This window comes from Malaclemys terrapin, chromosome 22 (genome assembly GCF_027887155.1).
Source record: "Malaclemys terrapin pileata isolate rMalTer1 chromosome 22, rMalTer1.hap1, whole genome shotgun sequence".
NCBI lineage: Eukaryota > Metazoa > Chordata > Testudines > Emydidae > Malaclemys > Malaclemys terrapin.
This window is the reverse complement of record NC_071526.1, coordinates 20,391,442-20,462,205: the sequence shown is the minus strand read 5'-3', so window position 1 is coordinate 20,462,205 and position 70,764 is coordinate 20,391,442. Positions and strand designations below refer to the sequence as shown.

At 52.1% G+C, this 70,764-nt stretch overlaps 1 long non-coding RNA gene across 7 annotated transcripts; it reads right to left on the bottom strand.

The window, feature by feature from the left end:
- Positions 1 to 29,322: 29,322 nt before the first annotated feature.
- Positions 29,323 to 46,819, bottom strand: LOC128827601 (uncharacterized). Of its 7 annotated transcripts, none has more exons than XR_008443008.1 (7): positions 46,748 to 46,819; positions 45,444 to 45,531; positions 33,174 to 33,536; positions 32,688 to 32,804; positions 31,257 to 31,343; positions 30,772 to 30,891; positions 29,323 to 29,459 (listed from the first exon to the last, which is right to left on the bottom strand). It is a non-coding gene; the product is annotated as an uncharacterized LOC128827601 (long non-coding RNA). The 7 variants fall into 7 exon arrangements; XR_008443011.1 differs by lacking the exon at positions 45,444 to 45,531 and adding an exon at positions 34,114 to 34,328 and having other exon boundaries at positions 46,748 to 46,817; XR_008443009.1 differs by having other exon boundaries at positions 33,174 to 33,539; positions 46,744 to 46,816.
- Positions 46,820 to 70,764: the final 23,945 nt, after the last annotated feature.

Below are 70,764 nucleotides of genomic sequence, written 5' to 3'. Positions count from 1 at the left end.
CGAGTATCTTGCCAATGTCATCTGAATCTACCTTGTACACGTGCTCTCTACTGAGCCACAGCTAACCCGCTTCACCTCTCTCTTTCTAGCAACTCAAAGGACAAAATGGACAAGACGACACAAGCACCAAAGAAACTGCAGGAAAAGGGAAGAAAAAGCCACGGCAAACGGCTGCACACACAGCACACACCGCACCCCTCTACCGAGGGATCGGGTTCGACACTTCTCCTCACGGGCTTAATCCCCCTTCAGGTGCCCGGTATAAGGACCTCCCTGTAAACAAGGATCAAGGTCCATTCCTTACAAACCAAAATGCTTTATGGGTCCCTTCCATAGCTGAGGCGGAGCGAGCCCCCTTTAAAACGGGTTGAGGTCTCTGTGGGTTTGGGCTTCTTAGGACCTAGCCTTTAAAATGCCCCGTGCCGTTGACCTCTCCCTGTCAGAAGGGTGCAGGTCTCCCCTTTCTAACTCCTCTTGGGCCGTTGGCACTCGCTGGGCAACGAGACCACCCACTTCCGAGGGAACGGAGGTCTCTCCTTTACAGCGCTTTTCGCTCTGGCCCATTGGAAGGCTCCTGGCTTAAGGACCACCCTGTAAGGAGGGTTTCGGTCTCCTTTGCCATGCAAATTAAGCCACAGGTCACTTTGACACGCCCGGCAAAATGACTGCCCTGTAACCAGGGTGTAAGGTCTTATACCTCTCACGCTTAAGCTAGGGGAACCTTTCCGTACCTATGGCTTAGCGACTCCCCCGGACCCTCCACCACTTGAGAAGGGTTGAACTTCTGTTTCTCTTAGTCACAGTAAATTCCCACAGAATGATTTCTACTTGGCTTTTTTGAGATTTGAAGTGAAATCTTATTTGGGACCTATCGCGGTCAGATGGAACATGGTGTGGCGAAGGGGCGGCTGTAAGGGGATGGCGGAGGCCGTGGAAAATTCGCCCCTTTTCTCAAAAAAGCCAAGAAATGGCCCAACCAAGCAAACGTCACAAAGTCTGGAAATGAACAGGGGAGGTGGGGGGCTCCTTTCGGACCCTCACTTCCGTGTAATCCTTCCTCAAGTCCTTTTGCCCTGCCCAATTTACACCGCTCAACCAACCACAACTTTCACCCTTTGTTTTCTTGTGCACAAGAAAGAACGCTGTCGGACTGACGAGCGTCAACTGTAGGGATTCGGACAGTTCCGTTAGTTGTGTCCCAATTCCTGGCCTTGTGTCTCTTTGGTGATTAATCACCAAAGAGAGGAGATTCCTCGGGCTACGTTGGAAGAGATTGAGGTGGCGGTCCTTTCTGAAATGTGTTCATGTTGAGATGTTGTAGGTAGATGCGGTGGTATTCAGAGCCGGCACGTGGGTGCACCTAACCCTACTAACAGGACCGAGTCACAAATAAAAGGGGTCTTTTCTGGTAAAGGTAGGGGGCACAAAGTTGTCATTTTCTTGGTGGGGTAGGAGGTAAGTCGGGAAGGGTGTCGCTGAGGGACGGAGGATTGATTGGAAAGGGGACACTCAGCAGGATCCCTCCCTTACCTGTTCATTTCCAGATCTTTTCACATTCAGGACTCCCCCACCCTCAATGTGTAAAGGAGGTGTATTTTACTAAAGAAAGGGTGACTGCCCTGTAATCAGGGTCGAGGACGCTTTCCCTTTTCTCCTCTCTGCATCGGCCCTCTTCACGCCAAGGTCCAAAGTGAGCTCCCTCTAACTAGGGTGTGGGTCTTTCCCTGCCTTTCACAAGGTAACACTGCCATTTGGAAGATAGTTCTAGAAACCAGCCTCTTGAGAGGGTTCAGGGTTTGCCCTACTAGCTGTCCCGAGCCCTCCTCACTCACGAACTCAGCCAAGTCAAAGCCCGCGTCCTCTGCATCCACCTGGACCCGCCTTCTGCCGCAAGCTCTCCTGCGCTCTGAAAGAGATCGGTGCCGAAAAGTAGGAATTAGGGTAATTTCCGGCAGGGCCGAGTATCTTGCCAATGTCATCTGAATCTACCTTGTACACGTGCTCTCTACTGAGCCACAGCTAACCCGCTTCACCTCTCTCTTTCTAGCAACTCAAAGGACAAAATGGACAAGACGACACAAGCACCAAAGAAACTGCAGGAAAAGGGAAGAAAAAGCCACGGCCAACGGCTGCGCACACCGCACACACAGCACACACCGCACCCCTGTACCGAGGGATCGGGTTCGACACTTCTCCTCACGGGCTTAATCCCCCTTCAGGTGCCCGGTAAAAGGACCTCCCTGTAAACAAGGATCAAGGTCCATTCCTTACAAACCAAAATGCTTTATGGGTCCCTTCCATAGCTGAGGCGGAGCGAGCCCCCTTTAAAACGGGTTGAGGTCTCTGTGGGTTTGGGCTCCTTAGGACCTAGCCTTTAAAATGCCCCGTGCCGTTGACCCCTCCCTGTCAGAAGGGTGCAGGTCTCCCCTTTCTAACTCCTCTTGGGCCGTTGGCACTCGCTGGGCAACGAGACCACCCACTTCCGAGGGAACGGAGGTCTCTCCTTTACAGCGCTTTTCGCTCTGGCCCATTGGAAGGCTCCTGGCTTAAGGACCACCCTGTAAGGAGGGTTTCGGTCTCCTTTGCCATGCAAATTAAGCCACAGGTCACTTTGACACGCCCGGCAAAATGACTGCCCTGTAACCAGGGTGTAAGGTCTTATACCTCTCACGCTTAAGCTAGGGGAGCCTTTCCGTGCCTGTGGCTTAGCGACTCCCCCCGACCCTCCACCACTTGAGAAGGGTTGAACTTCTGTTTCTCTTAGTCACAGTAAATTCCCACAGAATGATTTCTACTTGGCTTTTTTGAGATTGGAAGTGAAATCTTATTTGGGACCTATCGCGGTCAGATGGAACATGGTGTGGCGAAGGGGCGGCTGTAAGGGGATGGCGGAGGCCGTGGAAAATTCGCCCCTTTTCTCAAAAAAGCCAAGAAATGGCCCAACCAAGCAAACGTCACAAAGTCTGGAAATGAACAGGGGAGGTGGGGGGCTCCTTTCGGACCCTCACTTCCGTGTAATCCTTCCTCAAGTCCTTTTGCCCTGCCCAATTTACACCGCTCAACCAACCACAACTTTCACCCTTTGTTTTCTTGTGCACAAGAAAGAACGCTGTCGGACTGACGAGCGTCAACTGTAGGGATTCGGACAGTTCCGTTAGTTGTGTCCCAATTCCTGGCCTTGTGTCTCTTTGGTGATTAATCACCAAAGAGAGGAGATTTCTCGGGCTACGTTGGAAGAGATTGAGGTGGCGGTCCTTTCTGAAATGTGTTCATGTTGAGATGTTGTAGGTAGATGCGGTGGTATTCAGAGCCGGCACGTGGGTGCACCTAACCCTACTAACAGGACCGAGTCACAAGTAAAAGGGGTCTTTTCTGGTAAAGGTAGGGGGCACAAAGTTGTCATTTTCTTGGTGGGGTAGGAGGTAAGTCGGGAAGGGTGTCGCTGAGGGACGGAGGATTGATTGGAAAGGGGACACTCAGCAGGATCCCTCCCTTACCTGTTCATTTCCAGATCTTTTCACATTCAGGACTCCCCCACCCTCAATGTGTAAAGGAGGTGTATTTTACTAAAGAAAGGGTGACTGCCCTGTAATCAGGGTTGAGGACGCTTTCCCTTTTCTCCTCTCTGCATCGGCCCTCTTCACGCCAAGGTCCAAAGTGAGCTCCCTCTAACTAGGGTGTGGGTCTTTCCCTGCCTTTCACAAGGTAACACTGCCATTTGGAAGATAGTTCTAGAAACCAGCCTCTTGAGAGGGTTCAGGGTTTGCCCTACTAGCTGTCCCGAGCCCTCCTCACTCACGAACTCAGCCAAGTCAAAGCCCGCGTCCTCTGCATCCACCTGGACCCGCCTTCTGCCGCAAGCTCTCCTGCGCTCTGAAAGAGATCGGTGCCGAAAAGTAGGAATTAGGGTAATTTCCGGCAGGGCCGAGTATCTTGCCAATGTCATCTGAATCTACCTTGTACACGTGCTCTCTACTGAGCCACAGCTAACCCGCTTCACCTCTCTCTTTCTAGCAACTCAAAGGACAAAATGGACAAGACGACACAAGCACCAAAGAAACTGCAGGAAAAGGGAAGAAAAAGCCACGGCCAACGGCTGCACACACCGCACACACAGCACACACCGCACCCCTCTACCGAGGGATCGGGTTCGACACTTCTCCTCACGGGCTTAATCCCCCTTCAGGTGCCCGGTAAAAGGACCTCCCTGTAAACAAGGATCAAGGTCCATTCCTTACAAACCAAAATGCTTTATGGGTCCCTTCCATAGCTGAGGCGGAGCGAGCCCCCTTTAAAAGGGGTTGAGGCCTCTGTGGGTTTGAGCTCCTTAGGACCTAGCCTTTAAAATGCCCCGGGCCGTTGACCTCTCCCTGTCAGAAGGGTGCAGGTCTCCCCTTTCTAACTCCTCTTGGGCCGTTGGCACTCGCTGGGCAACGAGACCACCCACTTCCGAGGGAACGGAGGTCTCTCCTTTACAGCGCTTTTTGCTCTGGCCCATTGGAAGGCCCCTGGCTTAAGGACCACCCTGCAAGGAGGGTTTCGGTCTCCTTTGCCATGCAAATTAAGCCACAGGTCACTTTGACACGCCCGGCAAAATGACTGCCCTGTAACCAGGGTGTAAGGTCTTATACCTCTCACGCTTAAGCTAGGGGAGCCTTTCCGTGCCTGTGGCTTAGCGACTCCCCCCGACCCTCCACCACTTGAGAAGGGTTGAACTTCTGTTTCTCTTAGTCACAGTAAATTCCCACAGAATGATTTCTACTTGGCTTTTTTGAGATTGGAAGTGAAATCTTATTTGGGACCTATCCCGGTCAGATGGAACATGGTGTGGCGAAGGGGCGGCTGTAAGGGGATGGCGGAGGCCGTGGAAAATTCGCCCCTTTTCTAAAAAAAGCCAAGAAATGGCCCAACCAAGCAAACGTCACAAAGTCTGGAAATGAACAGGGGAGGTGGGGGGCTCCTTTCGGACCCTCACTTCCGTGTAATCCTTCCTCAAGTCCTTTTGCCCTGCCCAATTTACACCGCTCAACCAACCACAACTTTCACCCTTTGTTTTCTTGTGCACAAGAAGGAATGCTGTCGGACTGACGAGCGTCAACTGTAGGGATTCGGACAACTCCGTTAGTTGTGTCCCAATTCCTGGCCTTGTGTCTCTTTGGTGATTAATCACCAAAGAGAGGAGATTCCTCGGGCTACGTTGGAAGAGATTGAGGTGGCGGTCCTTTCTGAAATGTGTTCATGTTGAGATGTTGTAGGTAGATGCGGTTGTATTCAGAGCCGGCACGTGGGTGCACCTAACCCTACTAACAGGACCGAGTCACAAGTAAAAGGGGTCTTTTCTGGTAAAGGTAGGGGGCACAAAGTTGTCATTTTCTTGGTGGGGTAGGAGGTAAGTCGGGAAGGGTGTCGCTGAGGGACGGAGGATTGATTGGAAAGGGGACACTCAGCAGGATCCCTCCCTTACCTGTTCATTTCCAGATCTTTTCACATTCAGGACTCCCCCACTCTCAATGTGTAAAGGAGGTGTATTTTACTAAAGAAAGGGTGACTGCCCTGTAATCAGGGTCGAGGACGCTTTCCCTTTTCTCCTCTCTGCATCGGCCCTCTTCACGCCAAGGTCCAAAGTGAGCTCCCTCTAACTAGGGTGTGGGTCTTTCCCTGCCTTTCACAAGGTAACACTGCCATTTGGAAGATAGTTCTAGAACCCAGCCTCTTGAGAGGGTTCAGGGTTTGCCCTACTAGCTGTCCCGTGCCCTCCTCACTCACGCACTCAGCCAAGTCAAAGCCCGCGTCCTCTGCATCCACCTGGACCCGCCTTCTGCCGCAAGCTCTCCTGCGCTCTGAAAGAGATCGGTGCCGAAAAGTAGGAATTAGGGTAATTTCTGGCAGGGCCGAGTATCTTTCCAATGTCATCTGAATCTACCTTGTACACGTGCTCTCTACTGAGCCACACCGAACCCGCTTCACCTCTCTCTTTCTAGCAACTCAAAGGACAAAATGGACAAGACGACACAAGCACCAAAGAAACTGCAGGAAAAGGGAAGAAAAAGCCACGGCCAACGGCTGCACACACCGCACACACCGCACCCCTCTACCGAGGGATCGGGTTCGACACTTCTCCTCACGGGCTTAATCCCCCTTCAGGTGCCCGGTAAAAGGACCTCCCTGTAAACAAGGATCAAGGTCCATTCCTTACAAACCAAAATGCTTTATGGGTCCCTTCCATAGCTGAGGCGGAGCGAGCCCCCTTTAAAAGGGGTTGAGGCCTCTGTGGGTTTGAGCTCCTTAGGACCTAGCCTTTAAAATGCCCCGGGCCGTTGACCTCTCCCTGTCAGAAGGGTGCAGGTCTCCCCTTTCTAACTCCTCTTGGGCCGTTGGCACTCGCTGGGCAACGAGACCACCCACTTCCGAGGGAACGGAGGTCTCTCCTTTACAGCGCTTTTCGCTCTGGCCCATTGGAAGGCTCCTGGCTTAAGGACCACCCTGTAAGGAGGGTTTCGGTCTCCTTTGCCATGCAAATTAAGCCACAGGTCACTTTGACACGCCCGGCAAAATGACTGCCCTGTAACCAGGGTGTAAGGTCTTATACCTCTCACGCTTAAGCTAGGGGAACCTTTCCGTACCTATGGCTTAGCGACTCCCCCGGACCCTCCACCACTTGAGAAGGGTTGAACTTCTGTTTCTCTTAGTCACAGTAAATTCCCACAGAATGATTTCTACTTGGCTTTTTTGAGATTGGAAGTGAAATCTTATTTGGGACCTATCGCGGTCAGATGGAACATGGTGTGGCGAAGGGGCGGCTGTAAGGGGATGGCGGAGGCCGTGGAAAATTCGCCCCTTTTCTCAAAAAAGCCAAGAAATGGCCCAACCAAGCAAATGTCACAAAGTCTGGAAATGAACAGGGGAGGTGGGGGGCTCCTTTCGGACCCTCACTTCCGTGTAATCCTTCCTCAAGTCCTTTTGCCCTGCCCAATTTACACCGCTCAACCAACCACAACTTTCACCCTTTGTTTTCTTGTGCACAAGAAAGAACGCTGTCGGACTGACGAGCGTCAACTGTAGGGATTCGGACAGTTCCGTTAGTTGTGTCCCAATTCCTGGCCTTGTGTCTCTTTGGTGATTAATCACCAAAGAGAGGAGATTCCTCGGGCTACGTTGGAAGAGATTGAGGTGGCGGTCCTTTCTGAAATGTGTTCATGTTGAGATGTTGTAGGTAGATGCGGTGGTATTCAGAGCCGGCACGTGGGTGCACCTAACCCTACTAACAGGACCGAGTCACAAGTAAAAGGGGTCTTTTCTGGTAAAGGTAGGGGGCACAAAGTTGTCATTTTCTTGGTGGGGTAGGAGGTAAGTCGGGAAGGGTGTCGCTGAGGGACGGAGGATTGATTGGAAAGGGGACACTCAGCAGGATCCCTCCCTTACCTGTTCATTTCCAGATCTTTTCACATTCAGGACTCCCCCACCCTCAATGTGTAAAGGAGGTGTATTTTACTAAAGAAAGGGTGACTGCCCTGTAATCAGGGTCGAGGACGCTTTCCCTTTTCTCCTCTCTGCATCGGCCCTCTTCACGCCAAGGTCCAAAGTGAGCTCCCTCTAACTAGGGTGTGGGTCTTTCCCTGCCTTTCACAAGGTAACACTGCCATTTGGAAGATAGTTCTAGAAACCAGCCTCTTGAGAGGGTTCAGGGTTTGCCCTACTAGCTGTCCCGAGCCCTCCTCACTCACGAACTCAGCCAAGTCAAAGCACGCGTCCTCTGCATCCACCTGGACCCGCCTTCTGCCGCAAGCTCTCCTGCGCTCTGAAAGAGATCGGTGCCGAAAAGTAGGAATTAGGGTAATTTCCGGCAGGGCCGAGTATCTTGCCAATGTCATCTGAATCTACCTTGTACACGTGCTCTCTACTGAGCCACAGCTAACCCGCTTCACCTCTCTCTTTCTAGCAACTCAAAGGACAAAATGGACAAGACGACACAAGCACCAAAGAAACTGCAGGAAAAGGGAAGAAAAAGCCACGGCCAACGGCTGCACACACCGCACACACAGCACACACCGCACCCCTGTACCGAGGGATCGGGTTCGACACTTCTCCTCACGGGCTTAATCCCCCTTCAGGTGCCCGGTAAAAGGACCTCCCTGTAAACAAGGATCAAGGTCCATTCCTTACAAACCAAAATGCTTTATGGGTCCCTTCCATAGCTGAGGCGGAGCGAGCCCCCTTTAAAACGGGTTGAGGTCTCTGTGGGTTTGGGCTCCTTAGGACCTAGCCTTTAAAATGCCCCGTGCCGTTGACCCCTCCCTGTCAGAAGGGTGCAGGTCTCCCCTTTCTAACTCCTCTTGGGCCGTTGGCACTCGCTGGGCAACGAGACCACCCACTTCCGAGGGAACGGAGGTCTCTCCTTTACAGCGCTTTTCGCTCTGGCCCATTGGAAGGCTCCTGGCTTAAGGACCACCCTGTAAGGAGGGTTTCGGTCTCCTTTGCCATGCAAATTAAGCCACAGGTCACTTTGACACGCCCGGCAAAATGACTGCCCTGTAACCAGGGTGTAAGATCTTATACCTCTCACGCTTAAGCTAGGGGAGCCTTTCCGTGCCTGTGGCTTAGCGACTCCCCCCGACCCTCCACCACTTGAGAAGGGTTGAACTTCTGTTTCTCTTAGTCACAGTAAATTCCCACAGAATGATTTCTACTTGGCTTTTTTGAGATTGGAAGTGAAATCTTATTTGGGACCTATCGCGGTCAGATGGAACATGGTGTGGCGAAGGGGCGGCTGTAAGGGGATGGCGGAGGCCGTGGAAAATTCGCCCCTTTTCTCAAAAAAGCCAAGAAATGGCCCAACCAAGCAAACGTCACAAAGTCTGGAAATGAACAGGGGAGGTGGGGGGCTCCTTTCGGACCCTCACTTCCGTGTAATCCTTCCTCAAGTCCTTTTGCCCTGCCCAATTTACACCGCTCAACCAACCACAACTTTCACCCTTTGTTTTCTTGTGCACAAGAAAGAACGCTGTCGGACTGACGAGCGTCAACTGTAGGGATTCGGACAGTTCCGTTAGTTGTGTCCCAATTCCTGGCCTTGTGTCTCTTTGGTGATTAATCACCAAAGAGAGGAGATTCCTCGGGCTACGTTGGAAGAGATTGAGGTGGCGGTCCTTTCTGAAATGTGTTCATGTTGAGATGTTGTAGGTAGATGCGGTGGTATTCAGAGCCGGCACGTGGGTGCACCTAACCCTACTAACAGGACCGAGTCACAAGTAAAAGGGGTCTTTTCTGGTAAAGGTAGGGGGCACAAAGTTGTCATTTTCTTGGTGGGGTAGGAGGTAAGTCGGGAAGGGTGTCGCTGAGGGACGGAGGATTGATTGGAAAGGGGACACTCAGCAGGATCCCTCCCTTACCTGTTCATTTCCAGATCTTTTCACATTCAGGACTCCCCCACCCTCAATGTGTAAAGGAGGTGTATTTTACTAAAGAAAGGGTGACTGCCCTGTAATCAGGGTTGAGGACGCTTTCCCTTTTCTCCTCTCTGCATCGGCCCTCTTCACGCCAAGGTCCAAAGTGAGCTCCCTCTAACTAGGGTGTGGGTCTTTCCCTGCCTTTCACAAGGTAACACTGCCATTTGGAAGATAGTTCTAGAAACCAGCCTCTTGAGAGGGTTCAGGGTTTCCCCTACTAGCTGTCCCGAGCCCTCCTCACTCACGAACTCAGCCAAGTCAAAGCACGCGTCCTCTGCATCCACCTGGACCCGCCTTCTGCCGCAAGCTCTCCTGCGCTCTGAAAGAGATCGGTGCCGAAAAGTAGGAATTAGGGTAATTTCCGGCAGGGCCGAGTATCTTGCCAATGTCATCTGAATCTACCTTGTACACGTGCTCTCTACTGAGCCACAGCTAACCCGCTTCACCTCTCTCTTTCTAGCAACTCAAAGGACAAAATGGACAAGACGACACAAGCACCAAAGAAACTGCAGGAAAAGGGAAGAAAAAGCCACGGCCAACGGCTGCACACACCGCACACACAGCACACACCGCACCCCTCTACCGAGGGATCGGGTTCGACACTTCTCCTCACGGGCTTAATCCCCCTTCAGGTGCCCGGTAAAAGGACCTCCCTGTAAACAAGGATCAAGGTCCATTCCTTACAAACCAAAATGCTTTATGGGTCCCTTCCATAGCTGAGGCGGAGCGAGCCCCCTTTAAAACGGGTTGAGGTCTCTGTGGGTTTGGGCTTCTTAGGACCTAGCCTTTAAAATGCCCCGTGCCGTTGACCTCTCCCTGTCAGAAGGGTGCAGGTCTCCCCTTTCTAACTCCTCTTGGGCCGTTGGCACTCGCTGGGCAACGAGACCACCCACTTCCGAGGGAACGGAGGTCTCTCCTTTACAGCGCTTTTCGCTCTGGCCCATTGGAAGGCTCCTGGCTTAAGGACCACCCTGTAAGGAGGGTTTCGGTCTCCTTTGCCATGCAAATTAAGCCACAGGTCACTTTGACACGCCCGGCAAAATGACTGCCCTGTAACCAGGGTGTAAGGTCTTATACCTCTCACGCTTAAGCTAGGGGAACCTTTCCGTACCTATGGCTTAGCGACTCCCCCGGACCCTCCACCACTTGAGAAGGGTTGAACTTCTGTTTCTCTTAGTCACAGTAAATTCCCACAGAATGATTTCTACTTGGCTTTTTTGAGATTTGAAGTGAAATCTTATTTGGGACCTATCGCGGTCAGATGGAACATGGTGTGGCGAAGGGGCGGCTGTAAGGGGATGGCGGAGGCCGTGGAAAATTCGCCCCTTTTCTCAAAAAAGCCAAGAAATGGCCCAACCAAGCAAACGTCACAAAGTCTGGAAATGAACAGGGGAGGTGGGGGGCTCCTTTCGGACCCTCACTTCCGTGTAATCCTTCCTCAAGTCCTTTTGCCCTGCCCAATTTACACCGCTCAACCAACCACAACTTTCACCCTTTGTTTTCTTGTGCACAAGAAAGAACGCTGTCGGACTGACGAGCGTCAACTGTAGGGATTCGGACAGTTCCGTTAGTTGTGTCCCAATTCCTGGCCTTGTGTCTCTTTGGTGATTAATCACCAAAGAGAGGAGATTCCTCGGGCTACGTTGGAAGAGATTGAGGTGGCGGTCCTTTCTGAAATGTGTTCATGTTGAGATGTTGTAGGTAGATGCGGTGGTATTCAGAGCCGGCACGTGGGTGCACCTAACCCTACTAACAGGACCGAGTCACAAGTAAAAGGGGTCTTTTCTGGTAAAGGTAGGGGGCACAAAGTTGTCATTTTCTTGGTGGGGTAGGAGGTAAGTCGGGAAGGGTGTCGCTGAGGGACGGAGGATTGATTGGAAAGGGGACACTCAGCAGGATCCCTCCCTTACCTGTTCATTTCCAGATCTTTTCACATTCAGGACTCCCCCACCCTCAATGTGTAAAGGAGGTGTATTTTACTAAAGAAAGGGTGACTGCCCTGTAATCAGGGTTGAGGACGCTTTCCCTTTTCTCCTCTCTGCATCGGCCCTCTTCACGCCAAGGTCCAAAGTGAGCTCCCTCTAACTAGGGTGTGGGTCTTTCCCTGCCTTTCACAAGGTAACACTGCCATTTGGAAGATAGTTCTAGAAACCAGCCTCTTGAGAGGGTTCAGGGTTTCCCCTACTAGCTGTCCCGAGCCCTCCTCACTCACGAACTCAGCCAAGTCAAAGCACGCGTCCTCTGCATCCACCTGGACCCGCCTTCTGCCGCAAGCTCTCCTGCGCTCTGAAAGAGATCGGTGCCGAAAAGTAGGAATTAGGGTAATTTCCGGCAGGGCCGAGTATCTTGCCAATGTCATCTGAATCTACCTTGTACACGTGCTCTCTACTGAGCCACAGCTAACCCGCTTCACCTCTCTCTTTCTAGCAACTCAAAGGACAAAATGGACAAGACGACACAAGCACCAAAGAAACTGCAGGAAAAGGGAAGAAAAAGCCACGGCCAACGGCTGCACACACCGCACACACAGCACACACCGCACCCCTCTACCGAGGGATCGGGTTCGACACTTCTCCTCACGGGCTTAATCCCCCTTCAGGTGCCCGGTAAAAGGACCTCCCTGTAAACAAGGATCAAGGTCCATTCCTTACAAACCAAAATGCTTTATGGGTCCCTTCCATAGCTGAGGCGGAGCGAGCCCCCTTTAAAACGGGTTGAGGTCTCTGTGGGTTTGGGCTTCTTAGGACCTAGCCTTTAAAATGCCCCGTGCCGTTGACCTCTCCCTGTCAGAAGGGTGCAGGTCTCCCCTTTCTAACTCCTCTTGGGCCGTTGGCACTCGCTGGGCAACGAGACCACCCACTTCCGAGGGAACGGAGGTCTCTCCTTTACAGCGCTTTTCGCTCTGGCCCATTGGAAGGCTCCTGGCTTAAGGACCACCCTGTAAGGAGGGTTTCGGTCTCCTTTGCCATGCAAATTAAGCCACAGGTCACTTTGACACGCCCGGCAAAATGACTGCCCTGTAACCAGGGTGTAAGGTCTTATACCTCTCACGCTTAAGCTAGGGGAACCTTTCCGTACCTATGGCTTAGCGACTCCCCCGGACCCTCCACCACTTGAGAAGGGTTGAACTTCTGTTTCTCTTAGTCACAGTAAATTCCCACAGAATGATTTCTACTTGGCTTTTTTGAGATTTGAAGTGAAATCTTATTTGGGACCTATCGCGGTCAGATGGAACATGGTGTGGCGAAGGGGCGGCTGTAAGGGGATGGCGGAGGCCGTGGAAAATTCGCCCCTTTTCTCAAAAAAGCCAAGAAATGGCCCAACCAAGCAAACGTCACAAAGTCTGGAAATGAACAGGGGAGGTGGGGGGCTCCTTTCGGACCCTCACTTCCGTGTAATCCTTCCTCAAGTCCTTTTGCCCTGCCCAATTTACACCGCTCAACCAACCACAACTTTCACCCTTTGTTTTCTTGTGCACAAGAAAGAACGCTGTCGGACTGACGAGCGTCAACTGTAGGGATTCGGACAGTTCCGTTAGTTGTGTCCCAATTCCTGGCCTTGTGTCTCTTTGGTGATTAATCACCAAAGAGAGGAGATTCCTCGGGCTACGTTGGAAGAGATTGAGGTGGCGGTCCTTTCTGAAATGTGTTCATGTTGAGATGTTGTAGGTAGATGCGGTGGTATTCAGAGCCGGCACGTGGGTGCACCTAACCCTACTAACAGGACCGAGTCACAAGTAAAAGGGGTCTTTTCTGGTAAAGGTAGGGGGCACAAAGTTGTCATTTTCTTGGTGGGGTAGGAGGTAAGTCGGGAAGGGTGTCGCTGAGGGACGGAGGATTGATTGGAAAGGGGACACTCAGCAGGATCCCTCCCTTACCTGTTCATTTCCAGATCTTTTCACATTCAGGACTCCCCCACCCTCAATGTGTAAAGGAGGTGTATTTTACTAAAGAAAGGGTGACTGCCCTGTAATCAGGGTTGAGGACGCTTTCCCTTTTCTCCTCTCTGCATCGGCCCTCTTCACGCCAAGGTCCAAAGTGAGCTCCCTCTAACTAGGGTGTGGGTCTTTCCCTGCCTTTCACAAGGTAACACTGCCATTTGGAAGATAGTTCTAGAAACCAGCCTCTTGAGAGGGTTCAGGGTTTGCCCTACTAGCTGTCCCGAGCCCTCCTCACTCACGAACTCAGCCAAGTCAAAGCCCGCGTCCTCTGCATCCACCTGGACCCGCCTTCTGCCGCAAGCTCTCCTGCGCTCTGAAAGAGATCGGTGCCGAAAAGTAGGAATTAGGGTAATTTCCGGCAGGGCCGAGTATCTTGCCAATGTCATCTGAATCTACCTTGTACACGTGCTCTCTACTGAGCCACAGCTTACCCGCTTCACCTCTCTCTTTCTAGCAACTCAAAGGACAAAATGGACAAGACGACACAAGCACCAAAGAAACTGCAGGAAAAGGGAAGAAAAAGCCACGGCCAACGGCTGCACACACCGCACACACAGCACACACCGCACCCCTGTACCGAGGGATCGGGTTCGACACTTCTCCTCACGGGCTTAATCCCCCTTCAGGTGCCCGGTAAAAGGACCTCCCTGTAAACAAGGATCAAGGTCCATTCCTTACAAACCAAAATGCTTTATGGGTCCCTTCCATAGCTGAGGCGGAGCGAGCCCCCTTTAAAAGGGGTTGAGGCCTCTGTGGGTTTGAGCTCCTTAGGACCTAGCCTTTAAAATGCCCCGGGCCGTTGACCTCTCCCTGTCAGAAGGGTGCAGGTCTCCCCTTTCTAACTCCTCTTGGGCCGTTGGCACTCGCTGGGCAACGAGACCACCCACTTCCGAGGGAACGGAGGTCTCTCCTTTACAGCGCTTTTTGCTCTGGCCCATTGGAAGGCCCCTGGCTTAAGGACCACCCTGCAAGGAGGGTTTCGGTCTCCTTTGCCATGCAAATTAAGCCACAGGTCACTTTGACACGCCCGGCAAAATGACTGCCCTGTAACCAGGGTGTAAGGTCTTATACCTCTCACGCTTAAGCTAGGGGAGCCTTTCCGTGCCTGTGGCTTAGCGACTCCCCCCGACCCTCCACCACTTGAGAAGGGTTGAACTTCTGTTTCTCTTAGTCACAGTAAATTCCCACAGAATGATTTCTACTTGGCTTTTTTGAGATTGGAAGTGAAATCTTATTTGGGACCTATCCCGGTCAGATGGAACATGGTGTGGCGAAGGGGCGGCTGTAAGGGGATGGCGGAGGCCGTGGAAAATTCGCCCCTTTTCTCAAAAAAGCCAAGAAATGGCCCAACCAAGCAAACGTCACAAAGTCTGGAAATGAACAGGGGAGGTGGGGGGCTCCTTTCGGACCCTCACTTCCGTGTAATCCTTCCTCAAGTCCTTTTGCCCTGCCCAATTTACACCGCTCAACCAACCACAACTTTCACCCTTTGTTTTCTTGTGCACAAGAAAGAATGCTGTCGGACTGACGAGCGTCAACTGTAGGGATTCGGACAGTTCCGTTAGTTGTGTCCCAATTCCTGGCCTTGTGTCTCTTTGGTGATTAATCACCAAAGAGAGGAGATTCCTCGGGCTACGTTGGAAGAGATTGAGGTGGCGGTCCTTTCTGAAATGTGTTCATGTTGAGATGTTGTAGGTAGATGCGGTTGTATTCAGAGCCGGCACGTGGGTGCACCTAACCCTACTAACAGGACCGAGTCACAAGTAAAAGGGGTCTTTTCTGGTAAAGGTAGGGGGCACAAAGTTGTCATTTTCTTGGTGGGGTAGGAGGTAAGTCGGGAAGGGTGTCGCTGAGGGACGGAGGATTGATTGGAAAGGGGACACTCAGCAGGATCCCTCCCTTACCTGTTCATTTCCAGATCTTTTCACATTCAGGACTCCCCCACTCTCAATGTGTAAAGGAGGTGTATTTTACTAAAGAAAGGGTGACTGCCCTGTAATCAGGGTTGAGGACGCTTTCCCTTTTCTCCTCTCTGCATCGGCCCTCTTCACGCCAAGGTCCAAAGTGAGCTCCCTCTAACTAGGGTGTGGGTCTTTCCCTGCCTTTCACAAGGTAACACTGCCATTTGGAAGATAGTTCTAGAACCCAGCCTCTTGAGAGGGTTCAGGGTTTGCCCTACTAGCTGTCCCGTGCCCTCCTCACTCACGCACTCAGCCAAGTCAAAGCCCGCGTCCTCTGCATCCACCTGGACCCGCCTTCTGCCGCAAGCTCTCCTGCGCTCTGAAAGAGATCGGTGCCGAAAAGTAGGAATTAGGGTAATTTCTGGCAGGGCCGAGTATCTTTCCAATGTCATCTGAATCTACCTTGTACACGTGCTCTCTACTGAGCCACACCTAACCCGCTTCACCTCTCTCTTTCTAGCAACTCAAAGGACAAAATGGACAAGACGACACAAGCACCAAAGAAACTGCAGGAAAAGGGAAGAAAAAGCCACGGCCAACGGCTGCACACACCGCACACACCGCACCCCTCTACCGAGGGATCGGGTTCGACACTTCTCCTCACGGGCTTAATCCCCCTTCAGGTGCCCGGTAAAAGGACCTCCCTGTAAACAAGGATCAAGGTCCATTCCTTACAAACCAAAATGCTTTATGGGTCCCTTCCATAGCTGAGGCGGAGCGAGCCCCCTTTAAAACGGGTTGAGGTCTCTGTGGGTTTGGGCTTCTTAGGACCTAGCCTTTAAAATGCCCCGGGCCGTTGACCCCTCCCTGTCAGAAGGGTGCAGGTCTCCCCTTTCTAACTCCTCTTGGGCCGTTGGCACTCGCTGGGCAACGAGACCACCCACTTCCGAGGGAACGGAGGTCTCTCCTTTACAGCGCTTTTCGCTCTGGCCCATTGGAAGGCTCCTGGCTTAAGGACCACCCTGTAAGGAGGGTTTCGGTCTCCTTTGCCATGCAAATTAAGCCACAGGTCACTTTGACACGCCCGGCAAAATGACTGCCCTGTAACCAGGGTGTAAGGTCTTATACCTCTCACGCTTAAGCTAGGGGAGCCTTTCCGTACCTGTGGCTTAGCGACTCCCCCCGACCCTCCACCACTTGAGAAGGGTTGAACTTCTGTTTCTCTTAATCACAGTAAATTCCCACAGAATGATTTCTACTTGGTTTTTTGAGATTGGAAGTGAAATCTTATTTGGGACCTATCCCGGTCAGATGGAACATGGTGTGGCGAAGGGGTGGCTGTAAGGGGATGGCGGAGGCCGTGGAAAATTCGCCCCTTTTCTCAAAAAAGCCAAGAAATGGCCCAACCAAGCAAACGTCACAAAGTCTGGAAATGAACAGGGGAGGTGGGGGGCTCCTTTCGGACCCTCACTTCCGTGTAATCCTTCCTCAAGTCCTTTTGCCCCGCCCAATTTACACCGCTCAACCAACCACAACTTTCACCCTTTGTTTTCTTGTGCACAAGAAAGAACGCTGTCGGACTGACGAGCGTCAACTGTAGGGATTCGGACAGCTCCGTTAGTTGTGTCCCAATTCCTGGCCTTGTGTCTCTTTGGTGATTAATCACCAAAGAGAGGAGATTTCTCGGGCTACGTTGGAAGAGATTGAGGTGGCGGTCCTTTCTGAAATGTGTTCATGTTGAGATGTTGTAGGTAGATGCGGTGGTATTCAGAGCCGGCACGTGGGTGCACCTAACCCTACTAACAGGACCGCGTCACAAGTAAAAGGGGTCTTTTCTGGTAAAGGTAGGGGGCACAAAGTTGTCATTTTCTTGGTGGGGTAGGAGGTAAGTCGGGAAGGGTGTCGCTGAGGGACGGAGGATTGATTGGAAAGGGGACACTCAGCAGGATCCCTCCCTTACCTGTTCATTTCCAGATCTTTTCACATTCAGGACTCCCCCACCCTCAATGTGTAAAGGAGGTGTATTTTACTAAAGAAAGGGTGACTGCCCTGTAATCAGGGTCGAGGACGCTTTCCCTTTTCTCCTCTCTGCATCGGCCCTCTTCACGCCAAGGTCCAAAGTGAGCTCCCTCTAACTAGGGTGTGGGTCTTTCCCTGCCTTTCACAAGGTAACACTGCCATTTGGAAGATAGTTCTAGAAACCAGCCTCTTGAGAGGGTTCAGGGTTTCCCCTACTAGCTGTCCCGAGCCCTCCTCACTCACGAACTCAGCCAAGTCAAAGCACGCGTCCTCTGCATCCACCTGGACCCGCCTTCTGCCGCAAGCTCTCCTGCGCTCTGAAAGAGATCGGTGCCGAAAAGTAGGAATTAGGGTAATTTCCGGCAGGGCCGAGTATCTTGCCAATGTCATCTGAATCTACCTTGTACACGTGCTCTCTACTGAGCCACAGCTAACCCGCTTCACCTCTCTCTTTCTAGCAACTCAAAGGACAAAATGGACAAGACGACACAAGCACCAAAGAAACTGCAGGAAAAGGGAAGAAAAAGCCACGGCCAACGGCTGCACACACCGCACACACAGCACACACCGCACCCCTGTACCGAGGGATCGGGTTCGACACTTCTCCTCACGGGCTTAATCCCCCTTCAGGTGCCCGGTAAAAGGACCTCCCTGTAAACAAGGATCAAGGTCCATTCCTTACAAACCAAAATGCTTTATGGGTCCCTTCCATAGCTGAGGCGGAGCGAGCCCCCTTTAAAACGGGTTGAGGTCTCTGTGGGTTTGGGCTCCTTAGGACCTAGCCTTTAAAATGCCCCGTGCCGTTGACCCCTCCCTGTCAGAAGGGTGCAGGTCTCCCCTTTCTAACTCCTCTTGGGCCGTTGGCACTCGCTGGGCAACGAGACCACCCACTTCCGAGGGAACGGAGGTCTCTCCTTTACAGCGCTTTTCGCTCTGGCCCATTGGAAGGCTCCTGGCTTAAGGACCACCCTGTAAGGAGGGTTTCGGTCTCCTTTGCCATGCAAATTAAGCCACAGGTCACTTTGACACGCCCGGCAAAATGACTGCCCTGTAACCAGGGTGTAAGATCTTATACCTCTCACGCTTAAGCTAGGGGAGCCTTTCCGTGCCTGTGGCTTAGCGACTCCCCCCGACCCTCCACCACTTGAGAAGGGTTGAACTTCTGTTTCTCTTAGTCACAGTAAATTCCCACAGAATGATTTCTACTTGGCTTTTTTGAGATTGGAAGTGAAATCTTATTTGGGACCTATCCCGGTCAGATGGAACATGGTGTGGCGAAGGGGCGGCTGTAAGGGGATGGCGGAGGCCGTGGAAAATTCGCCCCTTTTCTCAAAAAAGCCAAGAAATGGCCCAACCAAGCAAACGTCACAAAGTCTGGAAATGAACAGGGGAGGTGGGGGGCTCCTTTCGGACCCTCACTTCCGTGTAATCCTTCCTCAAGTCCTTTTGCCCTGCCCAATTTACACCGCTCAACCAACCACAACTTTCACCCTTTGTTTTCTTGTGCACAAGAAAGAACGCTGTCGGACTGACGAGCGTCAACTGTAGGGATTCGGACAGTTCCGTTAGTTGTGTCCCAATTCCTGGCCTTGTGTCTCTTTGGTGATTAATCACCAAAGAGAGGAGATTCCTCGGGCTACGTTGGAAGAGATTGAGGTGGCGGTCCTTTCTGAAATGTGTTCATGTTGAGATGTTGTAGGTAGATGCGGTGGTATTCAGAGCCGGCACGTGGGTGCACCTAACCCTACTAACAGGACCGAGTCACAAGTAAAAGGGGTCTTTTCTGGTAAAGGTAGGGGGCACAAAGTTGTCATTTTCTTGGTGGGGTAGGAGGTAAGTCGGGAAGGGTGTCGCTGAGGGACGGAGGATTGATTGGAAAGGGGACACTCAGCAGGATCCCTCCCTTACCTGTTCATTTCCAGATCTTTTCACATTCAGGACTCCCCCACCCTCAATGTGTAAAGGAGGTGTATTTTACTAAAGAAAGGGTGACTGCCCTGTAATCAGGGTTGAGGACGCTTTCCCTTTTCTCCTCTCTGCATCGGCCCTCTTCACGCCAAGGTCCAAAGTGAGCTCCCTCTAACTAGGGTGTGGGTCTTTCCCTGCCTTTCACAAGGTAACACTGCCATTTGGAAGATAGTTCTAGAAACCAGCCTCTTGAGAGGGTTCAGGGTTTCCCCTACTAGCTGTCCCGAGCCCTCCTCACTCACGAACTCAGCCAAGTCAAAGCACGCGTCCTCTGCATCCACCTGGACCCGCCTTCTGCCGCAAGCTCTCCTGCGCTCTGAAAGAGATCGGTGCCGAAAAGTAGGAATTAGGGTAATTTCCGGCAGGGCCGAGTATCTTGCCAATGTCATCTGAATCTACCTTGTACACGTGCTCTCTACTGAGCCACAGCTAACCCGCTTCACCTCTCTCTTTCTAGCAACTCAAAGGACAAAATGGACAAGACGACACAAGCACCAAAGAAACTGCAGGAAAAGGGAAGAAAAAGCCACGGCCAACGGCTGCACACACCGCACACACAGCACACACCGCACCCCTCTACCGAGGGATCGGGTTCGACACTTCTCCTCACGGGCTTAATCCCCCTTCAGGTGCCCGGTAAAAGGACCTCCCTGTAAACAAGGATCAAGGTCCATTCCTTACAAACCAAAATGCTTTATGGGTCCCTTCCATAGCTGAGGCGGAGCGAGCCCCCTTTAAAACGGGTTGAGGTCTCTGTGGGTTTGGGCTTCTTAGGACCTAGCCTTTAAAATGCCCCGTGCCGTTGACCTCTCCCTGTCAGAAGGGTGCAGGTCTCCCCTTTCTAACTCCTCTTGGGCCGTTGGCACTCGCTGGGCAACGAGACCACCCACTTCCGAGGGAACGGAGGTCTCTCCTTTACAGCGCTTTTCGCTCTGGCCCATTGGAAGGCTCCTGGCTTAAGGACCACCCTGTAAGGAGGGTTTCGGTCTCCTTTGCCATGCAAATTAAGCCACAGGTCACTTTGACACGCCCGGCAAAATGACTGCCCTGTAACCAGGGTGTAAGGTCTTATACCTCTCACGCTTAAGCTAGGGGAACCTTTCCGTACCTATGGCTTAGCGACTCCCCCGGACCCTCCACCACTTGAGAAGGGTTGAACTTCTGTTTCTCTTAGTCACAGTAAATTCCCACAGAATGATTTCTACTTGGCTTATTTGAGATTTGAAGTGAAATCTTATTTGGGACCTATCGCGGTCAGATGGAACATGGTGTGGCGAAGGGGCGGCTGTAAGGGGATGGCGGAGGCCGTGGAAAATTCGCCCCTTTTCTCAAAAAAGCCAAGAAATGGCCCAACCAAGCAAACGTCACAAAGTCTGGAAATGAACAGGGGAGGTGGGGGGCTCCTTTCGGACCCTCACTTCCGTGTAATCCTTCCTCAAGTCCTTTTGCCCTGCCCAATTTACACCGCTCAACCAACCACAACTTTCACCCTTTGTTTTCTTGTGCACAAGAAAGAACGCTGTCGGACTGACGAGCGTCAACTGTAGGGATTCGGACAGTTCCGTTAGTTGTGTCCCAATTCCTGGCCTTGTGTCTCTTTGGTGATTAATCACCAAAGAGAGGAGATTCCTCGGGCTACGTTGGAAGAGATTGAGGTGGCGGTCCTTTCTGAAATGTGTTCATGTTGAGATGTTGTAGGTAGATGCGGTGGTATTCAGAGCCGGCACGTGGGTGCACCTAACCCTACTAACAGGACCGAGTCACAAGTAAAAGGGGTCTTTTCTGGTAAAGGTAGGGGGCACAAAGTTGTCATTTTCTTGGTGGGGTAGGAGGTAAGTCGGGAAGGGTGTCGCTGAGGGACGGAGGATTGATTGGAAAGGGGACACTCAGCAGGATCCCTCCCTTACCTGTTCATTTCCAGATCTTTTCACATTCAGGACTCCCCCACCCTCAATGTGTAAAGGAGGTGTATTTTACTAAAGAAAGGGTGACTGCCCTGTAATCAGGGTTGAGGACGCTTTCCCTTTTCTCCTCTCTGCATCGGCCCTCTTCACGCCAAGGTCCAAAGTGAGCTCCCTCTAACTAGGGTGTGGGTCTTTCCCTGCCTTTCACAAGGTAACACTGCCATTTGGAAGATAGTTCTAGAAACCAGCCTCTTGAGAGGGTTCAGGGTTTGCCCTACTAGCTGTCCCGAGCCCTCCTCACTCACGAACTCAGCCAAGTCAAAGCCCGCGTCCTCTGCATCCACCTGGACCCGCCTTCTGCCGCAAGCTCTCCTGCGCTCTGAAAGAGATCGGTGCCGAAAAGTAGGAATTAGGGTAATTTCCGGCAGGGCCGAGTATCTTGCCAATGTCATCTGAATCTACCTTGTACACGTGCTCTCTACTGAGCCACAGCTTACCCGCTTCACCTCTCTCTTTCTAGCAACTCAAAGGACAAAATGGACAAGACGACACAAGCACCAAAGAAACTGCAGGAAAAGGGAAGAAAAAGCCACGGCCAACGGCTGCACACACCGCACACACAGCACACACCGCACCCCTGTACCGAGGGATCGGGTTCGACACTTCTCCTCACGGGCTTAATCCCCCTTCAGGTGCCCGGTAAAAGGACCTCCCTGTAAACAAGGATCAAGGTCCATTCCTTACAAACCAAAATGCTTTATGGGTCCCTTCCATAGCTGAGGCGGAGCGAGCCCCCTTTAAAAGGGGTTGAGGCCTCTGTGGGTTTGAGCTCCTTAGGACCTAGCCTTTAAAATGCCCCGGGCCGTTGACCTCTCCCTGTCAGAAGGGTGCAGGTCTCCCCTTTCTAACTCCTCTTGGGCCGTTGGCACTCGCTGGGCAACGAGACCACCCACTTCCGAGGGAACGGAGGTCTCTCCTTTACAGCGCTTTTTGCTCTGGCCCATTGGAAGGCCCCTGGCTTAAGGACCACCCTGCAAGGAGGGTTTCGGTCTCCTTTGCCATGCAAATTAAGCCACAGGTCACTTTGACACGCCCGGCAAAATGACTGCCCTGTAACCAGGGTGTAAGGTCTTATACCTCTCACGCTTAAGCTAGGGGAGCCTTTCCGTGCCTGTGGCTTAGCGACTCCCCCCGACCCTCCACCACTTGAGAAGGGTTGAACTTCTGTTTCTCTTAGTCACAGTAAATTCCCACAGAATGATTTCTACTTGGCTTTTTTGAGATTGGAAGTGAAATCTTATTTGGGACCTATCGCGGTCAGATGGAACATGGTGTGGCGAAGGGGCGGCTGTAAGGGGATGGCGGAGGCCGTGGAAAATTCGCCCCTTTTCTCAAAAAAGCCAAGAAATGGCCCAACCAAGCAAACGTCACAAAGTCTGGAAATGAACAGGGGAGGTGGGGGGCTCCTTTCGGACCCTCACTTCCGTGTAATCCTTCCTCAAGTCCTTTTGCCCTGCCCAATTTACACCGCTCAACCAACCACAACTTTCACCCTTTGTTTTCTTGTGCACAAGAAAGAATGCTGTCGGACTGACGAGCGTCAACTGTAGGGATTCGGACAGTTCCGTTAGTTGTGTCCCAATTCCTGGCCTTGTGTCTCTTTGGTGATTAATCACCAAAGAGAGGAGATTCCTCGGGCTACGTTGGAAGAGATTGAGGTGGCGGTCCTTTCTGAAATGTGTTCATGTTGAGATGTTGTAGGTAGATGCGGTTGTATTCAGAGCCGGCACGTGGGTGCACCTAACCCTACTAACAGGACCGAGTCACAAGTAAAAGGGGTCTTTTCTGGTAAAGGTAGGGGGCACAAAGTTGTCATTTTCTTGGTGGGGTAGGAGGTAAGTCGGGAAGGGTGTCGCTGAGGGACGGAGGATTGATTGGAAAGGGGACACTCAGCAGGATCCCTCCCTTACCTGTTCATTTCCAGATCTTTTCACATTCAGGACTCCCCCACTCTCAATGTGTAAAGGAGGTGTATTTTACTAAAGAAAGGGTGACTGCCCTGTAATCAGGGTTGAGGACGCTTTCCCTTTTCTCCTCTCTGCATCGGCCCTCTTCACGCCAAGGTCCAAAGTGAGCTCCCTCTAACTAGGGTGTGGGTCTTTCCCTGCCTTTCACAAGGTAACACTGCCATTTGGAAGATAGTTCTAGAACCCAGCCTCTTGAGAGGGTTCAGGGTTTGCCCTACTAGCTGTCCCGTGCCCTCCTCACTCACGCACTCAGCCAAGTCAAAGCCCGCGTCCTCTGCATCCACCTGGACCCGCCTTCTGCCGCAAGCTCTCCTGCGCTCTGAAAGAGATCGGTGCCGAAAAGTAGGAATTAGGGTAATTTCTGGCAGGGCCGAGTATCTTTCCAATGTCATCTGAATCTACCTTGTACACGTGCTCTCTACTGAGCCACACCTAACCCGCTTCACCTCTCTCTTTCTAGCAACTCAAAGGACAAAATGGACAAGACGACACAAGCACCAAAGAAACTGCAGGAAAAGGGAAGAAAAAGCCACGGCCAACGGCTGCACACACCGCACACACCGCACCCCTCTACCGAGGGATCGGGTTCGACACTTCTCCTCACGGGCTTAATCCCCCTTCAGGTGCCCGGTAAAAGGACCTCCCTGTAAACAAGGATCAAGGTCCATTCCTTACAAACCAAAATGCTTTATGGGTCCCTTCCATAGCTGAGGCGGAGCGAGCCCCCTTTAAAACGGGTTGAGGTCTCTGTGGGTTTGGGCTTCTTAGGACCTAGCCTTTAAAATGCCCCGGGCCGTTGACCCCTCCCTGTCAGAAGGGTGCAGGTCTCCCCTTTCTAACTCCTCTTGGGCCGTTGGCACTCGCTGGGCAACGAGACCACCCACTTCCGAGGGAACGGAGGTCTCTCCTTTACAGCGCTTTTCGCTCTGGCCCATTGGAAGGCTCCTGGCTTAAGGACCACCCTGTAAGGAGGGTTTCGGTCTCCTTTGCCATGCAAATTAAGCCACAGGTCACTTTGACACGCCCGGCAAAATGACTGCCCTGTAACCAGGGTGTAAGGTCTTATACCTCTCACGCTTAAGCTAGGGGAGCCTTTCCGTACCTGTGGCTTAGCGACTCCCCCCGACCCTCCACCACTTGAGAAGGGTTGAACTTCTGTTTCTCTTAATCACAGTAAATTCCCACAGAATGATTTCTACTTGGTTTTTTGAGATTGGAAGTGAAATCTTATTTGGGACCTATCCCGGTCAGATGGAACATGGTGTGGCGAAGGGGTGGCTGTAAGGGGATGGCGGAGGCCGTGGAAAATTCGCCCCTTTTCTCAAAAAAGCCAAGAAATGGCCCAACCAAGCAAACGTCACAAAGTCTGGAAATGAACAGGGGAGGTGGGGGGCTCCTTTCGGACCCTCACTTCCGTGTAATCCTTCCTCAAGTCCTTTTGCCCCGCCCAATTTACACCGCTCAACCAACCACAACTTTCACCCTTTGTTTTCTTGTGCACAAGAAAGAACGCTGTCGGACTGACGAGCGTCAACTGTAGGGATTCGGACAGCTCCGTTAGTTGTGTCCCAATTCCTGGCCTTGTGTCTCTTTGGTGATTAATCACCAAAGAGAGGAGATTTCTCGGGCTACGTTGGAAGAGATTGAGGTGGCGGTCCTTTCTGAAATGTGTTCATGTTGAGATGTTGTAGGTAGATGCGGTGGTATTCAGAGCCGGCACGTGGGTGCACCTAACCCTACTAACAGGACCGCGTCACAAGTAAAAGGGGTCTTTTCTGGTAAAGGTAGGGGGCACAAAGTTGTCATTTTCTTGGTGGGGTAGGAGGTAAGTCGGGAAGGGTGTCGCTGAGGGACGGAGGATTGATTGGAAAGGGGACACTCAGCAGGATCCCTCCCTTACCTGTTCATTTCCAGATCTTTTCACATTCACGACTCCCCCACCCTCATTGTGTAAAGGAGGTGTATTATATTAAAGAAAGGGTGACTGCCCTGTAATCAGGGTCCAGGTCGCTTTCCCTTTTCTCCTCTCTGCGTCGGCCCTCTTCACGCCAAGGTCCAAAGTGAGCTCCCTCTAACTAGGGTGTGGGTCTTTCCCTGCCTTTCACAAGGTAACACTGCCATTTGGAAGATAGTTCTAGAAACCAGCCTCTTGAGAGGGTTCAGGGTTTGCCCTACTAGCTGTCCCGAGCCCTCCTCACTCACGAACTCAGCCAAGTCAAAGCCTGCGTCCTCTGCATCCACCTGGACCCGCCTTCTGCCGCAAGCTCTCCTGCGCTCTGAAAGAGATCGGTGCCGAAAAGTAGGAATTAGGGTAATTTCCGGCAGGGCCGAGTATCTTGCCAATGTCATCTGAATCTACCTTGTACACGTGCTCTCTACTGAGCCACAGCTAACCCGCTTCACCTCTCTCTTTCTAGCAACTCAAAGGACAAAATGGACAAGACGACACAAGCACCAAAGAAACTGCAGGAAAAGGGAAGAAAAAGCCACGGCCAACGGCTGCACACACCGCACACACAGCACACACCGCACCCCTGTACCGAGGGATCGGGTTCGACACTTCTCCTCACGGGCTTAATCCCCCTTCAGGTGCCCGGTAAAAGGACCTCCCTGTAAACAAGGATCAAGGTCCATTCCTTACAAACCAAAATGCTTTATGGGTCCCTTCCATAGCTGAGGCGGAGCGAGCCCCCTTTAAAAGGGGTTGAGGCCTCTGTGGGTTTGAGCTCCTTAGGACCTAGCCTTTAAAATGCCCCGGGCCGTTGACCTCTCCCTGTCAGAAGGGTGCAGGTCTCCCCTTTCTAACTCCTCTTGGGCCGTTGGCACTCGCTGGGCAACGAGACCACCCACTTCCGAGGGAACGGAGGTCTCTCCTTTACAGCGCTTTTTGCTCTGGCCCATTGGAAGGCCCCTGGCTTAAGGACCACCCTGCAAGGAGGGTTTCGGTCTCCTTTGCCATGCAAATTAAGCCACAGGTCACTTTGACACGCCCGGCAAAATGACTGCCCTGTAACCAGGGTGTAAGGTCTTATACCTCTCACGCTTAAGCTAGGGGAGCCTTTCCGTGCCTGTGGCTTAGCGACTCCCCCCGACCCTCCACCACTTGAGAAGGGTTGAACTTCTGTTTCTCTTAGTCACAGTAAATTCCCACAGAATGATTTCTACTTGGCTTTTTTGAGATTGGAAGTGAAATCTTATTTGGGACCTATCCCGGTCAGATGGAACATGGTGTGGCGAAGGGGCGGCTGTAAGGGGATGGCGGAGGCCGTGGAAAATTCGCCCCTTTTCTCAAAAAAGCCAAGAAATGGCCCAACCAAGCAAACGTCACAAAGTCTGGAAATGAACAGGGGAGGTGGGGGGCTCCTTTCGGACCCTCACTTCCGTGTAATCCTTCCTCAAGTCCTTTTGCCCTGCCCAATTTACACCGCTCAACCAACCACAACTTTCACCCTTTGTTTTCTTGTGCACAAGAAAGAATGCTGTCGGACTGACGAGCGTCAACTGTAGGGATTCGGACAACTCCGTTAGTTGTGTCCCAATTCCTGGCCTTGTGTCTCTTTGGTGATTAATCACCAAAGAGAGGAGATTCCTCGGGCTACGTTGGAAGAGATTGAGGTGGCGGTCCTTTCTGAAATGTGTTCATGTTGAGATGTTGTAGGTAGATGCGGTTGTATTCAGAGCCGGCACGTGGGTGCACCTAACCCTACTAACAGGACCGCGTCACAAGTAAAAGTGGTCTTTTCTGGTAAAGGTAGGGGGCACAAAGTTGTCATTTTCTTGGTGGGGTAGGAGGTAAGTCGGGAAGGGTGTCGCTGAGGGACGGAGGATTGATTGGAAAGGGGACACTCAGCAGGATCCCTCCCTTACCTGTTCATTTCCAGATCTTTTCACATTCAGGACTCCCCCACTCTCAATGTGTAAAGGAGGTGTATTTTACTAAAGAAAGGGTGACTGCCCTGTAATCAGGGTCCAGGTCGCTTTCCCTTTTCTCCTCTCTGCGTCGGCCCTCTTCACGCCAAGGTCCAAAGTGAGCTCCCTCTAACTAGGGTGTGGGTCTTTCCCTGCCTTTCACAAGGTAACACTGCCATTTGGAAGGGAGTTCTAGAAACCAGCCTCTTGAGAGGGTTCAGGGTTTGTCCTACTAGCTGTCCCGTGCCCTCCCCACTCACGCACTCAGACAAGTCAAAGCCCGCGTCCTCTGCATCCACCTGGACCCGCCTTCTGCCGCAAGCTCTCCTGCGCTCTGAAAGAGATCGGTGCCGAAGAGTAGGAATTAGGGTAATTTCCGGCAGGGCCGAGTACCTTGCCAATGTCATCTGAATCTACCTTGTACACGTGCTCTATACTGAGCCACAGCTAACCCGCTTCACCTCTCTCTTTCTAGCAACTCAAAAGGACAAAATGGACAAGACGACACACGCACCAAAGAAACTGCAGGAAAAGGGAAGAAAAAGCCACGGCCAACGGCTGCACACACCGCACACACAGCACACACCGCACCCCTGTACCGAGGGATCGGGTTCGACACTTTTCCTCACGGGCTTAATCCCCCTTCAGGTGCCCGGTAAAAGGACCTCCCTGTAAACAAGGATCAAGGTCCATTCCTTACAAACCAAAATGCTTTATGGGTCCCTTCCATACCTGAGGCGGAGCGAGCCCCCTTTAATACGGGTTGAGGTCCCTGTGGGTTTGAGCTCCTTAGGACCTAGCCTTTAAAATTCCCCGTGCCGTTGACCCCTCCCTGTCAGAAGGGTGCAGGTTTCCCCTTTCTAACTCCTCTTGGGCCGTTGGCACTCGCTGGGCAACGAGACCACCCACTTCCGAGGGAACGGAGGTCTCTCCTTTACAGCGCTTTTCGCTCTGGCCCATTGGAAGGCTCCTGGCTTAAGGACCACCCTGTAAGGAGGGTTTCGGTCTCCTTTGCCATGCAAATTAAGCCACAGGTCACTTTGACACGCCCGGCAAAATGACTGCCCTGTAACCAGGGTGTAAGGTCTTATACCTCTCACGCTTAAGCTAGGGGAGCCTTTCTGTGCCTGTGGCTTAGCGACTCCCCCCGACCCTCCACCACTTGAGAAGGGTTGAACTTCTGTTTCTCTTAGTCACAGTAAATTCCCACAGAATGATTTCTACTTGGCTTTTTTGAGATTTGAAGTGAAATCTTACTGGGGACCTATCCCGGTCAGATGGAACATGGTGTGGCGAAGGGGCGGCTGTAAGGGGATGGCGGAGGCCGTGGAAAATTCACCCCGTTTCTCAAAAAAGCCAAGAAATGGCCCAACCAAGCAAACGTCACAAAGTCTGGAAATGAACAGGGGAGGTGGGGGACTCCTTTCGGACCCTCACTTCCGTGTAATCCTTCCTCAAGTCTTTTTCCCTGCCCAATTTACACCGCTCAACCAACCACAACTTTCACCCTTTGTTTTCTTGTGCACAAGAAAGAATGCTGTCGGACTGACGAGCGTCAACTGTAGGCATTCGGACAGCTCCGTTACTTGTGTCCGAATTCCAGGCCTTGTGTCTCTTTGGTGATAAAGAGAGGAGATTCCTCTGGCTACTTTTGAAGAGATTGAGGTGGCGGTCCTTTCTGAAATGTGTTCATGTTGAGATGTTGTAGGTAGATGCGGTGGTATTCAGAGCCGGCACGTGGGTGCACCTAACCCTACTAACAGGACCGCGTCACAAGTAAGAGGGGTCTTTTTTGGTAAAGGTAGGGGGCACAAAGTTGTCATTTTCTTGGTGGGGTAGGAGGTAAGTCGGGAAGGGTGTCGCTGAGGGACGGAGGATTGATTGGAGAGGGGACACTCAGCAGGATCCCTCCCTTACCTGTTCATTTCCAGATCTTTTCACATTCTGGACTCCTCCCCCGCCTTGTGTAAAGGAGGAATATTTTACTAACGAAAATGTGACTGCCCTGTAATCAGGGTTCAGGTCTCTTTCCCTTTTCTCCTCCCTGTATTGGCCCCCTTAACGGCACCCGACATAGTCACTCTGCAGAGTAGACTGTGGCCCCTCCGCATCCTTGATACCACAGAGCCCGTACCCAATGAGGAAGCACACGGCCTGTGAAGAAACTAGAGGGAGCACACATGAGGAATTCAAAGCACTGACCTCTTACTCAGAGCCAATTATCTGGGAGGCGGAAACCTGAGGACTGTTCATATCTGCTTAGAAGGATATCCAGGTTGCTCAGGTCCACTTGTGCCAGCTTCTCCGGTGGCTGGGGCTCCTGGCCAATTCCTCTGCAAGCGCAGCTACAAAAGCCAAGCATGAGCCATCACTACACAAATCTCTATTGGTGTGTGAAATCTTGCCCTCATCCCTGCCTCCCTCTCCCATCCCATCTACATCAGCCCCACTGGATGAACAGAAACTGAGTGATCATTTCTCTCGTGGAGCAACAGTGACACCACGTGGCCCACCAGGGGAATGCACAAAGCATTTTCCTTAGGCAAAAACAACAAAGAGTCTGGTGGCACCTTAAAGACTAACAGGGCATAAGCTTTCGTGAGTAAAAACCTCACTTCTTCGGTCTTTGTTGTTTTTGTAGATACAGACTAACACGGCTACCCCCTGATACTTTTCCTTAGGCAGTAACAGTGACACCAGGTGGCCACTCGATGTAATAGCACAGAGCATTTCCCACATGAAGTAACAATGACACCATGTGGCCACTTTGGGTAATGCACAAAGCATTACCCTACTGGAGCAACAGTACTTGTGGCACCTTAGAGTACTCCTGTTCTTCTTTTTGCGGATACAGACTAACACGGCTGCTACTCTGGAGCAACAGTGACATCTGTAAACATTTCAGGGAGCTGGAGTGGCACCTGGTGGCCACTCGAGGTAATGCACAAAGTAGTTCCAAAGGGATCAACAGTGACACTGGGTGGCTAATCCAGGTAATTCACAAAGCATTTCAGGGAGCAAGACTGACTAGGTGGCCACAAGGGGTAATGCACAAAAAATTTCCCCCATTGATCAACAGTGACACTGTGTTGTCACCTGCAGTACCCTCAGAGTAATCCCTTAAGAAGCAGCAGTGACATTGGGCGGCCAGTGACATTGGGAGGCCAGTTGGACGACTGCACAGAGCATTTCTTTCATGGAGCAACAGAGACACTACATGGCCAATCGGGGAAATGGTCAGAGCTTTTCCCCTGCGGAACAGCAGTGACGCCCGGTGGCCACTCAGTGTAATTGCACAGAACATTTCTCTCATGAAGCAAAAATGAGACTGTGTGGCCACCCCGGGTAATCACAGAGCATTTCCTTCATGAAGCAATATTGACACCGGGTGGACACTCTGTATAGTTGCACAGAGCATTTCCCAAATAAAGCAACAGTGACACTGGGTGGCTAATCCAGGTAATGCACAAAGCATTTCCCCCATGGAGCAACAGTGGCACTGGGTGGGCACCTGGGGTAATGCACAGAGCATTTCCTTAAGGAGCAACAGTGACACTGTGTGCCGTGATACAGCAGGGCCAGAGAGCAGCAGGAGAATGGTGGAAGAAAACTAGAGTGGTACGGATGAGGAATAGAGTGCCATAATTGTTCACTCACAGCCAGTCATGCAGAAGACAGAAAGCAGAGGACTGTTCATCTCTGCTTACAAGGATGTCCAGGCTGCTCAGGTTCACTTCTTCCAGTTTCTCCTCTGGCTGGGGCTCCTGGGCGATTCCTCTGCAAACACAGCATATAACCCAAGCAGGAGCCATCACTGCCCAAAGGTCTATTGGTGTACGAGATACTGCCCTCCCTCTCCCATCCACTGTACATCAGCCCCACTTGATGAACAGTGACAGTCAACTCCCACAGTCACCCCCACCACTACCAATGGAGGATCTAGTACCATCATGTTTCTCTTCCCCCTCCCAATGCCCCAGTGGGTTGCAGACGCCCCAGACCAAGCCTGTGAGCATGCACCATTGCCCATGTTCTATGCAAAGAGACAGGACAAGGGGAGAGAGAGAGAGTATGTTGGCCAACATATGAGAGCTCAGAGAGAGACACATAGGAAGAAGGACAAATTCAGCACCTGTACTCACCTTTCCGGTTCCAGGCCTCTGCTCAGGTGAACATGCTCCTCCCTGTCCAGGAAGATCAGCTGCTCCCAATATAGGGAAATTCTCCCTCTGCACCCAGAACAAGGAGGAAAACTTTTATTACAAACCGAACCCCACCTAAAGGGAAGCAGACGTCTGTACTCAGCCTTTACCACACATGTATCTTAGAGGCCACCTGGGCTATTTCTCAGAATGTAGTTGCCCTGGAGCAACAGTGACACCCAGTGGCCAATCACGGCAATGCACAGAGCATGTCCCCCATGCAGCAGCAGTGACACTTGGTGGCCACTCGCGGCAAAGCACAAAGCATTTCCCTCGTGGAGCAACACAGACACTACGTAGCCACTCAGGGTAAGGCAGAAATCATTTCCCCCCCACAGCGCTGCACTGATACTCGGTGGCCAGCCGGGGTAATGTCTGGGCTATCTGCCTTGGACCATCACCGCCATCCGGCGGGCAGGCAGGGTAACATACAGACTGTGTTTCTCCTGGAGCAGTGGTGACACCCGGTGGCCAGTTGGGGAAATGCGCAGAGTGCATCTGCCCTGGAGGAGCAGTGACAGCCTGTGGGCAGCAGGGGCAGCACCAGCCCCTTCCTCACTGGGGGAGCTGAGGTGGGGTAGACAGAAAACTGTGGCAGCTGCATCCCCCCCACCACCACGAGGCCTCACCCCTCACTGAAGTGCAAGTTCTGCCTCCGCCCCTCAGAGGCTCCAGCCCTTCACCAGCCCAGAGGCCAGAGCCAGGCAGGGTAGGGCGACTGCTACGCTAGGTGGCGCAATGATGCAGGTAGCCACAGCGCTCCCCACCCTTGTCCTTGTGCTGTATGGGTTCCCGGGGCTGTGGTTGCTCCTCAGTTCCCGGCCGCCCTTCGACCGCTCACAGACCTTAAGAGCCGCTCGGGTTGGGGTCGGGCTCCAGGGCCAGCAGAGCCCTCGGGGAGCAGTAACCAGGAGGGTTAGGACCTAGGAGCCCAGCCTGGAGCAGGTCAGCCCAGAGTGCTGTGCAGATCTCTGGACCCTTCACATAACATGTGTGGTGCAACTTGGTGACTGGAGACACAGGCCGAGGGCTACTCTCAGACCCCTGCTCACGTCCGCTAGTGAATATGGCCTGCTTCAGAGAGGATACCTAGAGTGGCATGACCAGGGAAGCTCACCCAGTGATAGAGAAGGAAGAGACTTGAGGACTGAGCATATCTGCCCTCAACCCTCTTCCCGTTACACCTTTAGCATTACAACCAAAAAGCACCCCTTGCAACGGCACCCGACATAGTCACTCTGCAGAGCAGACTCTGGCCCCTCCCCCGCCTCAATCCCACAGAGCCCCGTGCCCAGTGAGGAAGCTCATGGCCTGTGAAGAAAATTAGAGCGAGCACAGATGAGGAATTCCAAGCACTGACGGCTTACTCACAGTCAGTTATGCGGAAGGCAGAAAGCGGAGGACTGTTAATCTCTGCTTACAAGGATGTCCAGGCTGCTCAGGTCCACCTCTGCCAGCTTTTCCTTCGGCTGCTGCTCGACTGTTCCTCTGCAAGCGCCACAAATAAGCCGAGCCGGAGCCATCACTCCACAAAACTCAATTGATGGGCAAAATCTTGCACTCATTCCTGACTCCCTTTCCCATCCCGTCTACATCAACCCCACTCGATGAACAGAGACTGCGTCAACACTGACAGTGATGCTCCACTCTTGCGCGCGCTGCCCCGCGTGATTGTTGTCCCCTCCCACTTCTACATGGCTTCCGAGACCTAGCCAGTGGGGATGCACACCTAGCATGCCTGCCCGTGTTCAACGAAAGGATGCCGAACAAGTAGAGACAAGGACAGACCGAGAAAATGGGTCAGACAACACACTAGAGAAGAGAGAGAGAAACATGGAAGGAAGGCAAGAAACTCACCAGCTAGAGTCATCCTCCTAGATGCAACCTTTCGCTGCGATGAACACACCGCTCCTGGCCAGACAAAATGAGCAGCCCCTGATAACGGGGGACCTTGTCTCCCTCGTAGCCACAGCTAGACGGGAACCTTTTCTTACAAACACAGACCAAGCTAACGGCGCATCCCTGCCTGGAGCCATGTGGGCCGTGACCAGACTCCTCACCAAACCAGACACTTAGCTCACTGACAGTGACGGCTGCTCCGTTTCCAGCTAGATGGCATCGCCATAGCCTGGCATCAACAATGCTCACTGTCTCATGGCTCTTGCGTGCCTTCCATCTCACACCGGGGGTGGGCTCTTACCCTTGACTTCTTTCTCCTTCCTACTAAGCAGAATACAAGAGGGAAAAACAAAAGTTATCATCGGTGTATGTTCTTCTTCTCCCTGTCCCATTACACCTTTATAGATACAATTAAAAAGCACACAACACACACTCAACCTCTGGAATTGCTGGCCAGAGAATGCTGTGAAAGTCAAGACTATAATAGGGTTCAAAAAAGGACTAGGTCAATTCATGGAGAATAGGTCCATCGATGGCTATTAGTCAGGATGGGCAGGGATGGTGTCCTTATCCTCTGTTTGCCAGAAGCTGGGAATGGGCCACACAGGATGGATCACTTCACGATTACCTGTTCTATTCATTCCCTCTGAAGCACCTGGTATTAGCCAGTTGGAAGACAGGATACTGGGCTAGATGGACCTTTGGTCTGACCCAGTATTGCCATTCTTACGTTCTAATGTTAAGCAGCCCGTTGCACCTGCACCCAAGAGAGTCACTGTGCAGAAGAGACTATTGTCTCTTCCCCTGGTCGTAATCCCACAGCTAATCCCAAAATAGGGAAATTCTCCTCCCACACCCAGAAGAAGGAGGAAAACTTTTATGAGAAACCAAGCCTCACCTAAAGAGAAGCAGCCGTGTGTACTCAGCTACTACCATGCATTTATCTTAGGCTTCAGCCGTGCCGCTAAAAGTTGTGAAGTGTAGTTATGAGGGAGGCAGAAAGCTGAGGACTGTTCATATCTGCTTAGAAGGATGTCCAAGCTGCTCAGATCCACTTCTGCCAGCTTCTCCTCTGCCTAGGGCTCCTGAACAACAATTCCTCTGTAAGAGCAGCTGCAAAAGCCAAGCATGAGCCGTCATTACACAGAGCTCTTGCCCTCATCCCTGCCTCCCTTTTCCATCATATCTACATCTGCCCCCCTCAATGAACAGAGACCGAGTTAACACCGACAGTCACCGCTCCATTCTCGCACCCACTGCCCTGCATGATTTTCGTCCCCTCCTACTTCTTCATGACTCCCGAGACCTAGCCTGTGGGGACGCACACCTACCACACCTCCCCTTGTCCTATGAAGGGAGACGGCACAATGAGAGGAGAGGAGAGAGAGAGTCCATGGGGCTGCTCTATGGATAAGTTCAATAGGCATCAGTGGCTTAGTGGTATGCAGGACTGGTGCAACCACTAGGCGAACTAGCCGCCTAGGGTGCCAAGTGGTTAGGGGCTCCCACCGGGTCTTAGTGTCCACCCTTCTGGTTTCAGAGTAACAGCCGTGTTAGTCTGTATCCGCAAAAAGAAGAACAGGAGTACTTGTGGCACCTTAGAGACTAACAAATTTATTTATGCTCTAATAAATTTATTAGTCTCTAAGGTGCCACAAGTACTCCTGTTCTTCTTTTCACCCTTCTGGATTTCCTATCCCTGTTCTGACCCTTCCTGCAGGCTCGGAGTCTTCCTGGGAAGGGGATCTAGTAGTTAAAAGAGAAAAAGCCTCCAGCCTGCCAGACCTATCAGCACAACACTGAAATTGTTAAAGAGCCATTCAAGGGGTAATGAAGCCACTTAACAGGCATTTGCCAACTCCCAGGTATATATTCAAAAAGAACGGGAGTACTTGTTTCAGAGTAGCAGCCGAGTTAGTCTGTATCCGCAAAAAGAAGAACAGGAGTACCTGTGGCACCTTAGAGACTAACAAATTTATTAGAGCATAAGCTTTCGTGGACTACAGCCCACTTCTTCGGATGCATATAGAATGGAACATATATTGAGGAGATATATATACACACATACAGAGAGCATAAACAGGTGGGTGGCACCTTAGGCCTTGGCTACACTCGCGGATTCACAGCGCTGCAGCGGCAGTGCTGTGAAGTACGAGTGTAATCGTGCCATCTCTCCGAGGGGAATAGCTTGCAGTGCTGCGAGCGAGCGTGCAGCGCTGCAGGCGCTGATTACACTGGCGCTTTACAGCGCTGCACTCGCTCCGCTCGCGGGGGGGTGTTTTTTCACACCCCTGAGCCCAGCAAGTGCAGCTCTGTGAATTGCCAGTGTAGCCAAGGCCTTAGAGACTAACAAATTTATTAGACCATAAGCTTTCGTGGACTACAGCCCACTTCTTCTGAAACCAGGTATATACTGTCAGTTTCTGAATGTACTGACAACAACAGTTGTGCATGACGGTCATATTTACTCAGGACATGTCAGCCTACAGGATCTTAGTTTGCCAAAAAGCGGTGCCCTGGCTTGGCAGCCAGGAACCGCCTTCCGGAGACACCAGAGAGCCAGAACGTCGGCTTGTGGGGGCAGCGAGCCCCCACCACGGAGGAGCCAGTGCGGCGCAGGGGGGAGGAGCCCTGCAAAGGTGGCAGCGCCGCTAGCGGGGAGCAGCTGTGCCCCTTGCCCCTCCTGCCCAGGTTGCGGACAGGCGTCCCCACGGGGGCGCCTGCAGCTGCAGCAGATGCATGCGGGCAGAGGCCCCCGTGCGCTCCCCAGCTCCCCCCTTGCTGTGCTCGGGGTCTGCGGCTCCCGGGCATATGAGCCACTGCCGGGGCGCGGAGCCTGCTCTTGGAGTGGCAGCAATGGTGGCAGCTCACACTCCCGGGAGCCGCAAAGCCTGAGCGCAGCGAGGAAGGAGCCGGGGGACGCATGGGGTCCACTGCCCGCATGCATCGACTGCATGGAGCAACAGTGACACTTTGTGGCCACGCGGGGTAATGCACGAGCATTTCCTTAAGGAGCAACAGTGACACCATATGGCTATGTGGGGTAATGCACACAGCATTTCCTTCATGGAGCAACAGTGACACTGTGTGGCCATGCGGGGTAATGCACAGAGCATTTCCTTCAAGGAGCAACAGTGACACCATGTGGTCATGCGAGGTAATGCCCAGAGCATTTGCTGCAGAGAACAACAGTGACACTGTGTGGCCATGTGAGGTACTGCACAGGGCATTTCCCTCATGGAGCAACAGTGACACTGTGTGGCCACACGGGGTAATGCACACAGCATTTCCTTCATGGAGCAACAGTGACACTGTGTGGCCACCGAAGGTAATGCATAGAGCATTTCCTTCATGGAGCAACAGTGACACTGTGTGGCCACGTGGGGTAATGCACGAGCATTTCCTTAAGGAGAAACAGTGACACTGTGTGGCCAGGCGGGGTAATGCACAGAGCATTTTCTACATGGCGCAACAGTGACACCGAGTGACCACGCGGGGTAATGCACAGAGCAATTCCTCAAGGAGCAACAGTGACACCATGTGGTCATGCGAGGTAATGCCCAGAGCATTTTCTGCAGCGAACAACAGTGACACTGTGTGGCCACGTGAGATAAAACACAGAGCATTTCCTGCATGGAGCAACAGGGACAATGTGTGGCCACGCGGGGTAATGCACACAGCATTTCCTTCATGGAGCAACACTGACACTGTGTGGCCACCGAAGGTAATGCACAGAGCATTTCCTTCATGGAGCAACAGTGACACTGTGTGGCCATCGAAGATAATGCAGAGAGCATTTCCTTCAAGGATCAACACTGACACCATGTGGGCATGCGAGGTAATGCCCATAGCATTTTCTGCAGCGAACAACAGTGACACTGTGTGGCCATGTGAGGTACTGCACAGGGCATTTCCTTCATGGAGCAACAGTGACACTGTGTGGCCACACGGGGTAATGCACAGAGCATTTTCTTCATGGAACAACAGTGACACGGTGTGGCCACGTGAGGTAATGAACAGAGCATTTCCTGAATGGAGCAACAGTGACACTGTGTGGCCACACGGGGTAATGCACAGAGCATTTCCTTCATGGAGCAACAGGGACACTGTGTGGCTACGTGGGGTAATGCAGAGACCATTTCCTTAAGAAATAACAGTGACACTGTGTGGCCACGTGAGATAAAACACAGAGCATTTCCTGCATGGAGCAACAGGGACAATGTGTGGCCACGCGGGGTAATGCACACAGCATTTCCTTCATGGAGCAACACTGACACTGTGTGGCCACCGAAGGTAATGCACAGAGCATTTCCTTCATGGAGCAACAGTGACACTGTGTGGCCACGTGGGGTAATGTATGAGCATTTCCTTAAGGAGGAACAAGTATCGGGGGTAGCCGTGTTAGTCTTTAGGGTGCCACCAGACTCTTTTTTATTTTTGTAGATACAAACTAACAGATTTATTTGGGCATAAGTTTTCGTGGGTGAAAACCTCTCTTCTTCAGATGCATAGAGTGAAAGTTACAGATGCAGGCATTATATACTGACACATGAAGAGCAGGGAGTTACTTCGCAAGTGGAGAACCAGTGTTGACAGGGCCAATTCAATCAGGGTGGATGTAGTCCACTCCCAATAAGAGATGAGGAGGTGTCAATTCCAGTAGAGGAAAAGTTGCTTCTGTAATGAGCCACCCATTCCAGTCCCTATTAAAGCCCAGATTAATGGTGTTAAATTTGCAAATGCATTTTAGTTCTGCTGTTTCTCTTTGAAGTCTGTTTCTGAAGTTTTTTTGTTCAATGATAGTGACTTTTAAATTTCTAATAGAATGACCAGGGAGACTGAAGTGTTCACTTACTGGCTTATGTATGTTACCATTCCTGATGTCCGATTTGTGTCCATTTATTCTTTTGCGGAGGGACTGTCCGGTTTGGCCAATGTACATGGCAGAGGGGCATTGCTGGCACATGATGGCATATACAACATTAGTGGATGTGCGGGTGAATGAGCCCTTGATGGTGTGGCTGATGTGGTTGGGTCCAAAACCCGAGAACCCCGACTAGGGGTATTCTATCTGCTACCCAACATCCATAAACCCGGAAACCCCGGACGCCCCATCATCTCAGGCATTGGCACTCTTACAGCAGGATTATCTGGCTATTTGGACTCTCTCCTCAGACCCTACGCTACCAGCACTCCCAGTTATCTTCGAGACACCACCGACTTCCTGAGGAAACTACAATGCATTGGTGTTCTTCCTGAAAACACCATCCTGGCCACCATGGATGTAGAAGCACTTTACACCAATATTCCACATGAGGATGGACTACAAGCTGTCAGGAACAGTATCCCTGATGAGGCCACAGCACGCCTGGTGGCTGAGCTTTGTGACTCTGTCCTCATCCACAACCACTTCAGATTTGGGGACAACTTATACCTTCAAGTCAGTGGCACTGCTATGGGTACCCGCATGGCCCCACAGTATGCCAACATTTTTATGGCTGACTTAGAACAACGCTTCCTCATCTCTCGTCCCCTAGTTCCCCTCCTCTACTTGCGCTACATTGATGACATCTTCATCATACGGACCCACGGAAAGGAGGCCCTTGAAGAATTCCACCTGGACTTCAACAATTTCCACCCCACCATCAACCTCAGCCTGGACCAGTCCACACAAGAGATCCACTTCCTGGACACTACAGTGCAAATAAGTGATGGTCACATAAACACCACCCTATACCGGAAACCTACTGACCGCTATACGTACCTACATGCCTCCAGCTTCCATCCAAGACACATCACATGATCCATTGTCTACAGCCAAGCCCTGAGATACAACCGAATTTGCTCCAACCCCTCAGACAGAGACAAACACCTACAAGATCTTTATCAAGCATTCGTAAAACTACAATACCCACCTGGGGAAGTGAGGAAACAGATTGACAGAGCAAGACGGGTACCCAGAAATCACCTACTACAGGACAGGCCCAACAAGGACAATAACAGAACACCACTGGCCATCACATACAGCCCCCAGCTAAAACCTCTCCAGCGCATTATCCACGATCTACAACCTATCCTGGAAAATGATCCCTCACTCTCACAGACCTTGGGAGGCAGGCCAGTCCTCGCTTACAGACAACCCCCCAACCTGAAGCAAATACTCACCAGCAACTACACACCACAGCACAGAAACACCAACCCAGGAACCAATCCCTGTAGCAAACCTCGTTGCCTACTCTGTCCCCGTATCTACTCTGGCGACACCATCAGAGGACCCAACCACATCAGCCACACCATCAAGGGCTCATTCACCCGCACATCCACTAAAGTTATATATGCCATCATGTGCCAGCAATGCCCCTCTGTCATGTACATTGGCCAAACCGGACAGTCCCTCCGCAAAAGAATAAATGGACACAAATCGGACATCAGGAATGGCAACATACATAAGCCAGTAAGTGAACACTTCAATCTCCCTGGTCATTCTATTACAGATTTAAAGGTCACTATCATTGAACAAAAAAACTTCAGAAACAGACTTCAAAGAGAAACAGCAGAACTAAAATTCATTTGCAAATTTAACACCATTAATCGGGGCTTGAATAGGGACTGGGAGTGGCTGGCTCATTGCAGAAGCAGCTTTACCTCTCCTGGAATTGACACCTCCTCATCTGTTATTGGGAGTGGACTATCCCATCCCATCCCATCTCCTAGAACTGGAAGGGACCTTGAAAGGTCATCAAGTCCAGCCCCCTGCCTTCACTAGCAGGACCAAGTACTGATTTTGCCCCAGAGTCCCAAGTGGCCCCCTCAAGGATTGAACTCACAACCCTGGGTTTAGCAGGCCAATGCTCAAACCACTGAGCTATCCCTCCCCCCAGGGTGGACTACATCCACCCTGATTGAATTGGCCCTGCCAACACTGGTTCTCCACTTGCAAACTAAATCCCTGCTCTCCATGTGTCAGTATATAATGCCTACATCTGTAACTTTCACTCTATGCATCTGAAGAAGTGAGGTTTTTACCCACGAAAGCTTATGACCCAATAAATCTGCTAGTCTTTAAGGTGACACCAGACTCCTTGTTGTTTTTAAGGAGGAACAGTGCCACTGTGTGGCCACCCGAGGTAATGCAGAGATCATTTCCTTCATGGACCAACAGTAACATTAGGTTGCCACGCGCGGTAATGCACAGAGCATTTTCTACATGGAGCAACAGTGACACTGTGTGGCCACGCAGGGTAATGCAGAGAACATTTCCTTAAGGAGCAACAGTGACACTGTGTGGCCACACCGGGTAATGCACAGAGCATTTCCTTCAGGGAGCAACAGTGACACTGTGTGGCCATGCGGGGTAATGCACAGAGCATTTCCTTAAAGAGCAACAGTGACACTGGGTGGCTACACGGGGAAATGCACAAAGCATTTCCTTCATCAGGGGTCTGGGGTGGAGGTGTGGATGAGGGGTTTGGGGTGTGGAAGGGGCTTAAGGCTTAAGGAGGAGAGGGTTGGGATGCGGGGTTCAGGAGAGGGCTCAGAGGTGGGGCAGAGGCTTGGGATGCGGGGGGTGGGGGGAGAGTTCTGACTGGGGGTTCAGGCTCTAGGGTGGGGCCAGGCATGAGCAGTTTGGGGTGCAGGCAGGCTGCCCTAGGGCTGGTGCCGGAGGACTCCCCCCAGCAGGAGGGCCGACAGGGAGGGAGCATGGGGCTCCGGAGAAGGGCCCGCTCTCCCACTTGCCAGCAGCAGGGAGCTCCGGGCCTGGGGAGAGGCCCACAGCAGCCCTGCAAGCCCCAATTTGCTCCCCTCCCCAGTTCCCGCCCACCCCCTACCTCTCTCCTCTTCAGGTCCCTGCCGTGTGGCCCTTTAGAGCTGCTGCACGGCTAGTTATAGCCAGCTGCGCGCCCGCGCAGCTTAGAGGGAATTTAGCGCACTTGGGCTCGATGGGAGCCGCCACTGAATTATCTGAATTATCATAGCAAATGGCCCATGACCCCATTGTGCTAGGCGCTGTACGCAAAGGGAATAAAGAGACAGGCCCTGCCCCTGCTCTAGTCTATGCCATCTCTAACATTAACAACTCCTGGCTCATGTCCCACGTAAGAGACAGCCCCAAATCCCTGTCTTTGTATCTCCTCTGAACAACCCGGGAATAGCAACACCTGCTTCTCCAGCCCCATGATGCACCCAAACAACCCTGTAGTTCAGTTAACAGCACAGCTGCAGGGGCTGGGGGCGCTGCCCTCACAGGTGTTCCCCTTACCTTGCGCTCTGATCGGCTGGGAGCACAGAGCGCAGTTTGTATGGGAGCAGGGCAGCAGCAGCTGCTCCTGAGGACTTCCAATAAAAGTCATAAGAACGTAAAAATGGCCCTACCGGGTCAGACCCAAAGTCCATCTAGCCCAGTATCCTGTCTTCCCACAGTGGCCAGTGCCAGGTGCCCCAGAGCTAATGAACAGAACAGGGAATCATCAAGTGATCCATCCCGTCGCCCATTCCCAGCTTCTGGCAAACAGAGGCTAGGGACATCATCCCTGCCCCTCCTGGCTAATAGCCATTGATGCATTTATCCTCCGTGAACTTATCTAGTTAGTTTTTGAACCCTGTTATAGTCTTGGCCTTCACAACATCCTCTGGCAAGGAGTTCCGCAGGTTGACTGTGCATTGTATGAAGAAACACTTGCTTTTATTTGTTTTAAACCTGCTGCCTATTAATTTCATTTGGTGACCCCTAGTTCTTGTATTATGAGAAGTAGTAAACAACACTTCCTTATCTACTTTCTCTACACCAGTCATGATTTTATAGACCTCAATCATATCTCCCCTTAGCCGTCTCTTTTCCATGCTGAAAAGTCCCAGTCTTATTAATCTCTCCTCATACGGAAGCCCTTCCATACCCCTAATCATTTTTGTTGCCCTTTTCTGAATCTTTTCCAATTCCAATATATCTTTTTTTGAGATGGGGGTGACCACATCTGCACAAGGTATTCAAGATGTGGGCATACCATGGATTTATATAGAGGCAACATGATATTTTCTACCCTATCTTTTAACCAGTTACCAATGCATAAGAGCACCTTCCCTCTTATCCCATGACAGCTTACTTTGCGTAAGAGCCTTTGGTGAGGGACCTTGTCAAAGGCTTTCTGAAAATCATAGTACAATGTAGCCACTGGATCCTCTCGGTCCACGTCCTTGTTGACCCCATCAAAGAAGTCAACGTTCAGTGGTCCGGCGCTTCTCCCTGTTGTCTGCCTATGTCCCTGTCATAAACATACAACTAAGGGTAGCATAAAATCCCTCTTTACCCTGTAAAGGGTTAATTCCTCTTTTACCTGCCCTGTTCTCATTTGTGCCCCCTAAACTCGCACCCTGCTCTGCCACTGCCTGAATGTGCTGCAGAATGGGGGTCTCTTGCAGGGCAGACAACGCATTGCCTCTGCCCTGGTGCAATCTAGCCTAGCTGGGTCCTCCTCCTTTGAGGGGAAGGAGGACCGGTCATCAGGCTGAGCAGGGCTGACTTTGTCAGCTCCTTGGAGTTAGATGACTGGATTAAAGAGCACTAGATCAGCGTAATAAGTAGAAAAGCATATGCTTGTCCAAAAAGCCCCTGACAGATTGCAGCCTGCAGTGGTCTAAAGATGTACGGAGCAACTTGGCACCACATCAGCCAGTAAACCGATTGCCCACTGAGCTGAAAATACAGACGTACCAATTGAAAAACTGACTATGCAAAAACAGCAACAAAAGTCCGGTTTTTGATCAATACAACGCTGGCAACTGCACTGCCAAGGTCACCCACTGGGCCCAGAGTTGCAACTCCTCCTGTATTTTTATAGCACCTTTTATCCCCAAATGCGTTCCAACCCTACGCAAAGAGCAGCGCTGAAATGCAGCCACATCTGGGGGTCAGGGTGACAGCTGACCGGCTAAGTAGCAGATTGTAGAACAGGGAAGGCTGGGGGAAGGGATATTTCGCTAAGGACTTCCAAGGAAAACCCCATCCTCTTGCAGAAAAAAACATCTCTGGCAGGTCCTGCTACTCTAAGGACTTACCTGGAAGCCCCACACAGAATACTGTACGGTGTATGGAGCTCAGCTTCTCCAGCTATCTGCCGCCAATAGCAGGCTCACTGGAAATAGCTACAACAGGGAGCTTAGAGGCCGTCATAAAGTGAAGGGCTGGGCCCATGCTGTCATTTACCAAAGAGTCCTGGAGAGTTCACACCAGGTGGTCCAGTCCCCACAGCCATCCCCTCGTGCATTCCATGGCTCTCAGCATGGCAGTGAGGATCATATGCATACACAAGAGCCAGGCCCGGGCAAAGCAGCTAACTTTGGCAGGGCTGCTCAGAGGATTCAGGGGGCTGGGGTATTCGGCGGCGGAGGGTCCCTGCCGCCGAAGACCCAGCACTTCGGCGTCAGGTCCCGGGGCAGAAGGACCCCCCGCCGCGAGTCTTCAGGGCACTTCGGCGGCGGGTCCCGGAGTGGAAGAAGCTTCAGGGGCCCGGGCCCCACGAGAGTTTTCCAGGGCCCCCGGAGCGAGTGAAGGACCCCGCTCCAGGGGCCCCGAAAAACTCTCATGGGGACCCTGCGGGACCTGGGGCAAATTGCCCCACTTGCCCCAGCCCCACCCCCCCGGGCAGCCCTGAACTTTGGGCCCATTCCTGCTCCAGCTGGACTCAGTAGCAAAGCTCCAATTGGTTTCAATGGCAGCAGGATCAGACCCGGTGGATTCACCCCCGCCCCCCACCCCCAGCTCAATCCTCCAGGTACAGCCTTTCTCCGCTGACATTCCTTAGCCAAAATCCGCTCCTGCCCATGTTTTTAGACTAGAAATGTCTCCTACAACAGCACTTTAATGTACACTAATGTAGGAAACTGCACTGCCTGGCTTCCTGCCCCTCAGTCATCTAGGCCCTAACATTCAGAGCTGAGCTACATTTCCAAATATATTGATTTCAGTTACAACACAGAATGCAAATTGTACAGTTCTCACTTTATATTACTTTTGATTACAAATATTTGCATTGTAAACAGATAAAAGAGGTGTTGGGCAGAAAAATCACTAAGGGGGCTGGTGCTGACTGGGCAGGATGTGTTGGGAGGGAAAGCCCAGAGGTGGGTTTTGCTGATTGGGCAGGAGGTGGTGGGCGGGGAAATCACTGAGGCAGCTCGTGCTGACAGGGTAGGAGGCGCAGGGCGGGAAAAGTCACTGAGGGGATTGGCGCTGACAGGGTAGGAGGGAAAGCCCAGAGTTGGGTTTCGCTGACTGGGTGGGAGGTGTTGGGCTAGAAAATCACTGAGGGGGCTGGTGCTGACTAGGTAGGAAGCGCTGGGCGGGAAAGCCCTGAGGTGGGTTTTGCTGATTGGGCAGGAGGTGCTGGGCAGGAAAATCACTGAGGCAGCTCGCGCTGACAGGGTACGAGGCACAGGGCGGGAAATGTCACTGAGGGGATTGGCGCTGACTGGGTAGGAGGTGTTGGGAGGGAAAGCCCAGAGGTGGGTTTCGCTGACTGGGTGGGAGGTGTTGGGCTAGAAAATCACTGAGGGGGCTGGTGCTGATTAGGTAGGAAGCGCTGGGCGGGAAAGCCCTAAGGTGGGTTTTGCTGATTGGGCAGGAGGTGCTGGGCAGGAAAATCACTGAGGCAGCTCGTGCTGACAGGGTAGGAGGCACAGGGCGGGAAAAGTCACTTACGGGGTTGGCGCTGACTGGGTAGGAGGAGTTGGGAGGGAAAGCGCTGGATGGGAAAATCTTTCAGGGGCTGGCACTGACTGGGCAGGAGGCTCTGAGTGGGAAAGTCACTGAGGTGGCTCGTGTTGAGTGGGTAGGAGGTGTTGGGAGAGAAAGCCCAGAGGTGGGTTTTGCTGACAAGGCAGGAGGTATTGGGTGGGAAAAGTCACTGAGGGGGTTGGCGCTGACCGGGTAGGCGGTGTTGGGAGGGAAGCCCAGAGGTGTGTTTTACTGATTGGGCAGAAAAATCACTGAGGCAGCTCTTGTTGATCGGGCAGAAGGCGATGAGTCAAAAACCACGGAAGCCAACCTCAAGGACTGGGCAGGAGGTAACCCTGTAGATGATACCCTTACTGGAGAAGAGACATGGAAAGGAAAGGGGAACAGACTCTGCTACTGATATTACAAAAAGTACTGGGTAGGAAACTCCTAAAGTAGCTTGCACTCACTACACAAATGGTCCGAGGGGGAAAAGGTGTGTGCAGGCTTGAGCTTACCAAGAAAAAGACGCTAAGCAGGAAACCTCAAGCACTTTGTGCCGACTAGGAAGAAGGTGCTGAGTTCTCGTGAAAGCTCTCCTAACTTCTGCAACACACACGTGATGAAAATTAGGAATTAGGGTAATTTCCATACGGGGAGATTACTTGGTAATCCTGATGTCTAATGAGCCACACCTAAACAAGGGGAATCTTTTACAACCTGTGGCTGAGAGATTCCCCATCCCGCTACCCCATCAGAAGGATTGAGGTTCTGTTTCTATTAGTCACAGTAAATTCCCCCAGAATAATTTCTACTTGGTTTTTTTGAGATTTGAAGTGAAATCCTACTGGGACCTATCCCGGTCAGATGGAACATGGTGTGGCGAAGGGGCGGCTGTAAGGGGATGGCGGAGGCCGTGGAAAATTCGCCCCTTTTCTCAAAAAAGCCAAGAAATGGCCCAACCAAGCAAACGTCACAAAGTCCGGAAATGAACAGGGGAGGTGGGGGGCTCCTTTCGGACCCTCACTTCCGTGTAATCCTTCCTCAAGTCCTTTTGCCCTGCCCAATTTACACCGCTCAACCAACCACAACTTTCACCCTTTGTTTTCTTGTGCACAAGAAAGAACGCTGTCGGACTGACGAGCGTCAACTGTAGGGATTCGGACACCTCCGTTAGTTGTGTCCCAATTCCTGGCCTTGTGTCTCTTTGGTCATTAATCACCAAAGAGAGGAGATTTCTCGGGCTACGTTGGAAGAGATTGAGGTGGCGGTCCTTTCTGAAATGTGTTCATGTTGAGATGTTGTAGGTAGATGCGGTGGTATTCAGAGCCGGCACGTGGGTGCACCTAACCCTACTAACAGGACCGCGTCACAAGTAAAAGGGGTCTTTTCTGGTAAAGGTAGGGGGCACAAAGTTGTCATTTTCTTGGTGGGGTAGGAGGTAAGTCGGGAAGGGTGTCGCTGAGGGACGGAGGATTGATTGGAAAGGGGACACTCAGCAGGATCCCTCCCTTACCTGTTCATTTCCAGATCTTTTCACATTCAGGACTCCCCCACCCTCATTGTGTAAAGGAGGTGTATTATATTAAAGAAAGGGTGACTGCCCTGTAATCAGGGTCCAGGTCGCTTTCCCTTTTCTCCTCTCTGCGTCGGCCCTCTGCACGCCAAGGTCCAAAGTGAGCTCCCTCTAACTAGGGTGTGGGTCTTTCCCTGCCTTTCACAAGGTAACACTGCCATTTGGAAGATAGTTCTAGAACCCAGCCTCTTGAGAGGGTTCAGGGTTTGCCCTACTAGCTGTCCCGTGCCCTCCTCACTCACGCACTCAGCCAAGTCAAAGCCCGCGTCCTCTGCATCCACCTGGACCCGCCTTCTGCCGCAAGCTCTCCTGCGCTCTGAAAGAGATCGGTGCCGAAAAGTAGGAATTAGGGTAATTTCCGGCAGGGCCGAGTACCTTGCCAATGTGATCTGAATCTACCTTGTACACGTGCTCTCTACTGAGCCACAGCTAACCCGCTTCACCTCTCTCTTTCTAGCAACTCAAAGGACAAAATGGACAAGACGACACAAGCACCAAAGAAACTGCAGGAAAAGGGAAGAAAAAGCCACGGCCAACGGCTGCACACACCGCACACACAGCACACACCGCACCCCTGTACCGAGGGATCGGGTTCGACACTTCTCCTCACGGGCTTAATCCCCCTTCAGGTGCCCGGTAAAAGGACCTCCCTGTAAACAAGGATCAAGGTCCATTCCTTACAAACCAAAATGCTTTATGGGTCCCTTCCATAGCTGAGGCGGAGCGAGCCCCCTTTAAAACGGGTTGAGGTCTCTGTGGGTTTGGGCTTCTTAGGACCTAGCCTTTAAAATGCCCCGTGCCGTTGACCCCTCCCTGTCAGAAGGGTGCAGGTCTCCCCTTTCTAACTCCTCTTGGGCCGTTGGCACTCGCTGGGCAACGAGACCACCCACTTCCGAGGGAACGGAGGTCTCTCCTTTACAGCGCTTTTCGCTCTGGCCCATTGGAAGGCTCCTGGCTTAAGGACCACCCTGTAAGGAGGGTTTCGGTCTCCTTTGCCATGCAAATTAAGCCACAGGTCACTTTGACACGCCCGGCAAAATGACTGCCCTGTAACCAGGGTGTAAGGTCTTATACCTCTCACGCTTAAGCTAGGGGAGCCTTTCCGTACCTGTGGCTTAGCGACTCCCCCCGACCCTCCACCACTTGAGAAGGGTTGAACTTCTGTTTCTCTCAGTCACAGTAAATTCCCACAGAATGATTTCTACTTGGCTTTTTTGAGATTGGAAGTGAAATCTTATTTGGGACCTATCCCGGTCAGATGGAACATGGTGTGGCGAAGGGGCGGCTGTAAGGGGATGGCGGAGGCCGTGGAAAATTCGCCCCTTTTCTCAAAAAAGCCAAGAAATGGCCCAACCAAGCAAACGTCACAAAGTCTGGAAATGAACAGGGGAGGTGGGGGGCTCCTTTCGGACCCTCACTTCCGTGTAATCCTTCCTCAAGTCCTTTTGCCCCGCCCAATTTACACCGCTCAACCAACCACAACTTTCACCCTTTGTTTTCTTGTGCACAAGAAAGAACGCTGTCGGACTGACGAGCGTCAACTGTAGGGATTCGGACAGTTCCGTTAGTTGTGTCCCAATTCCTGGCCTTGTGTCTCTTTGGTGATTAATCACCAAAGAGAGGAGATTCCTCGGGCTACGTTGGAAGAGATTGAGGTGGCGGTCCTTTCTGAAATGTGTTCATGTTGAGATGTTGTAGGTAGATGCGGTTGTATTCAGAGCCGGCACGTGGGTGCACCTAACCCTACTAACAGGACCGAGTCACAAGTAAAAGGGGTCTTTTCTGGTAAAGGTAGGGGGCACAAAGTTGTCATTTTCTTGGTGGGGTAGGAGGTAAGTCGGGAAGGGTGTCGCTGAGGGACGGAGGATTGATTGGAAAGGGGACACTCAGCAGGATCCCTCCCTTACCTGTTCATTTCCAGATCTTTTCACATTCAGGACTCCCCCACCCTCATTGTGTAAAGGAGGTGTATTATATTAAAGAAAGGGTGACTGCCCTGTAATCAGGGTCCAGGTCGCTTTCCCTTTTCTCCTCTCTGCGTCGGCCCTCTGCACGCCAAGGTCCAAAGTGAGCTCCCTCTAACTAGGGTGTGGGTCTTTCCCTGCCTTTCACAAGGTAACACTGCCATTTGAAAGGTAGTTCTAGAAACCAGCCTCTTGAGAGGGTTCAGGGTTTGCCCTACTAGCTGTGCCGTGCCCTCCTCACTCACGCACTCAGACAAGTCAAAGCCCGCGTCCTCTGCATCCACCTGGACCCGACTTCTGCCGCAAGCTCTCCTGCGCTCTGAAAGAGATCGGTGCCGAAAAGTAGGAATTAGGGTAATTTCCGGCAGGGCCGAGTACCTTGCCAATGTGATCTGAATCTACCTTGTACACGTGCTCTCTACTGAGCCACAGCTAACCCGCTTCACCTCTCTCTTTCTAGCAACTCAAAGGACAAAATGGACAAGACGACACAAGCACCAAAGAAACTGCAGGAAAAGGGAAGAAAAAGCCACGGCCAACGGCTGCACACACCGCACACACAGCACACACCGCACCCCTGTACCGAGGGATCGGGTTCGACACTTCTCCTCACGGGCTTAATCCCCCTTCAGGTGCCCGGTAAAAGGACCTCCCTGTAAACAAGGATCAAGGTCCATTCCTTACAAACCAAAATGCTTTATGGGTCCCTTCCATAGCTGAGGCGGAGCGAGCCCCCTTTAAAACGGGTTGAGGTCTCTGTGGGTTTGGGCTTCTTAGGACCTAGCCTTTAAAATGCCCCGTGCCGTTGACCCCTCCCTGTCAGAAGGGTGCAGGTCTCCCCTTTCTAACTCCTCTTGGGCCGTTGGCACTCGCTGGGCAACGAGACCACCCACTTCCGAGGGAACGGAGGTCTCTCCTTTACAGCGCTTTTCGCTCTGGCCCATTGGAAGGCTCCTGGCTTAAGGACCACCCTGTAAGGAGGGTTTCGGTCTCCTTTGCCATGCAAATTAAGCCACAGGTCACTTTGACACGCCCGGCAAAATGACTGCCCTGTAACCAGGGTGTAAGGTCTTATACCTCTCACGCTTAAGCTAGGGGAGCCTTTCCGTACCTGTGGCTTAGCGACTCCCCCCGACCCTCCACCACTTGAGAAGGGTTGAACTTCTGTTTCTCTTAGTCACAGTAAATTCCCACAGAATGATTTCTACTTGGCTTTTTTGAGATTGGAAGTGAAATCTTATTTGGGACCTATCCCGGTCAGATGGAACATGGTGTGGCGAAGGGGCGGCTGTAAGGGGATGGCGGAGGCCGTGGAAAATTCGCCCCTTTTCTCAAAAAAGCCAAGAAATGGCCCAACCAAGCAAACGTCACAAAGTCTGGAAATGAACAGGGGAGGTGGGGGGCTCCTTTCGGACCCTCACTTCCGTGTAATCCTTCCTCAAGTCCTTTTGCCCCGCCCAATTTACACCGCTCAACCAACCACAACTTTCACCCTTTGTTTTCTTGTGCACAAGAAAGAACGCTGTCGGACTGACGAGCGTCAACTGTAGGGATTCGGACAGCTCCGTTAGTTGTGTCCCAATTCCTGGCCTTGTGTCTCTTTGGTGATTAATCACCAAAGAGAGGAGATTCCTCGGGCTACGTTGGAAGAGATTGAGGTGGCGGTCCTTTCTGAAATGTGTTCATGTTGAGATGTTGTAGGTAGATGCGGTTGTATTCAGAGCCGGCACGTGGGTGCACCTAACCCTACTAACAGGACCGAGTCACAAGTAAAAGGGGTCTTTTCTGGTAAAGGTAGGGGGCACAAAGTTGTCATTTTCTTGGTGGGGTAGGAGGTAAGTCGGGAAGGGTGTCGCTGAGGGACGGAGGATTGATTGGAAAGGGGACACTCAGCAGGATCCCTCCCTTACCTGTTCATTTCCAGATCTTTTCACATTCAGGACTCCCCCACCCTCAATGTGTAAAGGAGGTGTATTTTACTAAAGAAAGGGTGACTGCCCTGTAATCAGGGTCGAGGACGCTTTCCCTTTTCTCCTCTCTGCGTCGGCCCTCTTCACGCCAAGGTCCAAAGTGAGCTCCCTCTAACTAGGGTGTGGGTCTTTCCCTGCCTTTCACAAGGTAACACTGCCATTTGAAAGGTAGTTCTAGAAACCAGCCTCTTGAGAGGGTTCAGGGTTTGCCCTACTAGCTGTGCCGTGCCCTCCTCACTCACGCACTCAGACAAGTCAAAGCCCGCGTCCTCTGCATCCACCTGGACCCGCCTTCTGCCGCAAGCTCTCCTGCGCTCTGAAAGAGATCGGTGCCGAAAAGTAGGAATTAGGGTAATTTCCGGCAGGGCCGAGTACCTTGCCAATGTGATCTGAATCTACCTTGTACACGTGCTCTCTACTGAGCCACAGCTAACCCGCTTCACCTCTCTCTTTCTAGCAACTCAAAGGACAAAATGGACAAGACGACACAAGCACCAAAGAAACTGCAGGAAAAGGGAAGAAAAAGCCACGGCCAACGGCTGCACACACCGCACCCCTCTACCGAGGGATCGGGTTCGACACTTCTCCTCACGGGCTTAATCCCCCTTCAGGTGCCCGGTAAAAGGACCTCCCTGTAAACAAGGATCAAGGTCCATTCCTTACAAACCAAAATGCTTTATGGGTCCCTTCATAGCTGAGGCGGAGCGAGCCCCCTTTAAAACGGGTTGAGGTCTCTGTGGGTTTGGGCTCCTTAGGACCTAGCCTTTAAAATGCCCCGTGCCGTTGACCCCTCCCTGTCAGAAGGGTGCAGGTCTCCCCTTTCTAACTCCTCTTGGGCCGTTGGCACTCGCTGGGCAACGAGACCACCCACTTCCGAGGGAACGGAGGTCTCTCCTTTACAGCGCTTTTCGCTCTGGCCCATTGGAAGGCTCCTGGCTTAAGGACCACCCTGTAAGGAGGGTTTCGGTCTCCTTTGCCATGCAAATTAAGCCACAGGTCACTTTGACACGCCCGGCAAAATGACTGCCCTGTAACCAGGGTGTAAGGTCTTATACCTCTCACGCTTAAGCTAGGGGAGCCTTTCCGTACCTGTGGCTTAGCGACTCCCCCCGACCCTCCACCACTTGAGAAGGGTTGAACTTCTGTTTCTCTTAGTCACAGTAAATTCCCACAGAATGATTTCTACTTGGCTTTTTTGAGATTGGAAGTGAAATCTTATTTGGGACCTATCCCGGTCAGATGGAACATGGTGTGGCGAAGGGGCGGCTGTAAGGGGATGGTGGAGGCCGTGGAAAATTCGCCCCTTTTCTCAAAAAAGCCAAGAAATGGCCCAACCAAGCAAACGTCACAAAGTCTGGAAATGAACAGGGGAGGTGGGGGGCTCCTTTCGGACCCTCACTTCCGTGTAATCCTTCCTCAAGTCCTTTTGCCCCGCCCAATTTACACCGCTCAACCAACCACAACTTTCACCCTTTGTTTGCTTGTGCACAAGAAAGAACGCTGTCGGACTGACGAGCGTCAACTGTAGGGATTCGGACAGCTCCGTTAGTTGTGTCCCAATTCCTGGCCTTGTGTCTCTTTGGTGATTAATCACCAAAGAGAGGAGATTCCTCGGGCTACGTTGGAAGAGATTGAGGTGGCGGTCCTTTCTGAAATGTGTTCATGTTGAGATGTTGTAGGTAGATGCGGTGGTATTCAGAGCCGGCACGTGGGTGCACCTAACCCTACTAACAGGACCGCGTCACAAGTAAAAGGGGTCTTTTCTGGTAAAGGTAGGGGGCACAAAGTTGTCATTTTCTTGGTGGGGTAGGAGGTAAGTCGGGAAGGGTGTCGCTGAGGGACGGAGGATTGATTGGAAAGGGGACACTCAGCAGGATCCCTCCCTTACCTGTTCATTTCCAGATCTTTTCACATTCAGGACTCCCCCACCCTCATTGTGTAAAGGAGGAGTATTATATTAAAGAAAGGGTGACTGCCCTGTAATCAGGGTCCAGGTCGCTTTCCCTTTTCTCCTCTCTGCGTCGGCCCTCTGCACGCCAAGGTCCAAAGTGAGCTCCCTCTAATTAGGGTGTGGGTCTTTCCCTGCCTTTCACAAGGTAACACTGCCATTTGAAAGGTAGTTCTAGAAACCAGCCTCTTGAGAGGGTTCAGGGTTTGCCCTACTAGCTGTGCCGTGCCCTCCTCACTCACGCACTCAGACAAGTCAAAGCCCGCGTCCTCTGCATCCACCTGGACCCGCCTTCTGCCGCAAGCTCTCCTGCGCTCTGAAAGAGATCGGTGCCGAAAAGTAGGAATTAGGGTAATTTCCGGCAGGGCCGAGTACCTTGCCAATGTGATCTGAATCTACCTTGTACACGTGCTCTCTACTGAGCCACAGCTAACCCGCTTCACCTCTCTCTTTCTAGCAACTCAAAGGACAAAATGGACAAGACGACACAAGCACCAAAGAAACTGCAGGAAAAGGGAAGAAAAAGCCACGGCCAACGGCTGCACACACCGCACACACAGCACACACCGCACCCCTGTACCGAGGGATCGGGTTCGACACTTCTCCTCACGGGCTTAATCCCCCTTCAGGTGCCCGGTAAAAGGACCTCCCTGTAAACAAGGATCAAGGTCCATTCCTTACAAACCAAAATGCTTTATGGGTCCCTTCCATAGCTGAGGCGGAGCGAGCCCCCTTTAAAACGGGTTGAGGTCTCTGTGGGTTTGGGCTTCTTAGGACCTAGCCTTTAAAATGCCCCGTGCCGTTGACCCCTCCCTGTCAGAAGGGTGCAGGTCTCCCCTTTCTAACTCCTCTTGGGCCGTTGGCACTCGCTGGGCAACGAGACCACCCACTTCCGAGGGAACGGAGGTCTCTCCTTTACAGCGCTTTTCGCTCTGGCCCATTGGAAGGCTCCTGGCTTAAGGACCACCCTGTAAGGAGGGTTTCGGTCTCCTTTGCCATGCAAATTAAGCCACAGGTCACTTTGACACGCCCGGCAAAATGACTGCCCTGTAACCAGGGTGTAAGGTCTTATACCTCTCACGCTTAAGCTAGGGGAGCCTTTCCGTACCTGTGGCTTAGCGACTCCCCCCGACCCTCCACCACTTGAGAAGGGTTGAACTTCTGTTTCTCTTAGTCACAGTAAATTCCCACAGAATGATTTCTACTTGGTTTTTTGAGATTGGAAGTGAAATCTTATTTGGGACCTATCCCGGTCAGATGGAACATGGTGTGGCGAAGGGGCGGCTGTAAGGGGATGGCGGAGGCCGTGGAAAATTCGCCCCTTTTCTCAAAAAAGCCAAGAAATGGCCCAACCAAGCAAACGTCACAAAGTCTGGAAATGAACAGGGGAGGTGGGGGGCTCCTTTCGGACCCTCACTTCCGTGTAATCCTTCCTCAAGTCCTTTTGCCCCGCCCAATTTACACCGCTCAACCAACCACAACTTTCACCCTTTGTTTGCTTGTGCACAAGAAAGAACGCTGTCGGACTGACGAGCGTCAACTGTAGGGATTCGGACAGCTCCGTTAGTTGTGTCCCAATTCCTGGCCTTGTGTCTCTTTGGTGATTAATCACCAAAGAGAGGAGATTCCTCGGGCTACGTTGGAAGAGATTGAGGTGGCGGTCCTTTCTGAAATGTGTTCATGTTGAGATGTTGTAGGTAGATGCGGTGGTATTCAGAGCCGGCACGTGGGTGCACCTAACCCTACTAACAGGACCGCGTCACAAGTAAAAGGGGTCTTTTCTGGTAAAGGTAGGGGGCACAAAGTTGTCATTTTCTTGGTGGGGTAGGAGGTAAGTCGGGAAGGGTGTCGCTGAGGGACGGAGGATTGATTGGAAAGGGGACACTCAGCAGGATCCCTCCCTTACCTGTTCATTTCCAGATCTTTTCACATTCAGGACTCCCCCACCCTCATTGTGTAAAGGAGGAGTATTATATTAAAGAAAGGGTGACTGCCCTGTAATCAGGGTCCAGGTCGCTTTCCCTTTTCTCCTCTCTGCGTCGGCCCTCTGCACGCCAAGGTCCAAAGTGAGCTCCCTCTAATTAGGGTGTGGGTCTTTCCCTGCCTTTCACAAGGTAACACTGCCATTTGAAAGGTAGTTCTAGAAACCAGCCTCTTGAGAGGGTTCAGGGTTTGCCCTACTAGCTGTGCCGTGCCCTCCTCACTCACGCACTCAGACAAGTCAAAGCCCGCGTCCTCTGCATCCACCTGGACCCGCCTTCTGCCGCAAGCTCTCCTGCGCTCTGAAAGAGATCGGTGCCGAAAAGTAGGAATTAGGGTAATTTCCGGCAGGGCCGAGTACCTTGCCAATGTGATCTGAATCTACCTTGTACACGTGCTCTCTACTGAGCCACAGCTAACCCGCTTCACCTCTCTCTTTCTAGCAACTCAAAGGACAAAATGGACAAGACGACACAAGCACCAAAGAAACTGCAGGAAAAGGGAAGAAAAAGCCACGGCCAACGGCTGCACACACCGCACACACAGCACACACCGCACCCCTGTACCGAGGGATCGGGTTCGACACTTCTCCTCACGGGCTTAATCCCCCTTCAGGTGCCCGGTAAAAGGACCTCCCTGTAAACAAGGATCAAGGTCCATTCCTTACAAACCAAAATGCTTTATGGGTCCCTTCCATAGCTGAGGCGGAGCGAGCCCCCTTTAAAACGGGTTGAGGTCTCTGTGGGTTTGGGCTTCTTAGGACCTAGCCTTTAAAATGCCCCGTGCCGTTGACCCCTCCCTGTCAGAAGGGTGCAGGTCTCCCCTTTCTAACTCCTCTTGGGCCGTTGGCACTCGCTGGGCAACGAGACCACCCACTTCCGAGGGAACGGAGGTCTCTCCTTTACAGCGCTTTTCGCTCTGGCCCATTGGAAGGCTCCTGGCTTAAGGACCACCCTGTAAGGAGGGTTTCGGTCTCCTTTGCCATGCAAATTAAGCCACAGGTCACTTTGACACGCCCGGCAAAATGACTGCCCTGTAACCAGGGTGTAAGGTCTTATACCTCTCACGCTTAAGCTAGGGGAGCCTTTCCGTACCTGTGGCTTAGCGACTCCCCCCGACCCTCCACCACTTGAGAAGGGTTGAACTTCTGTTTCTCTTAGTCACAGTAAATTCCCACAGAATGATTTCTACTTGGTTTTTTGAGATTGGAAGTGAAATCTTATTTGGGACCTATCCCGGTCAGATGGAACATGGTGTGGCGAAGGGGCGGCTGTAAGGGGATGGCGGAGGCCGTGGAAAATTCGCCCCTTTTCTCAAAAAAGCCAAGAAATGGCCCAACCAAGCAAACGTCACAAAGTCTGGAAATGAACAGGGGAGGTGGGGGGCTCCTTTCGGACCCTCACTTCCGTGTAATCCTTCCTCAAGTCCTTTTGCCCCGCCCAATTTACACCGCTCAACCAACCACAACTTTCACCCTTTGTTTTCTTGTGCACAAGAAAGAACGCTGTCGGACTGACGAGCGTCAACTGTAGGGATTCGGACAGCTCCGTTAGTTGTGTCCCAATTCCTGGCCTTGTGTCTCTTTGGTGATTAATCACCAAAGAGAGGAGATTTCTCGGGCTACGTTGGAAGAGATTGAGGTGGCGGTCCTTTCTGAAATGTGTTCATGTTGAGATGTTGTAGGTAGATGCGGTGGTATTCAGAGCCGGCACGTGGGTGCACCTAACCCTACTAACAGGACCGCGTCACAAGTAAAAGGGGTCTTTTCTGGTAAAGGTAGGGGGCACAAAGTTGTCATTTTCTTGGTGGGGTAGGAGGTAAGTCGGGAAGGGTGTCGCTGAGGGACGGAGGATTGATTGGAAAGGGGACACTCAGCAGGATCCCTCCCTTACCTGTTCATTTCCAGATCTTTTCACATTCAGGACTCCCCCACCCTCATTGTGTAAAGGAGGTGTATTATATTAAAGAAAGGGTGACTGCCCTGTAATCAGGGTCCAGGTCGCTTTCCCTTTTCTCCTCTCTGCGTCGGCCCTCTGCACGCCAAGGTCCAAAGTGAGCTCCCTCTAACTAGGGTGTGGGTCTTTCCCTGCCTTTCACAAGGTAACACTGCCATTTGAAAGGTAGTTCTAGAAACCAGCCTCTTGAGAGGGTTCAGGGTTTGCCCTACTAGCTGTGCCGTGCCCTCCTCACTCACGCACTCAGACAAGTCAAAGCCCGCGTCCTCTGCATCCACCTGGACCCGACTTCTGCCGCAAGCTCTCCTGCGCTCTGAAAGAGATCGGTGCCGAAAAGTAGGAATTAGGGTAATTTCCGGCAGGGCCGAGTACCTTGCCAATGTGATCTGAATCTACCTTGTACACGTGCTCTCTACTGAGCCACAGCTAACCCGCTTCACCTCTCTCTTTCTAGCAACTCAAAGGACAAAATGGACAAGACGACACAAGCACCAAAGAAACTGCAGGAAAAGGGAAGAAAAAGCCACGGCCAACGGCTGCACACACCGCACACACAGCACACACCGCACCCCTGTACCGAGGGATCGGGTTCGACACTTCTCCTCACGGGCTTAATCCCCCTTCAGGTGCCCGGTAAAAGGACCTCCCTGTAAACAAGGATCAAGGTCCATTCCTTACAAACCAAAATGCTTTATGGGTCCCTTCCATAGCTGAGGCGGAGCGAGCCCCCTTTAAAACGGGTTGAGGTCTCTGTGGGTTTGGGCTTCTTAGGACCTAGCCTTTAAAATGCCCCGTGCCGTTGACCCCTCCCTGTCAGAAGGGTGCAGGTCTCCCCTTTCTAACTCCTCTTGGGCCGTTGGCACTCGCTGGGCAACGAGACCACCCACTTCCGAGGGAACGGAGGTCTCTCCTTTACAGCGCTTTTCGCTCTGGCCCATTGGAAGGCTCCTGGCTTAAGGACCACCCTGTAAGGAGGGTTTCGGTCTCCTTTGCCATGCAAATTAAGCCACAGGTCACTTTGACACGCCCGGCAAAATGACTGCCCTGTAACCAGGGTGTAAGGTCTTATACCTCTCACGCTTAAGCTAGGGGAGCCTTTCCGTACCTGTGGCTTAGCGACTCCCCCCGACCCTCCACCACTTGAGAAGGGTTGAACTTCTGTTTCTCTTAGTCACAGTAAATTCCCACAGAATGATTTCTACTTGGCTTTTTTGAGATTGGAAGTGAAATCTTATTTGGGACCTATCCCGGTCAGATGGAACATGGTGTGGCGAAGGGGCGGCTGTAAGGGGATGGCGGAGGCCGTGGAAAATTCGCCCCTTTTCTCAAAAAAGCCAAGAAATGGCCCAACCAAGCAAACGTCACAAAGTCTGGAAATGAACAGGGGAGGTGGGGGGCTCCTTTCGGACCCTCACTTCCGTGTAATCCTTCCTCAAGTCCTTTTGCCCTGCCCAATTTACACCGCTCAACCAACCACAACTTTCACCCTTTGTTTTCTTGTGCACAAGAAAGAACGCTGTCGGACTGACGAGCGTCAACTGTAGGGATTCGGACAGTTCCGTTAGTTGTGTCCCAATTCCTGGCCTTGTGTCTCTTTGGTTAATCACCAAAGAGAGGAGATTTCTCGGGCTACGTTGGAAGAGATTGAGGTGGCGGTCCTTTCTGAAATGTGTTCATGTTGAGATGTTGTAGGTAGATGCGGTGGTATTCAGAGCCGGCACGTGGGTGCACCTAACCCTACTAACAGGACCGCGTCACAAGTAAAAGGGGTCTTTTCTGGTAAAGGTAGGGGGCACAAAGTTGTCATTTTCTTGGTGGGGTAGGAGGTAAGTCGGGAAGGGTGTCGCTGAGGGACGGAGGATTGATTGGAAAGGGGACACTCAGCAGGATCCCTCCCTTACCTGTTCATTTCCAGATCTTTTCACATTCAGGACTCCCCCACCCTCATTGTGTAAAGGAGGTGTATTATATTAAAGAAAGGGTGACTGCCCTGTAATCAGGGTCCAGGTCGCTTTCCCTTTTCTCCTCTCTGCGTCGGCCCTCTGCACGCCAAGGTCCAAAGTGAGCTCCCTCTAACTAGGGTGTGGGTCTTTCCCTGCCTTTCACAAGGTAACACTGCCATTTGAAAGGTAGTTCTAGAAACCAGCCTCTTGAGAGGGTTCAGGGTTTGCCCTACTAGCTGTGCCGTGCCCTCCTCACTCACGCACTCAGACAAGTCAAAGCCCGCGTCCTCTGCATCCACCTGGACCCGACTTCTGCCGCAAGCTCTCCTGCGCTCTGAAAGAGATCGGTGCCGAAAAGTAGGAATTAGGGTAATTTCCGGCAGGGCCGAGTACCTTGCCAATGTGATCTGAATCTACCTTGTACACGTGCTCTCTACTGAGCCACAGCTAACCCGCTTCACCTCTCTCTTTCTAGCAACTCAAAGGACAAAATGGACAAGACGACACAAGCACCAAAGAAACTGCAGGAAAAGGGAAGAAAAAGCCACGGCCAACGGCTGCACACACCGCACACACAGCACACACCGCACCCCTGTACCGAGGGATCGGGTTCGACACTTCTCCTCACGGGCTTAATCCCCCTTCAGGTGCCCGGTAAAAGGACCTCCCTGTAAACAAGGATCAAGGTCCATTCCTTACAAACCAAAATGCTTTATGAGTCCCTTCCATAGCTGAGGCGGAGCGAGCCCCCTTTAAAACGGGTTGAGGTCTCTGTGGGTTTGGGCTCCTTAGGACCTAGCCTTTAAAATGCCCCGTGCCGTTGACCCCTCCCTGTCAGAAGGGTGCAGGTCTCCCCTTTCTAACTCCTCTTGGGCCGTTGGCACTCGCTGGGCAACGAGACCACCCACTTCCGAGGGAACGGAGGTCTCTCCTTTACAGCGCTTTTCGCTCTGGCCCATTGGAAGGCTCCTGGCTTAAGGACCACCCTGTAAGGAGGGTTTCGGTCTCCTTTGCCATGCAAATTAAGCCACAGGTCACTTTGACACGCCCGGCAAAATGACTGCCCTGTAACCAGGGTGTAAGGTCTTATACCTCTCACGCTTAAGCTAGGGGAGCCTTTCCGTACCTGTGGCTTAGCGACTCCCCCCGACCCTCCACCACTTGAGAAGGGTTGAACTTCTGTTTCTCTTAGTCACAGTAAATTCCCACAGAATGATTTCTACTTGGCTTTTTTGAGATTGGAAGTGAAATCTTATTTGGGACCTATCCCGGTCAGATGGAACATGGTGTGGCGAAGGGGCGGCTGTAAGGGGATGGCGGAGGCCGTGGAAAATTCGCCCCTTTTCTCAAAAAAGCCAAGAAATGGCCCAACCAAGCAAACGTCACAAAGTCTGGAAATGAACAGGGGAGGTGGGGGGCTCCTTTCGGACCCTCACTTCCGTGTAATCCTTCCTCAAGTCCTTTTGCCCTGCCCAATTTACACCGCTCAACCAACCACAACTTTCACCCTTTGTTTTCTTGTGCACAAGAAAGAACGCTGTCGGACTGACGAGCGTCAACTGTAGGGATTCGGACAGCTCCGTTAGTTGTGTCCCAATTCCTGGCCTTGTGTCTCTTTGGTGATTAATCACCAAAGAGAGGAGATTCCTCGGGCTACGTTGGAAGAGATTGAGGTGGCGGTCCTTTCTGAAATGTGTTCATGTTGAGATGTTGTAGGTAGATGCGGTGGTATTCAGAGCCGGCACGTGGGTGCACCTAACCCTACTAACAGGACCGCGTCACAAGTAAAAGGGGTCTTTTCTGGTAAAGGTAGGGGGCACAAAGTTGTCATTTTCTTGGTGGGGTAGGAGGTAAGTCGGGAAGGGTGTCGCTGAGGGACGGAGGATTGATTGGAAAGGGGACACTCAGCAGGATCCCTCCCTTACCTGTTCATTTCCAGATCTTTTCACATTCAGGACTCCCCCACCCTCATTGTGTAAAGGAGGTGTATTATATTAAAGAAAGGGTGACTGCCCTGTAATCAGGGTCCAGGTCGCTTTCCCTTTTCTCCTCTCTGCGTCGGCCCTCTGCACGCCAAGGTCCAAAGTGAGCTCCCTCTAACTAGGGTGTGGGTCTTTCCCTGCCTTTCACAAGGTAACACTGCCATTTGAAAGGTAGTTCTAGAAACCAGCCTCTTGAGAGGGTTCAGGGTTTGCCCTACTAGCTGTGCCGTGCCCTCCTCACTCACGCACTCAGACAAGTCAAAGCCCGCGTCCTCTGCATCCACCTGGACCCGCCTTCTGCCGCAAGCTCTCCTGCGCTCTGAAAGAGATCGGTGCCGAAAAGTAGGAATTAGGGTAATTTCCGGCAGGGCCGAGTACCTTGCCAATGTGATCTGAATCTACCTTGTACACGTGCTCTCTACTGAGCCACAGCTAACCCGCTTCACCTCTCTCTTTCTAGCAACTCAAAGGACAAAATGGACAAGACGACACAAGCACCAAAGAAACTGCAGGAAAAGGGAAGAAAAAGCCACGGCCAACGGCTGCACACACCGCACACACAGCACACACCGCACCCCTCTACCGAGGGATCGGGTTCGACACTTCTCCTCACGGGCTTAATCCCCCTTCAGGTGCCCGGTAAAAGGACCTCCCTGTAAACAAGGATCAAGGTCCATTCCTTACAAACCAAAATGCTTTATGGGTCCCTTCCATAGCTGAGGCGGAGCGAGCCCCCTTTAAAACGGGTTGAGGTCTCTGTGGGTTTGGGCTTCTTTGGACCTAGCCTTTAAAATGCCCCGTGCCGTTGACCCCTCCCTGTCACAAGGGTGCAGGTCTCCCCTTTCTAACTCCTCTTGGGCCGTTGGCACTCGCTGGGCAACGAGACCACCCACTTCCGAGGGAACGGAGGTCTCTCCTTTACAGCGCTTTTCGCTCTGGCCCATTGGAAGGCTCCTGGCTTAAGGACCACCCTGTAAGGAGGGTTTCGGTCTCCTTTGCCATGCAAATTAAGCCACAGGTCACTTTGACACGCCCGGCAAAATGACTGCCCTGTAACCAGGGTGTAAGGTCTTATACCTCTCACGCTTAAGCTAGGGGAGCCTTTCCGTACCTGTGGCTTAGCGACTCCCCCCGACCCTCCACCACTTGAGAAGGGTTGAACTTCTGTTTCTCTTAGTCACAGTAAATTCCCACAGAATGATTTCTACTTGGCTTTTTTGAGATTGGAAGTGAAATCTTATTTGGGACCTATCCCGGTCAGATGGAACATGGTGTGGCGAAGGGGCGGCTGTAAGGGGATGGCGGAGGCCGTGGAAAATTCGCCCCTTTTCTCAAAAAAGCCAAGAAATGGCCCAACCAAGCAAACGTCACAAAGTCTGGAAATGAACAGGGGAGGTGGGGGGCTCCTTTCGGACCCTCACTTCCGTGTAATCCTTCCTCAAGTCCTTTTGCCCTGCCCAATTTACACCGCTCAACCAACCACAACTTTCACCCTTTGTTTTCTTGTGCACAAGAAAGAACGCTGTCGGACTGACGAGCGTCAACTGTAGGGATTCGGACAGCTCCGTTAGTTGTGTCCCAATTCCTGGCCTTGTGTCTCTTTGGTTAATCACCAAAGAGAGGAGATTTCTCGGGCTACGTTGGAAGAGATTGAGGTGGCGGTCCTTTCTGAAATGTGTTCATGTTGAGATGTTGTAGGTAGATGCGGTGGTATTCAGAGCCGGCACGTGGGTGCACCTAACCCTACTAACAGGACCGCGTCACAAGTAAAAGGGGTCTTTTCTGGTAAAGGTAGGGGGCACAAAGTTGTCATTTTCTTGGTGGGGTAGGAGGTAAGTCGGGAAGGGTGTCGCTGAGGGACGGAGGATTGATTGGAAAGGGGACACTCAGCAGGATCCCTCCCTTACCTGTTCATTTCCAGATCTTTTCACATTCAGGACTCCCCCACCCTCATTGTGTAAAGGAGGTGTATTATATTAAAGAAAGGGTGACTGCCCTGTAATCAGGGTCCAGGTCGCTTTCCCTTTTCTCCTCTCTGCGTCGGCCCTCTGCACGCCAAGGTCCAAAGTGAGCTCCCTCTAACTAGGGTGTGGGTCTTTCCCTGCCTTTCACAAGGTAACACTGCCATTTGAAAGGTAGTTCTAGAAACCAGCCTCTTGAGAGGGTTCAGGGTTTGCCCTACTAGCTGTGCCGTGCCCTCCTCACTCACGCACTCAGACAAGTCAAAGCCCGCGTCCTCTGCATCCACCTGGACCCGCCTTCTGCCGCAAGCTCTCCTGCGCTCTGAAAGAGATCGGTGCCGAAAAGTAGGAATTAGGGTAATTTCCGGCAGGGCCGAGTACCTTGCCAATGTGATCTGAATCTACCTTGTACACGTGCTCTCTACTGAGCCACAGCTAACCCGCTTCACCTCTCTCTTTCTAGCAACTCAAAGGACAAAATGGACAAGACGACACAAGCACCAAAGAAACTGCAGGAAAAGGGAAGAAAAAGCCACGGCCAACGGCTGCACACACCGCACACACAGCACACACCGCACCCCTGTACCGAGGGATCGGGTTCGACACTTCTCCTCACGGGCTTAATCCCCCTTCAGGTGCCCGGTAAAAGGACCTCCCTGTAAACAAGGATCAAGGTCCATTCCTTACAAACCAAAATGCTTTATGAGTCCCTTCCATAGCTGAGGCGGAGCGAGCCCCCTTTAAAACGGGTTGAGGTCTCTGTGGGTTTGGGCTCCTTAGGACCTAGCCTTTAAAATGCCCCGTGCCGTTGACCCCTCCCTGTCAGAAGGGTGCAGGTCTCCCCTTTCTAACTCCTCTTGGGCCGTTGGCACTCGCTGGGCAACGAGACCACCCACTTCCGAGGGAACGGAGGTCTCTCCTTTACAGCGCTTTTCGCTCTGGCCCATTGGAAGGCTCCTGGCTTAAGGACCACCCTGTAAGGAGGGTTTCGGTCTCCTTTGCCATGCAAATTAAGCCACAGGTCACTTTGACACGCCCGGCAAAATGACTGCCCTGTAACCAGGGTGTAAGGTCTTATACCTCTCACGCTTAAGCTAGGGGAGCCTTTCCGTACCTGTGGCTTAGCGACTCCCTCCGACCCTCCACCACTTGAGAAGGGTTGAACTTCTGTTTCTCTTAGTCACAGTAAATTCCCACAGAATGATTTCTACTTGGCTTTTTTGAGATTGGAAGTGAAATCTTATTTGGGACCTATCCCGGTCAGATGGAACATGGTGTGGCGAAGGGGCGGCTGTAAGGGGATGGCGGAGGCCGTGGAAAATTCGCCCCTTTTCTCAAAAAAGCCAAGAAATGGCCCAACCAAGCAAACGTCACAAAGTCTGGAAATGAACAGGGGAGGTGGGGGGCTCCTTTCGGACCCTCACTTCCGTGTAATCCTTCCTCAAGTCCTTTTGCCCTGCCCAATTTACACCGCTCAACCAACCACAACTTTCACCCTTTGTTTTCTTGTGCACAAGAAAGAACGCTGTCGGACTGACGAGCGTCAACTGTAGGGATTCGGACAGTTCCGTTAGTTGTGTCCCAATTCCTGGCCTTGTGTCTCTTTGGTGATTAATCACCAAAGAGAGGAGATTCCTCGGGCTACGTTGGAAGAGATTGAGGTGGCGGTCCTTTCTGAAATGTGTTCATGTTGAGATGTTGTAGGTAGATGCGGTGGTATTCAGAGCCGGCACGTGGGTGCACCTAACCCTACTAACAGGACCGCGTCACAAGTAAAAGGGGTCTTTTCTGGTAAAGGTAGGGGGCACAAAGTTGTCATTTTCTTGGTGGGGTAGGAGGTAAGTCGGGAAGGGTGTCGCTGAGGGACGGAGGATTGATTGGAAAGGGGACACTCAGCAGGATCCCTCCCTTACCTGTTCATTTCCAGATCTTTTCACATTCAGGACTCCCCCACCCTCATTGTGTAAAGGAGGTGTATTATATTAAAGAAAGGGTGACTGCCCTGTAATCAGGGTCCAGGTCGCTTTCCCTTTTCTCCTCTCTGCGTCGGCCCTCTGCACGCCAAGGTCCAAAGTGAGCTCCCTCTAACTAGGGTGTGGGTCTTTCCCTGCCTTTCACAAGGTAACACTGCCATTTGAAAGGTAGTTCTAGAAACCAGCCTCTTGAGAGGGTTCAGGGTTTGCCCTACTAGCTGTGCCGTGCCCTCCTCACTCACGCACTCAGACAAGTCAAAGCCCGCGTCCTCTGCATCCACCTGGACCCGCCTTCTGCCGCAAGCTCTCCTGCGCTCTGAAAGAGATCGGTGCCGAAAAGTAGGAATTAGGGTAATTTCCGGCAGGGCCGAGTACCTTGCCAATGTCATCTGAATCTACCTTGTACACGTGCTCTCTACTGAGCCACAGCTAACCCGCTTCACCTCTCTCTTTCTAGCAACTCAAAGGACAAAATGGACAAGACGACACAAGCACCAAAGAAACTGCAGGAAAAGGGAAGAAAAAGCCACGGCCAACGGCTGCACACACCGCACCCCTCTACCGAGGGATCGGGTTCAACACTTCTCCTCACGGGCTTAATCCCCCTTCAGGTGCCCGGTAAAAGGACCTCCCTGTAAACAAGGATCAAGGTCCATTCCTTACAAACCAAAATGCTTTATGGGTCCCTTCCATAGCTGAGGCGGAGCGAGCCCCCTTTAAAACGGGTTGAGGTCTCTGTGGGTTTGGGCTCCTTAGGACCTAGCCTTTAAAATGCCCCGTGCCGTTGACCCCTCCCTGTCAGAAGGGTGCAGGTCTCCCCTTTCTAACTCCTCTTGGGCCGTTGGCACTCGCTGGGCAACGAGACCACCCACTTCCGAGGGAACGGAGGTCTCTCCTTTACAGCGCTTTTTGCTCTGGCCCATTGGAAGGCCCCTGGCTTAAGGACCACCCTGTAAGGAGGGTTTCGGTCTCCTTTGCCATGCAAATTAAGCCACAGGTCACTTTGACACGCCCGGCAAAATGACTGCCCTGTAACCAGGGTGTAAGGTCTTATACCTCTCACGCTTAAGCTAGGGGAGCCTTTCCGTACCTGTGGCTTAGCGACTCCCCCCGACCCTCCACCACTTGAGAAGGGTTGAACTTCTGTTTCTCTTAGTCACAGTAAATTCCCACAGAATGATTTCTACTTGGTTTTTTGAGATTGGAAGTGAAATCTTATTTGGGACCTATCCCGGTCAGATGGAACATGGTGTGGCGAAGGGGCGGCTGTAAGGGGATGGCGGAGGCCGTGGAAAATTCGCCCCTTTTCTCAAAAAAGCCAAGAAATGGCCCAACCAAGCAAACGTCACAAAGTCTGGAAATGAACAGGGGAGGTGGGGGGCTCCTTTCGGACCCTCACTTCCGTGTAATCCTTCCTCAAGTCCTTTTGCCCCGCCCAATTTACACCGCTCAACCAACCACAACTTTCACCCTTTGTTTTCTTGTGCACAAGAAAGAACGCTGTCGGACTGACGAGCGTCAACTGTAGGGATTCGGACAGCTCCGTTAGTTGTGTCCCAATTCCTGGCCTTGTGTCTCTTTGGTGATTAATCACCAAAGAGAGGAGATTTCTCGGGCTACGTTGGAAGAGATTGAGGTGGCGGTCCTTTCTGAAATGTGTTCATGTTGAGATGTTGTAGGTAGATGCGGTGGTATTCAGAGCCGGCACGTGGGTGCACCTAACCCTACTAACAGGACCGCGTCACAAGTAAAAGGGGTCTTTTCTGGTAAAGGTAGGGGGCACAAAGTTGTCATTTTCTTGGTGGGGTAGGAGGTAAGTCGGGAAGGGTGTCGCTGAGGGACGGAGGATTGATTGGAAAGGGGACACTCAGCAGGATCCCTCCCTTACCTGTTCATTTCCAGATCTTTTCACATTCAGGACTCCCCCACCCTCATTGTGTAAAGGAGGTGTATTATATTAAAGAAAGGGTGACTGCCCTGTAATCAGGGTCCAGGTCGCTTTCCCTTTTCTCCTCTCTGCGTCGGCCCTCTGCACGCCAAGGTCCAAAGTGAGCTCCCTCTAACTAGGGTGTGGGTCTTTCCCTGCCTTTCACAAGGTAACACTGCCATTTGAAAGGTAGTTCTAGAAATCAGCCTCTTGAGAGGGTTCAGGGTTTGCCCTACTAGCTGTGCCGTGCCCTCCTCACTCACGCACTCAGACAAGTCAAAGCCCGCGTCCTCTGCATCCACCTGGACCCGCCTTCTGCCGCAAGCTCTCCTGCGCTCTGGAAGAGATCGGTGCCGAAAAGTAGGAATTAGGGTAATTTCCGGCAGGGCCGAGTACCTTGCCAATGTGATCTGAATCTACCTTGTACACGTGCTCTCTACTGAGCCACAGCTAACCCGCTTCACCTCTCTCTTTCTAGCAACTCAAAGGACAAAATGGACAAGACGACACAAGCACCAAAGAAACTGCAGGAAAAGGGAAGAAAAAGCCACGGCCAACGGCTGCACACACCGCACACACCGCACCCCTGTACCGAGGGATCGGGTTCGACACTTCTCCTCACGGGCTTAATCCCCCTTCAGGTGCCCGGTAAAAGGACCTCCCTGTAAACAAGGATCAAGGTCCATTCCTTACAAACCAAAATGCTTTATGGGTCCCTTCCATAGCTGAGGCGGAGCGAGCCCCCTTTAAAACGGGTTGAGGTCTCTGTGGGTTTGGGCTTCTTAGGACCTAGCCTTTAAAATGCCCCGTGCCGTTGACCCCTCCCTGTCAGAAGGGTGCAGGTCTCCCCTTTCTAACTCCTCTTGGGCCGTTGGCACTCGCTGGGCAACGAGACCACCCACTTCCGAGGGAACGGAGGTCTCTCCTTTACAGCGCTTTTTGCTCTGGCCCATTGGAAGGCCCCTGGATTAAGGACCACCCTGTAAGGAGGGTTTCGGTCTCCTTTGCCATGCAAATTAAGCCACAGGTCACTTTGACACGCCCGGCAAAATGACTGCCCTGTAACCAGGGTGTAAGGTCTTATACCTCTCACGCTTAAGCTAGGGGAGCCTTTCCGTACCTGTGGCTTAGCGACTCCCCCCGACCCTCCACCACTTGAGAAGGGTTGAACTTCTGTTTCTCTTAGTCACAGTAAATTCCCACAGAATGATTTCTACTTGGCTTTTTTGAGATTGGAAGTGAAATCTTATTTGGGACCTATCCCGGTCAGATGCAACATGGTGTGGCGAAGGGGCGGCTGTAAGGGGATGGCGGAGGCCGTGGAAAATTCGCCCCTTTTCTCAAAAAAGCCAAGAAATGGCCCAACCAAGCAAATGTCACAAAGTCTGGAAATGAACAGGGGAGGTGGGGGGCTCCTTTCGGACCCTCACTTCCGTGTAATCCTTCCTCAAGTCCTTTTGCCCCGCCCAATTTACACCGCTCAACCAACCACAACTTTCACCCTTTGTTTTCTTGTGCACAAGAAAGAACGCTGTCGGACTGACGAGCGTCAACTGTAGGGATTCGGACAGCTCCGTTAGTTGTGTCCCAATTCCTGGCCTTGTGTCTCTTTGGTGATAAAGAGAGGAGATTCCTCGGGCTACGTTGGAAGAGATTGAGGTGGCGGTCCTTTCTGAAATGTGTTCATGTTGAGATGTTGTAGGTAGATGCGGTGGTATTCAGAGCCGGCACGTGGGTGCACCTAACCCTACTAACAGGACCGCGTCACAAGTAAAAGGGGTCTTTTCTGGTAAAGGTAGGGGGCACAAAGTTGTCATTTTCTTGGTGGGGTAGGAGGTAAGTCGGGAAGGGTGTCGCTGAGGGACGGAGGATTGATTGGAAAGGGGACACTCAGCAGGATCCCTCCCTTACCTGTTCATTTCCAGATCTTTTCACATTCAGGACTCCCCTACCCTCATTGTGTAAAGGAGGTGTATTTTACTAAAGAAAGGGTGACTGCCCTGTAATCAGGGTCCAGGTCGCTTTCCCTTTTCTCCTCTCTGCGTCGGCCCTCTGCACGCCAAGGTCCAAAGTGAGCTCCCTCTAACTAGGGTGTGGGTCTTTCCCTGCCTTTCACAAGGTAACACTGCCATTTGAAAGGTAGTTCTAGAAATCAGCCTCTTGAGAGGGTTCAGGGTTTGCCCTACTAGCTGTGCCGTGCCCTCCTCACTCACGCACTCAGACAAGTCAAAGCCCGCGTCCTCTGCATCCACCTGGACCCGCCTTCTGCCGCAAGCTCTCCTGCGCTCTGGAAGAGATCGGTGCCGAAAAGTAGGAATTAGGGTAATTTCCGGCAGGGCCGAGTACCTTGCCAATGTGATCTGAATCTACCTTGTACACGTGCTCTCTACTGAGCCACAGCTAACCCGCTTCACCTCTCTCTTTCTAGCAACTCAAAGGACAAAATGGACAAGACGACACAAGCACCAAAGAAACTGCAGGAAAAGGGAAGAAAAAGCCACGGCCAACGGCTGCACACACCGCACACACAGCACACACCGCACCCCTCTACCGAGGGATCGGGTTCGACACTTCTCCTCACGGGCTTAATCCCCCTTCAGGTGCCCGGTAAAAGGACCTCCCTGTAAACAAGGATCAAGGTCCATTCCTTACAAACCAAAATGCTTTATGGGTCCCTTCCATAGCTGAGGCGGAGCGAGCCCCCTTTAAAACGGGTTGAGGTCTCTGTGGGTTTGGGCTTCTTAGGACCTAGCCTTTAAAATGCCCCGTGCCGTTGACCCCTCCCTGTCAGAAGGGTGCAGGTCTCCCCTTTCTAACTCCTCTTGGGCCGTTGGCACTCGCTGGGCAACGAGACCACCCACTTCCGAGGGAACGGAGGTCTCTCCTTTACAGCGCTTTTCGCTCTGGCCCATTGGAAGGCTCCTGGCTTAAGGACCACCCTGTAAGGAGGGTTTCGGTCTCCTTTGCCATGCAAATTAAGCCACAGGTCACTTTGACACGCCCGGCAAAATGACTGCCCTGTAACCAGGGTGTAAGGTCTTATACCTCTCACGCTTAAGCTAGGGGAGCCTTTCCGTACCTGTGGCTTAGCGACTCCCCCCGACCCTCCACCACTTGAGAAGGGTTGAACTTCTGTTTCTCTTAGTCACAGTAAATTCCCACAGAATGATTTCTACTTGGCTTTTTTGAGATTGGAAGTGAAATCTTATTTGGGACCTATCCCGGTCAGATGGAACATGGTGTGGCGAAGGGGCGGCTGTAAGGGGATGGCGGAGGCCGTGGAAAATTCGCCCCTTTTCTCAAAAAAGCCAAGAAATGGCCCAACCAAGCAAACGTCACAAAGTCTGGAAATGAACAGGGGAGGTGGGGGGCTCCTTTCGGACCCTCACTTCCGTGTAATCCTTCCTCAAGTCCTTTTGCCCTGCCCAATTTACACCGCTCAACCAACCACAACTTTCACCCTTTGTTTTCTTGTGCACAAGAAAGAACGCTGTCGGACTGACGAGCGTCAACTGTAGGGATTCGGACAGTTCCGTTAGTTGTGTCCCAATTCCTGGCCTTGTGTCTCTTTGGTGATTAATCACCAAAGAGAGGAGATTCCTCGGGCTACGTTGGAAGAGATTGAGGTGGCGGTCCTTTCTGAAATGTGTTCATGTTGAGATGTTGTAGGTAGATGCGGTGGTATTCAGAGCCGGCACGTGGGTGCACCTAACCCTACTAACAGGACCGCGTCACAAGTAAAAGGGGTCTTTTCTGGTAAAGGTAGGGGGCACAAAGTTGTCATTTTCTTGGTGGGGTAGGAGGTAAGTCGGGAAGGGTGTCGCTGAGGGACGGAGGATTGATTGGAAAGGGGACACTCAGCAGGATCCCTCCCTTACCTGTTCATTTCCAGATCTTTTCACATTCAGGACTCCCCCACCCTCATTGTGTAAAGGAGGTGTATTATATTAAAGAAAGGGTGACTGCCCTGTAATCAGGGTCCAGGTCGCTTTCCCTTTTCTCCTCTCTGCGTCGGCCCTCTGCACGCCAAGGTCCAAAGTGAGCTCCCTCTAACTAGGGTGTGGGTCTTTCCCTGCCTTTCACAAGGTAACACTGCCATTTGAAAGGTAGTTCTAGAAACCAGCCTCTTGAGAGGGTTCAGGGTTTGCCCTACTAGCTGTGCCGTGCCCTCCTCACTCACGCACTCAGACAAGTCAAAGCCCGCGTCCTCTGCATCCACCTGGACCCGCCTTCTGCCGCAAGCTCTCCTGCGCTCTGAAAGAGATCGGTGCCGAAAAGTAGGAATTAGGGTAATTTCCGGCAGGGCCGAGTACCTTGCCAATGTCATCTGAATCTACCTTGTACACGTGCTCTCTACTGAGCCACAGCTAACCCGCTTCACCTCTCTCTTTCTAGCAACTCAAAGGACAAAATGGACAAGACGACACAAGCACCAAAGAAACTGCAGGAAAAGGGAAGAAAAAGCCACGGCCAACGGCTGCACACACCGCACCCCTCTACCGAGGGATCGGGTTCAACACTTCTCCTCACGGGCTTAATCCCCCTTCAGGTGCCCGGTAAAAGGACCTCCCTGTAAACAAGGATCAAGGTCCATTCCTTACAAACCAAAATGCTTTATGGGTCCCTTCCATAGCTGAGGCGGAGCGAGCCCCCTTTAAAA